The sequence below is a fragment of the Watersipora subatra genome, chromosome 2 (genome assembly GCF_963576615.1).
Source record: "Watersipora subatra chromosome 2, tzWatSuba1.1, whole genome shotgun sequence".
Taxonomy (NCBI): domain Eukaryota; kingdom Metazoa; phylum Bryozoa; class Gymnolaemata; order Cheilostomatida; family Watersiporidae; genus Watersipora; species Watersipora subatra.
This window is the reverse complement of record NC_088709.1, coordinates 22345297-22396765: the sequence shown is the minus strand read 5'-3', so window position 1 is coordinate 22396765 and position 51469 is coordinate 22345297. Positions and strand designations below refer to the sequence as shown.

Genomic DNA, 51469 nt, shown 5'->3' with positions numbered 1-51469 from the left:
TGCCCAAATGTAAACAAAGGTGTTTGTCCTCCAATCAAGTCATTGACTTGTCAAAGTTTACTTGACATAAGCAGACTTCTACTGCCCCTTTAATGTTGTTTAAATACTTTGAATGTTCAGTTTATTGACAGAAACTTTATTAGCTGTGTTCATCTTGACAGTTGTGAACAAAGAGAAGGCATTATGAAAAGGCTATTGTAACAAAAAAGCAGAAAGCTTTCAGAAAGCACAACGAGATAGCTTTTAAAACCATAAAACTGCTATTATTACAATACTCTCACTCAGTTACATGGTTGCACTAACAGCCAGTTCGTGACACACAAAAAAAAACACAATGATCGCAATCAACGAAAAAGCAAAAATATAACAGTCTTGTGTTCAGCGGTCAGGTGAGTCTGGGTGGGGCAAGCATTGAACTTGGCTAAAGCTCCCACTGCTTCAGCAATATCTGGACGAGTAGATACGGCAGCATATAGTAGACTTCCTACCATCGATTGATAGAGATTGGGATCTGCTAATTTGCTTCGCACGCTTCACGGGGGCGTATGTTTCATCGTAATCCACCCCAGCCTTTTGTGCATATCCCTTTGCCACAAGTCGAGCTTTGAATCTACTTATAGACCCATCAGACGAGTGTTTAGCCTTGAAAATCCACTTAGAGCCAATCGCTTTGCGTTCGGGCGGAAGATCAACTAGTTCCCATGTACCATTGTTGATCAGTGATTGATACTCATCATTGCTGGTTTTGATCCAGGCATCACAAATTGTGCTAGCCTGTGCTTGCGATAAACTAAGGGGCTCCACAATGTTGATTGCTGAGTGAGCAGAGTGACCAAGGTTTGTGAAATCATCAATACCAAACCGAACAATGGGTTGAGTGGAACGTGGTGATCGCCTATGTGTAACCGTCGGTGTTGGAGGAGCCTTTTCATTTTCTGATAGGTCAATATTCACCGCTTCAGAGTTGTCTACACTTGGCTTTGACGACTGATTTGGTAAACCGAGCTTGGTCTCATCAAAAGTGACATCACGTCTTACCTCTATTTTTCTAGTGATCGGATCGTAGAGTCTGTAGGCTTTAGACTTAAGGCTGTACCCCACAAACACCATTGATTCTGCTTTCTCATTGAGTTTACGTCTCAGCTGACCGGGTATGTGAGCGTAGGCTGAACATCCAAAAATTTTCACGTGTCCAAGATCAGGTTTTCTGTTGTTCCATTTTTCATAAGGAGTTGTATTCCATTCAAGTGCTCGTGTGGGGAGGCGATTACGAATGTATACCGCGGTCGATATTGCCTCTGCCCAGAATGACTTTGGAAGGTGAGATTCAGAAATTAATGAGCGAGCGGCCTCACAAACAGTACGATTAAATCTCTCAGCACAGCCGTTTTGTTGCGGAGAATAGCGAGTGGTGACTTGGTGATGTGTACCTTGGGCTGAAAGGTAACTCTCAAACTCATTAGATGTATATTCTCCACCACCATCGCTTCTAAGTGTACCTATAGTCTGACCAGTTTGATTTGTCACTGATGATTCGTAAGTTCTAAACGCCTGGAACACGCTAGATTTGTCACGTAAAAAATATATCTGCACATGCCTACTAAAATCATCAATAAATGAAATAAAATACTTGCTACCACCTAAAGATTCATTCTGCATAGGGCCACACACATCCGTATGTACCAATTCAAGAACCCTACTTGATTTAATGCCACGGTCAGTTGGAAAAGGACGTCGAGACATTTTACCTTTCACGCAAGCTTCACAGACACATATTTCGCCGGTAACGTTACAACCATTTTTACACCAATGATTCATGTTTTTGAGGCTGTTTACGTTTACATGAGCGAGACGTTGATGCCACAGTAGGGAGGAGGACGCGGCAGCATTAGCAGTATGAATAGCAAACTCGACATCAAGATAATATAGCCTGTTTACTACAGATCCTGATGCTATCAACATCTTTCTTTGATTCTTAATACAGCATCTCGAATGTCCAAACTGTACTATATATCCTTTTTGTGTAGCCGCTTTTACAGGAAACAGATTTCCGTGTAGGTCAGGTATGTGTAGTACATTGTAAAGTGTAGCACGTCTAGTTTTATTTCCATGAATTTTTATTTGCAGTTGAACAATACCTTTTCCGACTACTTGAACTTGAGACCCATCGGCAACAACAACGTACTCAGGTGAATCTAGCTTAAAATAATCACAAAATACAGCTTTGTTTTTCGCCATGTGACTGGTAGCACCGCTGTCGATCAGCCATTTTTGAGAGTCAACATCTGTCTCCAATTTTGTAAATGCCGATTCATCATCTTTGCTATTATCATCGTACGTAGATATTTTGGCCTGGTGTGGATTTGAATTACTGTTGTAATATCCATGACCTCGTTCTCGGCCGCGACGCGATTCACGGCTCTGATTATAGTTGTTTTTAGGACAACCGTTTTGATAATGTTGTAAAGACCCACAGATATAGCAGCCTTTGGATTGTTGCTGACTATGTTTAAAGCGGTTACTTGCTGACAGTAGAGCAGTGTCAGAGTTCGCTTTAGACTTGACACCACCAGGATCGCTGGCTGGAGTCAGTGCTCTTTGTTCCCTTTTTTGTTCTTCATTAAGCAGTGTTTGTGTGGCGAACTGTAAAGTTATATCGTCACCGCGAGCCTCGAGTGCAGTCACTACTATTGAATAGCTTTCCGGGAGGCTTCCAAGTAGAGTCACCACCTGGTCTTCCTCGCTAATATTAGCCTTAATAGCTGCAAGTTTATCAGTGATAGCTTTCATGTGACGTAGGTGGTCTTCAATTGATGAACCTTCGCTCATAAGTCCTAAAGTACCGTTTCTTGAGAAATAATTTATTCGCCAGTGTATCACGTTCAAAGTGAGCTCTGAGCTTGTTCCACGCAACTCCTGGGTCCTCACATTCACTGATGAGATAAATAAGACTATCACTCACAGAAAGCACCATGTGGGAAAAAGCTTTGCTTGACTTCTTTTTGTACTCGGCTTTAGCGGCAGCGTTAGCATCATCCTCCAGAGTAATGGTTCCATCTACATATTCAAATAAGTCCTTAGCTATGAGTAGGTGTTTGAGTTTGAACTTCCATGTGACATAGTTATCAGTGTTCAGCTTATCTATAGTCCAGCCTTTCTCATCCATAGTTCTTTGATAATATTTAATGGGTTGACTGGGCCCATAACCTGTTGTTTAAATACTTTGAATGTTCAGTTTATTGACAGAAACTTTATTAGCTGTGTTCATCTTGACAGTTGTGAACAAAGAGAAGGCATTATGAAAAGGCTATTGTAACAAAAAAGCAGAAAGCTTTCAGAAAGCACAATGAGATAGCTTTTAAAACCATGAAACTGCTATTATTACAATATTTAACTTATCACAGTAATGCACCGGCAGAGTTGGCTCAGTTTAAACCAATGGTTTAAACCAGATGGTTTAAACCATTGGTTAAAGTTACTTTAAACCCAGTGTAAACTCGGTCCAAAAGCTTAAGATATTATGCTTTTTAAGGCACTTTATCTTTTTCTCAATCCTATTGGGAATGGTAAGCAATATTTATAGGCCATTCACTGTTCCTTTAATACAAATATAGGCTTCAAATTAAAGTATTTAGTACCTGCTTAATTCAACATCCTGACGTCGAATGAATTGTGAAGTTGAATGATGTCAAACTATCTCTTTTCCCTTTCATGATAATTTGAAGTTTGAAGGTTTGATGCTAGACTAGCTTACCAAACCTGCTAGACCAAACCCTTTACTCAGCTTGCGCTAACAAGCGTCAAACAAAATCAAAAGTATTAACATTGGGAGATCTGTGATATGTTCCTCATTCATTAAGTAACTAGCAACCTATATACAACTACAAGCATTGCAAGAGTTTTTTTTATCTCACTATGCCTTGAAAATAGGATCCAGTATGGCAATACTTTATACAAACAGTCTAAAAAAGGGTTTTAAAGGTTAATGCAAAGTGTGGCATAGTCATGCAAGGTCATGAGGATCGCCTCAGAATGTATATTGAAACCTATACAGCAAGTTTTGTGGCTGAAACCGCGGATACCACTGGTCAACTTCAGCTGGACAGATCAACGTGTGGAACCAGAACAGCTAGCGCTGCTATAAAACCAACGAAGAAAAGACCGTGTCACAGTCTTAGGGCACAGCTTACACTCAAGGGATGTTATTGTTTTACAGGTACACAAGAGAAGCAAAAAGCTTGATAAAGCAGTAAGTTTCACCTGTTGGTTTGTTAATTTGTTAAAAATCTTCCTTTTTGAACTTTTTCATATTTTATTATAAATTCATATATTTAATCAAAACACATTTCATCATTATAATGACATGACAGGGTGTTACATCCTGGCCAAATATATGCCGCTTTGTACAAATAGTTAGTATATGGTTGAAATACATCGGTCTGCGGTGTATATTTTCAGAAACAAACTTATCAAATACAATAGGTAAGAGAACTTTTAATTTGGTTTACAGCTGGCCAAACACATCTCTGCTAGCCTGGGCATGGCTCTCGTGGGGATTGGGAGAGAGAGCCTGGGACACATAGCGAAAAAAAGGTAAGATAACTTCGGCAAAACGAGCGACATATGTTACATGACGCTCAGACTGATACTAATGAAAGCGTGTCGATAGATTCCGATCTCACGATGTATTAGATGTGGCGCGTTTAAAAGCCTATCGTCACGGTAACATGACTTGATCTAGTGAAAGGCCCTATGTTTTTGATAGACTGGGTAGTTATGCAATACACCGTTTGATAACAAAACGATAAGAATCGTAGGTTACTATTCTCTTGAGTTTTCACGTTTGCGGTTTCATTTCATTTACTGATCAAAAATGGAGCGATTCAAAAATCATCTATCAAAGTTAGGCATAGTCACGCTGAGACCAAAACAGTCTCAAGCTTTACAACATATTATTGTAGGTTTTGACTAATTTATAGTTCTTCCTACTAACTTCGGAAAGAGTATTTGCTTTCAGATGGCACCGTTTTGCAGTGGTAGGTCAGAGTTGTTCATAATAACTGCCGCGAGTAATCACAATACTCGTGAGTAAAATAAAACTGAGATTACTTTTTACTAGATAAACTTTTCTTTACTAGCAGCGTGCGATTCATTTTTGTTGTTTTATTGCTATTCGTTTGTATTGTTATTGTGAAAATATTTTATTCAATTGATGTAATTTTTGATTACAATTAAATCAAAACCTAATTAATTAAACATGAAATAATATAACTCCCGTGATTGATTTATTATGCAACCAACATTTCATACTTACCAACCAGCGTTTGTTTGCTGCCAATTCAGATTAAAAATAATACATAATACTCGCGAAGATCATAAAAAAGACCGTCACATGATACTCCTTCGGAAATAACGATTGTGATATTAGCGACTGTAGAAGTTGACTTTTAGAGTTGTCTTCCCCGCGTGTTGCTTTGTGTCCCAGGCTCTCTCTCCACATCCCCCACGAGAGCCATGCCAAGGCTACATCTATGCCACAAACAGTGCATTTAGGATTGTGGAGCCCGCATTTTAAGAATTTATAATCTTCTGCAACCCAATTATGTTTTGCTGTAAAGATACTGGTGGCCGACTGCTGGATGAAGTTCACCAAGAAATGGAAGCGTAGTGTAAAAAGAAACCAGTGGCAAACATAGTGAGCCATATGTTACAGACTCCATTGACTCATCAAGCCACGCCCATACCACAACTTATGTTTATTCGGTAGCTTGTGAAACAATAGCAAAGACTGAGGAGTGATTTTGGTGCCAGGTAATTTCATTCAATGCTGACACTGCTGCGAATATGACTGCTATAAAAAAGAAATTGCGTCAGCAGAAGAAATGCCCCCCCCCTATCATGTATGGTTGTGATGTACATATTCTGAATTTACTGGCTAATGATAAACATATATCATCAAATTGTGAAATACTTCAGAAATGTTCTTTCATCATCGGTATAGTACAAATCTGCTGCTGGAATGAAATGACCAGAAGGTTTCCACCGAAAGGTGGGAACAGCACAGCTGATGACTTGACAGCATATTCGGACAACTGGTCAATTCGCCTCTCAGTTTGTGAAACACATTGGGACACTATTGATAAAAGCCTGATGAGTAAAATTTGTGACACAAGCCTAAAAAAACTGTGAAGACTATCTTGGCATGTTACTCTCAATCTCAAAAAGCCCAGAATGAATATGGAAGGCAAAATGCGCAATCGCTTATGCAGTAGAGATGCGGAGGGATCTAGAAGAGGAACTCTATAATAATTTCATAGGGAGCAAAGAGAGGACTGTTCAAGAAAAGCGGGGAGCAAAATCTCACAGCGTATCACTTGCTGACCAATTTGCTAACTTTGAAGTACTGCGGTTCCCATTCAACATCAGCAGAAAGGGAATCAGCTATTGAACAGTGTGAACAGTTTCCATCAACTATCGCCCATGTCATCAGGCAATAGATGGCAATTCATCCAGTTCATTTCTCATCAGAAGTGCTGAATGAGATAGCTTCATTGGCATAGTGGAAGTCACTAGCCATTCCAAGTCCGGTGATGCATATGCTCGAGACATTACTAGCAGCAATCAACTCTAGTGTGAGCATGGAAAGGGAATTTTCAGTTTTCGGCTTGTCTATTCTAAGCTATGAACCAGCCTTGGAACCAAGAAGGCAGCAAAAGTGGTGTTTATTTATGAACTTACAAATGTCGCATAGATTTTCATACTAATGTTTACCAGCCTATAAATGCATATCTGTCCCATAATAGTACTTTGTCTCAAAGATAGTTAATATGATATCATTCTGTATCTGTGTTTCGTTCATCTTTTCTCCTTCAATGTTCATGCCTGTGTCTATGAGTAAATAAATGAACCGTATAATTATATATAATCATTCCGTATAATATAAAACATAATAGCTACCCAGTAAACATGTGTAGACAAACTAATGCAGTTTTTTGCAACCAAAGTGCAACAAACCATAAAAAACATGTTTAAATCATAAACTTTTGACATCAAAAAACCTGGATTATTCAGTTTTGCAAAAAAGGATGATGGTTTTTCCAACTCTGTGAAGCACCGAGTTTCTTTATAACATCTGACATTACATATTGCCAGGTTATGATTACATCACAAAATGTGAGCAGTTAAATTAGCGATGCAGAAACGCAACTTTCTGCTAGTTGTAAGTACATGTGCCTACAGAGTTCAGTGTTTACTAATTCTTACTATTTAATTTGTTACGAAAGCTTGTTGATGTGTAGTTAATCCTTAATAGTACTTGCCAGGGTCAAGTAGCACTAAGACTAAATCAATTGAGCTTATCATAATTTAAAATCTGCGAACATGAAAACACATTTAATGACTATGTATGAGTATGTTTGTTTGTATATAATACTTGTTAAGGTTAGCATGAGAATACAAAATTCGGTCGACCTCGCTAATATTAGAAAAGAAAAAGAAATAAATGGAATTTGAGTATATAATAAAAGTAGTAGATATGAGATATATGAGTAGATAGATATAGATAATTTGAGTATATTATATGAGTAATGGATAGGGTATGCTGTGTATTAAAGCAACTTAGTAAGATACGGAGTAGAATAGATTAAACTGTATATACACGGAATAGGATAAACTAAACGAATTGACTGAGGCCAATTGACTAGCATTCGAATTAATGGATATATGTAAAAAAATGTATTTATCTATCGAGGGAAGATCCCAACTCTTCTATTCAAGAGCCAGCTTTTTCAGAGATGAGCACTTGAGCAAACTTGCTCGCTCGAGCAAACTTGCTCGCTCGAGCAAGCCTTAAGGCTCACTTTACAAAGGAATAGAGTTGAATCGATTGTCATCTTTTACTTACTATAGAATTGAAATGATTTGGCACATCCGACCAGTAAGGATTGAAATGACTCGGCACATCCTACCAGTAAGAATTGAAATGATTCGGCACATCCTACCAGTAATAATTGAATTGACTCGGCACATCCTACCAGTAAGAATTGAATTGATTCGGCACATCCTACCAGTAAGAATTGAATTGACTCGGCACATCCTACCAGTAAGAATTGAATTGATTTGGCACATCCTACCAGTAAGAATTGAAATGATTCGGCACATCCTACCAGTAAGAATTGAATTGCTTCGGCACATCCTACCAGTAAGAACTGAATTGACTCGGCACATCCTACCAGTAAGAATTGAATTGATTCGGCACATCCTACCAGTAAGAATTGAATTGATTTGGCACATCCTACCAGTAAGAATTGAATTGATTTGGCACATCCTACCAGTAAAAATTGAATTGATTCGGCACATCCTACCAGTAAGAACTGAATTGACTCGGCACATCCTACCAGTAAGAATTGAATTGATTCGGCACATCCTACCAGTAAGAATTGAATTGATTTGGCACATCCTACCAGTAAAAATTGAATTGATTCAGCACATCCTACCAGTAAGAACTGAATTGACTCGGCACATCCTACCAGTAAGAATTGAATTGATTCGGCACATCCTACCAGTAAGAATTGAATTTATTTGGCACATCCTACCAGTAAGCACTAAATTGATTTGGCACATCCTACCAGTAAGAATTGAATTGACTCGGCACATACTACCAGTAAAAATTGAATTGATTTGGCACATCTTACCAGTAAGAACTGAATTGACTCGGCACATCCTACCAGTAAGAATTGAATTGATTCGGCACATCCTACCAGTAAGAATTGAATTTATTCGGCACATCCTACCAGTAAGAACTAAATTGATTCGGCACATCCTACCAGTAAGAATTGAAATGACTCAACACATCCTACCAGTAAGAATTGAATTGCTTCGGCACACCCTACCAGTAAGAATTGAATTTATTCGGCACATCCTACCAGTAAGAACTAAATTGACTCAGCACATCCTACCAGTAAGAATTGAATTGCTTCGGCACACCCTACCAGTAAGAATTGAATTGATTTGGCACATCCTACCAGTAAGAATTGAAATGATTTGGCACATCCTACCAGTAAGAATTGAATTGATTATTTACTGTCATCACAGAACAACTGAATCGATTTTTCATATAGGCAAAAAGACTCGAGTCAATGCTTATCTTTATTATTACTATCTCAGTATGTTTATGATTAGTAATTTATTACTGCATTGACGAAAACTCCATCATGGTCAGTGATATTTTATTAAACCAATCAGTTGATCGTAAGTGCATTCTATTAACGCCAGCCACACACGTTTAATGTTTTTATAAACCTCGATATCACCGCATACTTTATTTGTCGATAATATGTAATACTAGCGGAATTCCCGGCGTTGCACGGGAATTAAGAATCAGCTTATAAACCATGAGAGGTAATGTATGTAGTTGCCTGCCACTTGCCAATGGCTAATTTGAGTAAGCTCACTAATAAGCGCTAATTACTTGCTCTCACGGTTGAGCACGCATAAAAATATGCTACCACTCTTCGTGAAATTGTGCCGTAACGAAGAGTGGTAGCGTATTTACACCCACATAGCAACATATACTGCCTAATGAATCCATCAAGCTCATGTGGCCTAATTGCTAAGGGGTAGAGCTGGCCATCGGGAAGTTCTGAGATCAAATCTTTTGCGATATGGATTCTTTTTTCCAAGATTTTAATAGCTATAGCTGGATATACACAAGCACAAACTTTGAGAAATATGTATATATAGATTATAATTTATGTACCATGCAATAAATACCATGAATAAAACTCCATCTTATTCAAATATCAGGTCTCATCCTACACAGTTGTCTAAATTTATCACTCAAGACTCACCGACTCAGTGGTAAGTTGATCTAGTTCACGGGTCTAATTGTTGTCACTTTTGTGGTTTGTTGACAAGATTTTTTCTCGCGAGACAAGTAATTTCACTAGTCTGTTGATTTCACTAACTTATGCGACATTTAATAAATATATTGTATCAACTTACAAGAACATCCATTCTTTTTTCAGTATTATTATAATCATATTATAAATATGATATACACCTCTGCTAGGACTAGCGCTAGCAGTGCCTGCAGTAGTAACTAGTTTACTATTTATTTAGATAATTATTGTGCTATATTAAATATGAGATGAAGGAGTCTAAATGTAGCAAATGAATGAGAGAAAGCATTATTTTTAATTATTATTGCTCTATCCTAAGCTTTTTATTCCTTGGTGTACCTCAAGCTACCTATCATCTAAACCATTTTTGTTGTAATTATTATCTATTCATTTGTCATTTGACATTCGCTACTAGGGGTGGTTAATAAATAAACCATACTTGTCATAATATAATTTTCTGTTACAAATAATTGAATACCCTGATTAATAAATAGTTTTATTTATAAACAACAATACAATAAAAAAAATTACTTAAGTTGGGTATACATATACATCTATATTTCTCAAAGCATGAGTGTATGTGGATCTGTGTGTCATTCCAGCTATAGCTATTAAAATCTTAGAATATTAGAATAAAGAATCTGTACCGAAGATTTGATCTCAAACCAAACCATTCACCAGTCCGAGTCCCTACCCAATAGGACACAAATAATGAGTTGATATCATGCCGATCTAAGTCACTATATGGGAGCACATACCCAACGGCTTTGCATACCACGCAGGGTGATTGCATAAGTGATTGTCAATAGTTAGCATACTAAAACTTTCCATTGACAATCTGCCAGGCTAATAGCAAGTGGCAGGCAACTTTCATCACTTCTCATTGTTTATAAGCAGATTTTTAATACTCTGGCAACGCCGAGTAGCACAGCTAGTGTATATATATATATATATATATTTATGTACTGGATGAATGCCCGGCGTTGTCCGGGTAATAAAAGTTTTTGCAGAAAAAATTTATTTTTATTTAACATAAAACAACAGTTACCGCTCTAACTTTTAAACTTCATACCATGAGAAAAGTGTTTTGTGCCGTTGAAGTAAATTAAAAGAAAAAATAAAACAACTGTAAAGGTTTTAAACGAACATGTGAAATAATTAGCAAGCAATGGCTAAATACAGTCTGATTTGCTACAATTACAGTAAAAAGCTATTTGGGACAACTATTCATATTAATATATGATTGATTATCTATTGCAAACAACCTTTTGGTAAAAATCATCAAAATTTTATATACGTAATGTAAATATTAAAAATTAGTAACAAAAAACCAAAAGGTTAATCTTAGTAACTATAGTTACCTACAGTAATTTTAGTGTATCGCACTACATGCAGTACATACATGGGTAGTTCTTACCTTTGCGTCAGACATATAACATAAAGGTTGAATTTAACTTGAATGAGTTCAGTTTACCAAACACATAGTACTTCTTGAAGCTAGGTTTTAGTATGTATATTACTAAACTAAACCTTAACTTTATCATAGGTTAAACTTTTGATCTTTATCTGTTTTCGGTTTCTTAAGTGAGATAGAAAGCAAACATCGCCTCTCTTTCAGGCGTTGTGGAAGGATTTTGGTGAATAGCATATCGGCCTTTGTATTATTCCATCGTAATCATTACACCGACTGCCAAATTTAATTTTGAGGCAATTTTTGTTGATAACAAATGGCAAAAAAAAGCTGAAAAAAATGTCGTCCTCATATGGCGAAGATGAAAAAACATTGTGTTCCATATTGTAAAGCGAAGAAAAATCTCATAGTAGGGGCATCATAACTCAAGAGCGCACTGTCTTAATTAATAATTTAGCGTTTGCAATTGCGAAAAGGATTTATTATATATGGTAAGAGTATAGATATATAAACCTAGATTGGCCAATAATAGCTATTCCCATGGGTTGCCTTGTCAGACTTAAATAGCATGATGTAACGCCATTGTATTGTGCCTCATGCTTGACTGCACTGTTGTTAACAATGGAGCTAATGAGGAGAAGGTGACAAAATCACATTTATTTTCACATAAAAACCTTCTTGGATACATAATCCAGTAAACTAAAGAAATTCTGTGATAATATCTGATAACCACCATAGATTAAAACTATAAAAGTTATGAATTGTTGCACACAAATCATGAGCCATCAGGGCTTTATTGGCCACCCTCTCCTATCCCCATTCTCTCTTTTCCCCTTCTCCAAAGAAGTGAGATAGGGAAAAGAGAGAAGGGGAAAAGGAGAGGAGGGGCAAATAGCCCAACCACTCGAAGAGCCAGACCCTCGCTAGGTAAATTGACTAATATCATGCTGAACTACACACGACTAAATATGATGAGTATGCAAGTATGTCTTAAGTCAAAAATGAGACAGAATGATTATTTTACAGCTGGCTATGTAGCTGGCTTGGTCACCAACACTGAAGTGTAATGATTGTATCACTATGATCGTGGATGTTACCAACTATGATGTAAACCAAGCAACGAATTCCCTAATCACAGTTAAGAATCGTGGTAGCTTGACTTTGTCTTCGCCTGTGGTGATTGAGGTTTGCAACTACAGTGAGAAAGCGAGAGTGTTGCTTAGTAGTGTTGGATTGGTGAAACACTTTCCCAGGCTAGCACTAATTGCCACTATAGAGAAGTTGCTGAGGTTCAACATCATGCTATTGTTTAAGTGTAATCATCAAGCTAGTAGCCTAGCTTGTGAGATAGCAAAGAGAAATATTTCGATTAGGGCGCATTATGAAGCTAAGAATAAAGCTGGCACGGGTAGCTCGTCTGGTCTTGACCCACTGGGTCAGAGGTGCCCGGGTCGGGCCACCCGACCCTCGGGTCTTCCTATACAAAGACACGGGTAAGTTTATGGCTAAACAACAGCGGTTGTATATCGCTTTTTAAGTGCGATTGAAATGGAGTCGCATATAGTCCTAGCGCGGAGGGACCAGGCGAAATAAAACAAGGTGAGTCAAGACTATATTTTTACGTCTGCGACAATAGTTTTGACTATAGGTTTCACAAGGTTTTTCGGCAAGAAATAATCAACTTGTCGGTGGCCTGGGAGCTCATGAAGAAGCCAGTCACGAATGGAAAATACCAAGTTATTTGTTCAATATGCAAAAGCAAGTTAAAGGTTGACTTGCAACAAAATTCACATTACAGTTATTTGGTATCATAAGATTCACCATGTCTTACTCCGTTGTGTTGTAGGTGTGAAATATATGGGAATGTGATTACAAGCCCTTAAAAGCTAAAAAAAACTAACAATTAATCGCAGCCACACGAGACCGCCGTATTTTGGATTCGCTTTCCAAAACAGCTCAAATGGGACGTAGTTGTTACAGGATGGTTTCTGTTTACACTTTCATGCAACCTCATTCGTCGAAATATTTTCACAAATATACTTCACGCATTCAATAAAACCATGTCTATTGTTCTTACGCTTCTGTTTTATCGTCATTGTAATGCTGTCACTTTTAGCACTGATATCTTATAACTTACCGTAAAAAACCGTTAAACTTTTTAACCTTAGCTCGAAGGAGTACATATCATTGTCTGATAATCATGACGAGCCTGTTGGTCACCTGTGATAATCAAAAAGCGCTGCAAAAATTGTTTTCGAAGTATTGGGCCTCGTGATCAGATTATGAATTGACGATTGAATAATGCCGAAACAAAACTGTAAAGTAGCGAGCATCTATATTTAATACGGGGTATTCGGTAAAACCCGAAGTGTTTGTCATAAACTAGTGCTACGATAAGTTTTATATTGAGCTTTTTATTGGCTTTTCAATTCACGTGAGAACATCACGTGACAAGACGATAGCCAAACTGTAATGACTACGTCAGAGAAATAAACAGATTCCAATCTACGGCGGCTTTTCGTTTTTGAGCTTTTAAGAGCTTGCAATCACATTTCCACGTATTTGGCACCTACAACACAACATAGTAAAACATGGTGAATCTTTTGATACCAAATAACTGTAAAGTGAATTTTGTTGCAAGTCAACCTTTAAGCTACAAAGAAGGGTCCACCTCAATACTATTTAGGCATTTATAACGAAGGCATCCTGAGGAAACTTAAAAGCGCATCTAAGACCCTTCAATCCAGCAAATATATTTTATTTTTAGTTTCTTTCACTAATACCAGAAGTTTTAGGGAAGTGATGGATTTTTGCTTTCCACTATGCTGGGTTATCTACTTCTATATTTGTAAAGTATTTCTTAACTAATCTCTTGTTGATTATAATAGCAGTTGAAAATAAAATCTGTAATAAAAACACTAGCCAAATCATGCCATTAATCTATCACCAATTGAATAGCATTGATCCACCAATGTCTAGCCATAAATTGTAAATTGCATTTACAAACCAAGCCACAAAATATAATGATTGGTGTGATAATGGTTTCTTTTATCTTAGTTTATTGATGTCACAACATTAGGCTGTAATAGAACTATGCCTTAACCTTAAATGAATAAAAAGATCGTGCGTGCTGACCCGATCTTGGCCCTCATTGCTGACCCTGAATCTAGTCTGATCCTGCACTCCTTGGTCGCGTTCCAGTTCTAGCTAAGAAAGCCATTGATTCCATTTCCCTGATCAGATCAAAACTTCACAGGCTCATCATATTTAGTCATGTTTAGTTCAACATGATATTAGTCTTTTACCTGGCCAGGGTCTGGCTCTTCGAGTGGTTGGGCTATTTGCCCCCCCCCCCCCTTCCTCCTCTTATTTCCCCCTTCTCTCTTTTTCCCTTCTCACTTCTTCTTTGGAGAAGGAGAAAGGAGAGAATGGGGATAGGAGAGGGTGGCAAATAAAGCTCTGATGGCTCATGATTTGTGTGCAACATTTCATAGCTTCTATACTTTTACTCTATGGTGGTTATCAGATATTATCACAGAATTGTTTTAGTTTACTGGAATATGTATACAAGAAGGTTTTTATGTGAAAAAAAATGTGATTTTGTCACCTTGTCCTCATTAGCTCCATTGTTAACATCAGTGCAGTCAAGCATGAGGTACAATACAATGACATTACGCATGCTATTTAAGTCTGACAGGCTTTTTCCCTATTGGCCAATCTAAGTTTATATATTTATGGGTAAGAGGGACTAGTGTAATGAGAACAACTTAGCCTTGTGGTCATGTGCTTGTTAGTAGACTTGCGATTTGAATGTCACAAGTTTGAATCCACTAAATTGGTTTGTTGTTGCCAAAACTTTATTGCTGTAACTAGACGGACGAATGACAGACAAACATTGAGATTAATATATTGTATGGGTATACAGCGCACCCTCAGGATACAATTTTCATCTATTCCGGGATTAGCCTCGTATGGTAAAGAAGATTGTATGTAGAGGTATAGAAACCATAACTATATAATGCAAACATCCTCGGGTAAAATAGTCAAAATTTTATATAAGTGCTGTCCATATTAAAACTAGTAACAAAATAGCATGTTAAACCATAACTGCCGTGAACAGCTTTCCTTATTCGTTCATAGATAAATCAGACACGCCGATTCCGATTTTGAACTCAAAATAAAGATTGGTCCACTAACTTTCAAAGTCCTTTTTGTTTTTGAAGGCTTTCTTACAGTAATTCAATATCGGTGTCGGAATCAACACAACAAGCCCCGCCCATAAATATGTGACGTAGCCTAGCTTATCAAGGATGGAAATTGGGGATGTTTAGTCTGATCTAGAATTATAGAGATAGGTGACTTAAAACCCATGATTCTCTAAATTCAGCCTTCAAAATAATCTCCGTCTTTTCTGAAAGTTAGATAAGCTACATGTATATACCATTGCTTGTAGCTCGTTCAGGATGTTTAATAGGATGAACGCCAAGAAAAATGAGCTCAAAAGAGCGCGATTTTGTTACAAGCTAGCATTATTATCTTGATGGTGGTTACGGTGGCATGTAATGATAATTGCAGTCCTAATGTGGCAATGTATGGATTGGCGATAATTTGAAACGATATCTCAAGATGCACGTAGTTTACCTACGATGCTTTCACTTTTTTCTCCAGTTTATGGCTTTCACTAAGTCGTATTTGCTTCTAAAACTCAAGAAATATGTGCTATATTCTGCTCAGCCAGTGGCACTTGTTGTTGTCAAGGAGCCAGAGGAACACAGCAGGCCTCGTCAACAAACTGAAGAAGAAAGCTATTGCTCCTTCAGTGTGTGATAGTGGCTTGAAAAGGGTGACCTACTTAAATGTCACTAGTTAGCTGCAACATAAAGGTAATTTCATCTGTATTATTCTGCTTGGGTTGTTTGTATGTCAGCTGGCAGAAATTATTGCTTTAGAGGTTGCCGCTTTTGCTGCCATAACTGCAAGCTATGTGTAGTAGTGTGTTGACTAATCCAATGTAATATCACTCAAGTGTTGGTTGTGATGCAAATTGGTGGCTAGTTTCTGTGAATGAGAAATGTCACGCTCTGGTACTGCTCAATGCACCTTGGGGACAAACTGTAAAAAGCAATTTGATTGTCACCACTTATAAATTTACAAAGGTCCCTGTAGAGTGTTTGAGCAAACACAACAGACAGGTGCCAAGTTGCCTGGAATTAAGGAGATTTTATGTACTCTGCCTACAACCAGTGCCCAGTAGAGCGCACATTTAGTCATGGGGCATCATCATGCATCCTCATAGATCAAGGATGACCCCAGCAACTTTAACAAAATGTTATACTTTTTAAATGTAACCATCAAGCACATTGAGAGACTGTCCTATGATATATGATAAAATAAAACTGCAACAATCAATGTTTATTTTATTTCTAAGCTTGTTTCCCATAGGAGTTACCCAACAACATGTGTGAGCAAGCAACTTCTAATCAGAGAGAAGGCTGACCAGGTTAGGTAGTGGATAAGTAGAAAATTGATAAAGTATTGATTTTGTCTAAAGAACTGAATAGAATCAATTCATTGGAAGTTAGGATAGTTAGAGTTGAGAATTGAATTGTGTTGTTTTGCTTATTGAATCGAATTGAATCGATTTTTACCAGATATATAATGCAGAAAAATGGGAATTGTATTTGCTTATTTTTTGATGCGAATTGGAATTAATCGGGTCATTTTTAAAGCCTTACAAACAACTGCACTATTGTGGTGGACGCCGGGCCATGACATTGTATTCCGTGTAGATATTTTAAAATGTTATATTTTGCATGCTGTTCTTTTTATTATATCGTTGTTTTACTCGTTATACTATCCTTATCGTCACTCATATTGTTGTCATATTTTAAGGTATGTGTTGTCCTTTTTATTATATTGTTGTTTTCCTCGTTATGCTATCACTTATCGTCACTTAAATTGTTGTCATACCAACGCGCTAGCTGTCCTATTTATTTACCTTTTTAGCCGGTATTCTTACTGTTAGTCATTAGCCGGACCGGGTGATATTATTATATATAAAGGAGCACGCTCACTTAGTTGGGCAGAGCAGATAGCCGTACACTCTTCGGCTAATGTGACTTCCTTTTATAATAAAAACTGGAACGAAATCACACGCATTTTATTTCTTTATGAAATAGTCTAGATCGTGCCAAGGCTGGCAAATTCTTTTACACTGGTGGCAACAGAGGAATTGTGCCGAACCCGGCAGGCACCATCTAGAAATTTGAAAATCAAACTCTGGCAGACCTCATGACCTGCTTGCAAAAGCAGCCTCAGCAGAGGAAAACCGGAGTAGTACGACAAACACCGGGAGCTCCGAATTTGGCCAAGATAGCTGTACGGCTATCCCCCACATTCATAGAGAAACCTGGTGTTTTAGAATAAGCAAGTTATCCAGCACTCTAGAGAAGGGTTGATGACTGGCACTATGCCAACCACCACCCACTCTGTAAGGCGCTCGATACTGCCAAAAAAGACTTGAGCACTCCAAGTCAGGCCACAATCGCCAATAACGGTCCCCCTCACTCGGAGAGAAGCTCAAGTCATGTCTCAAAGGAGGGCAAGGAGTGTAGACTGGGACACAGACCGACTAGTTGACGCCATTGGGCAACATGTCAGATTAAGTCGGAACCTAGAAATGGCCTCCCAGTTCAAAACGCCCGAGTATAATGGCGTCGGAGACCCAGAATACTTCATTACCAGATTTATAAAAATCGCAGCTGCAAATAGGTGGGTCGAGGAGGCAAGCACACTGCACCTCAGAGAGGCTTTGAAGGGAGAGGCAGAGTCCTGCAGAAGGGCAATCGGGGTCACAGCCATCTTTGAAGCCATCCGAGCCCGATTTGGACCATCTCCCCCGACAAGCCAGATCAGAGTTGACCAGTTAGAAAAAAGAAACCCAAACCTCCCTGCAGGAACACGCAACTGAAATTGAACGACTAGTCCAAATAGCCTACGCTTAACTGCCCGAACCATTCAGAAGTAACATGGCAAAGGAGTACTTCTCAAACTCCCTAAATTATCCCGCCCTACAGCAGCACCTACTAGCGGCACCCACGGAGACTCTCGCGGATGCAGTACGGGCTGGAGGAAAATTTTCCAGATCAAATCTAGAGAATCGACTCTGGGCAGAGCCTTCCGGGCTGTAGAAGACTCGGAGGCCAATACAGGACATGGTGCGATATGCAGTGTCGAACAACACACCTTGAATGTACTGCTATCCACAATAAAGCAGCTGGCGGAACAGGTCAAACAGCTGTAAAACAAGCCAACAGAGCCTCCAGAAAGTAAGCTTGCCATTTGTTGAGGATGTGGAGGCACGGGACATCTTCGAAAGAAGTGCCCCAGTCCGAGGAAAAAGGAGTCAGGAAACGGAAGAAGGCCGCAGCAGTAGCACCCACTACTAGCTGCAACAAGGCCCCTGCAAAAACCAGGAAAAAATGAAGCACCGATTCTGCCAAGGCCTCACTCGGATGGACCCATATGAAAAATTCAGGCCAACCCAGAACTCTACCTCAACCCACCCCTACAGCTACAAAGAACTCGTTCCAAACACTACACCTAGAAGAGTTAGGCATGAGTCCTCCCGAAGTAAGCACTATGCCTCCCTCTCAGGTACCCTGGCGCCCTGTCTCGCAGAGGACAGCCCCCGCCATCCAACGAGACATCCCCAGGCACATTCTTTACCTGCACGAATGGAGCAGCCTCAGGCAGCCCCCTTCGAGCACAGGGAACCTGCGCAAGCGTGCCTGCTGGGGCACCCACAATCTACCAGTTACTTCTTCCCGGGTAAAATCAAGTCAAGCAGTGCACTTCCTGTTGGATACCGGATGCACCACTAAACTGCTGGGAAAACAGGTGTTCGACCGACTCTGTCATGGTATAAGAGAACGATTGGAGGAGAGTGACACCCATGGCCTGCTCGCTGATGGGACCAGGTTACTCTTTTACGGTGTAACCCGGCTCCCAGTAAGGCTCCGCAAAGTGAAGACCGAAGAAGTCTTCTTAGTCAAATGAGTGAAGATGCAATTCTTGGCATGCTTTTCTTTATGGCACACCAATGCTCGATGGAGTTCGCACGACCCGTGGTGAAGGTGGATGGGAAGCTATTGGCTTTGTACTGACCGAACAGGGAAGCTCCTCCAGAACAAAGTCCAGGTAATTAGGGACTTGGTTGTGCCAGCTAGAACAGAGGTTACAGTCAGGTGTGGGTTGACCACAGAAAATTTCTGGCCACTCGGGATATTAGAAGGGTACCCTGAAGGCCCGCCTCTAGCTACAAGCCTGAACGAGCCCGGAGCAGATAGATAGGTGTTGGTTAAGTGTCTCAACCCGAACCCCCAACCCCTGACCATCCGTTCAGGAACCACCATAGGCACTTACACTAGTGTGGAAGCGCCTCCTCCCATCACCGGCACCCCTCTCCTCAAGGGAGGCCTCGCTGTATCGATCACCCGAGTCGAGGCCGAGCCACGGATCCCCCAGCATCTCCAGGAACTGTACCAGGCTGCCAGGCTCGTGCAAGAATGCAGAGCAGGCTAGAAAGCTCGCTACCTTACTGACCAAGTATGGGTCAGTGTTTAGTACTAGAGATGACGATATGGGTAAAGCGCCGCTCATGGAGCACTCTATATCTGTGAAAGACAGGGCCCGACCTATTCGTCAACCCCCTCACCGCTTAGGGCCCGAAAAGGAAGCAGAGGCCGAGAGACAGGTACAAGACCTGTTGGCCAGAGGGTTGATTGAGCCGGCTAGAGGAGCGTGGAGCTCGTCTATTGTGTTAGTAAAGAAGGATGGAAAATGGGGGTTCTGTGTGGATTACTAAAGGCTCAATGCGGTAACAGAACAAGACGCCTATCCCCTTGCCCGAATAGACAAAAGTCTGGATGCCTTGGCTGGAAGCCGATATTTTAGTACTCCCGATCTCGTCAGCGGATACTGGCAGGTTCCGCTGGACGAAGATGCTAGGGAAAAATCAGCCTTCATCACTCGCTCGGGATTGTGGAAATGGAGTGTCCTTCCTTTCGGACTGACTTCCGCCCCAGCCACCTTCCAGCGACTGATGGAGAGGGTGTTGCACGGGCTCCACTGACAAACGTTAATATTGTATCTGGATGATGTGATTGTTATCGCACCTGATTTTGAGACCCACCTCCAGCAGCCGGAGGAAGTGTTCTAACGGCTGCGTCAAGCTGGACTCAAGCTCAAACCAACAAAGTGCGAACTGCTACAGTCTCAAGTGCGGTACTTGGGTCACATAGTAAGTAGCAAAGGGGTTGCCACAGACCCAGCCAAAGTGGAGGTGGTGGAGCAGTGGCCAGTTCCCCGTGGAGTCCAGGAACTGCAAGGGTTCTTGGGTACTGTCGGGTACTACCGGGAGTACATTCCTAGGTTTTCCACCATTGTGATACTCCTACACCGGCTGGTGGAGACGGAAGAGCCCTGGCGATAAACAGGCGAGTAGCAGGCAGCGTTTGAGACCCTGCCCTACAACCTCACTGCAGCACCGGTGCTGGGGTATCCGGATCCAAGGAATACTTATATTCTGGACACGGATGCCAGCGGGTGCGGCGTAGGAGCTGTGCTGTCACAACAGTATCGCGACCAGGAACGAGTGATTGCTTACTACAGCAAAACGCTCATCCCCTCGAAGCAAAATTACTGCGGGACATGCAGAGAGCTGTTGGCAATGGTCAAAGCGGTAAAACACTTCCGCCCGTACTTATAAAGACAGGAGTTTTGGCTTCGCACAGACCATGCCTCCCTGTGATGGTTCTGCCGCAGGAAGGAGCCCTCCCACCAGGTGGCGCATTGGCTAGAGGTGCTGGCCGAGGTCAACTACAAGCTGGAACACCATACAGGATTAAAGCATTGCAACGCCAATGGCTTAAGCAGACAGACCTGCAAAGACTGTCAACATTGTGCCCAGATAGAATACCGTGATGGGGGTCCAACTCGGCTGGAGTTGGATCAAGAAGACTAGGATGAGGCTAGGGTGATCGGGAGAAACCATGTTCTGTCAGGGATCACCAGGCCGGCGCGCGAGGCGGCCGGTTCATGGGTGCGACCCCCTGTTTCCACTGAAACAGCCAAGGTCAACTCGGGACTGGTCGAGGCCATCCTGGGATCCCCTGACATTGAGCCGGTGATGACCCGAGACACTACTAGTCGCCACCAGGAACCACGTAAAAGCTGGGCAGAGGTCGCCAGGACCGCGCGCAAAACGACCGGCATTACAGGCCGGCACGCTGCCCCCACGGGGGCACGGACTGACTCGAGGTTGGTCAAGGCCATCCTGGGATCCAAGGCATCGGTTTAGCTAACTAACCAGTTAGCTTGGCTGCAGAGCGAGGGCAAGACTGCCGTAGCCATAATGTACCGAGCACTTCGGAGTCACACCGAAGTGTCTTCGAAACAGTTAGAGTTGGGGAGCCACGAGCTCAGGGTCTTGCATCGCAGGAGGTAATCCCTGAGAATCAGGCAGGATGGCGTGCTGGAAACCAGAGTGACCCCTCATGGTCAAACCCGGTGGTGTACCGTGTGCCCCCCGGATATGAGGGAGCCAGTTATCTGGCAGACACATGCCATGACCCACTCTGGGGTGGAGAGGACGGTAAGCTGCCTCCAGCTTAGTTGGTACTGGCCCGGACTGACAGCCGCTGTCCGCAGGTTAGTACAAAGCTGTGAGGTGTGCCAGACCGCCAAGCACAAAGGGACAATTCTGCAGGAAGCCGCCAGCGGTTATACGCTGGTCGACCCTGGCAGAAGGTCGACACTGACCTGGTAGGCCTCCTCCCCACCACTCCGAAGGGGAAATAAGTAGATCTTAGTGCTCTTGGACCACTTTACACGTCCTTTGGCAGGATGTCATTGCCATTCCGGAGGCCACGGATCCAGTGGTGGCCAGTGCCCTCGATGAAAGAGTGTTTTGCTACCTGGGGCTTCCAGAGCAAATACATACAGACCAAGGCGCTCAATTTGAGAGCCAACTGATGGAGGAGCTCTGGAAGGTGAGCAAGACATGGACTACTCCCTACCATCCCCAGGCAAATGGGATCGTGGAAAGGAACAATCGATGCCTGGGCGACTCTCTGAGAGCCATGTTGTTGGAACGAGGCCAGGAAGAATGAGATGAGTTCCTGCCCCAGCTCATGCAAACGTACCGGGGCACCCCCCACACAGTGACAGGCGAGACGGCCAACTTCATGATGTTCAGCAGAGCGTTGCCTCTGCCTGACCAGTTACAATTTCACCCCCCCCCCCCCTCCCACGGAGATCTGCCAGCAACTACGTGCTGCGGAGGCAGCAGAGGCTGGAAGAAGCGCATGAGCCCCTCAGAGAGGCGCAGATGGAGACTAGGAAGGCAGACTAAGAAGAGCCACCGCTCTTCGCACCTGGGGATTGGATGTGGTTGGTAAACAGACGGCGGCAAAGGGGGGCAAACGCTAAGCTACAAGCTAAGTTCGTGGGCCCCTACCAAGTCATAACCGCCTGGCCCAACCACACCTATGTGGTGGAAAGACCTAACCTCAACTCAACACGAGTCCAGGTTGAAACCTTATCATGCCTGCCCAGGGAGCTTTGGCCGTGCTCCGGCAACGCTTGAGCCTCGAAGAGGGCTAAATATGAAAGGAGCCAGAAGGGCTCGGCCCTCACGAAGAAACTACCCGCAACCTGATGAAGAATTAATGAAGTTCCCTTCCCAAATGAGTCAAGCTGATGAGCTCGACGAAATGGGAAAGGCAACTCTACAGACTAATGCCGAAAAAGAAAAACTGCATGAGGGTTCGAACTACGGACCTCCTGCAGCACCTTTTCCAAAGCGAAGTTAGAGGGAAAATAAACCCTTCCCCTCTAAAAAGCTCCGGTGAGTTAGCTATGGACCTGGACTCCAGATACCTAGCGATGTCCCCCAGGCCATGGAAAACCTCGTCACTGCTACAGAAGATCTAAATCATCGTTCGTCCCGTACTAAAAAAAGCCGGAACGATACGGTGATTGGGTCTATCAGACAACAAGAGGCTACGACGACCTAGCAACAGACCAGATGACCCAGGAGCCTAGTCCAGACCGCCGGACCACTCTATTAGGACAGCCTCCAACTGCTCACCCGTATGCAGGCCATGCCGCGATAACTTCAGGAAGAAAAAAAACAGTTCCAAAAGGCAGCCCGCAGTGCCAGAAAGAGAATACGCCAGCTACTGACGACAAACATTTGATTGATCAAGAAATTAGCCACCTTGAACACCATGTTAAGCAGCTTGAGACGTGCTGGTTGGTCCCTCTGGTTGCTCCACCCTTTTTGTATTAGTTAGACACGGTGTCTAATGGAGGGGAGTATGTGGTGGACCCCGGGTCATGACATTGTAATTTGTGTAGATATTTTTATATGTTATATCTTGCATGCTGTGTCGTTCTTTTTATTATATCGTTGTTTTACTCGTTATGCTATCACTTATAGTCACTTAAATTGTTGTCATACCAACGCACTAGTGATCCTATTTATTCACCTTGTTAGCTGGTATTCTCACCATTAGCCGAAACGGGTGATATTATTGTATATAAAAGGGCGCGCTCACTTAGTTGGGCAGAGCAGATAGTCGTACGCTCCTCCGCTAATATGACTTCCTTCTATAATAAAAACAGGAACGAAATCACACGCATTTTATTTCTTTATGAAATAGTCTAGATGGTGCCAAGTAAAGGCCGGCAAATTCCTCTACACCACAGGTGTCAAACACATGGCCCGCGGGCCACATGTGGCCCGCCACGTCATTTTATGTGGCCCGTGAGAGCTTAATTACTCATTCACACGCGACTGAGTTAACTCTCGTATTTATAATGTTGCTAGGCATCCAAAGTGAGTTATCTTGCCTCTGAAATTTATCTATTCCTTGTATCGTTATTTTTAAATTACATAAGAATAATTTTGATTAGTCAGAAATAAAATGTTCTAACTATTCGAACAAACGTACAAATATGCTTCAATGATTTCTCTGGCAAAAGTTATAATGAAAATACTACACCCATTTTGACATCTAGCTAAACCGAAAATCTTCGCAGTAATTTTAAAATTTGATTGTTTGCGATCAATTTTTTTCAACCCCAGAAGTAAATATGCAGATTCAGAAGGGGTAAGACAGTGAAAGACTGCATAAATCAAATTGAAACAGAATTTTTAATGTTTCAAAGTTTTTACTAACTTTTAATTTTGTCAATTTGAATCGTTATGCTCGAATAAAAATGCCCTTTTTAGGCTGTCATACGTAGTCAGACTAAAGTTATCCTTCAATATCGATAGGATCATATTGATTCTTAGAGCTGCTTCTGAAGTCTGAAAAGTCAAGAACAGAGTTACTGAACATATTATTATTAATTGAAACATGTTTGTGACAGTTTATTCGTGTTATATTGGGACGTAGATTTGCTATGCTTTGAAGGATAATACTTGCAAGGAAAAATTCGAAATTAGAGTTTCGTGATTTTCATGTTCATCACTAACTGTAAATGTATAAATAATATTTATAACTTTGTATTGTGTGTAATAAATAAGTAATTTTAGTCAAACACTGTATATTTTGCAATTTTTTTGGTGCAAGTTTAAATTTGTTTCAGCAAATAAATCTTTGTTTTTTTGCTGCTTACATATTGATTTTGTGTTGCTGTTGTTGCAATTATTTAGTATTTGCAGGTTTGATGTGTGTTAACATACCTGCCAACTCTCACGCATTGGGCGTGAGACTCACGCAATCGCCCCAAAGAAAAAGTGGAAATGCGTGAGATTTTTGCCCCAATTTCCACAGCTTTATATATACTATCATTGATACATCAATTGCCCCAAAACCAAATCTCACGCATTGCCCTAGTCTTGGGTTGGCAGGTCTGTGTGTGTACAAACAAATTCATGTTCTTAGCAGCTCATAATTTTTGATTTTACTGAAAGTATGCCCATGTTAATGGGCATTGTGCAAATTTTCTGATTTTTTTTCGAAAACAAGTGTTCTGCATGTTTTGCTGTGCAACTGTTAGGTTTGCCACTTTAAGTAATAAAGTCAGAGTTATTTAATATCAAAGACTAATTAAAGGTATTTTACATTATTCGGTTACATTTCGTTACAATTATAAATTACATCTGGCCCTTTGAGGACAGCCATTACGCTGATGTGGCCCTCGGTGAAAATGAGTTTGACACCCGTGCTCTACATTATGGCCCAAAAACGTAAACGGTCCGATTTTATTAATAAAGAACAAAATTTTAAAAAAACATCTCATTTTTCTGTAAATCATGAGACATATGCTTTAAATCAAAACTCAATACCACTTTATATCATAAGCTGTAATATAAACATTATAATACATATAAAGAAAACTTCAGTGTCCTCATACTTCCCTAGATATTTTTTTCGACAGCGCTTACCTTTCGAGAGAATCAACAAATGGAAACGCGCACCTTAACCTAAAGTCATAGCTGTTGTATGAGCGGAGAACACACAAAAAGCTCAGGTTTAACACTCGTGGGCTATGTTAGGTATCGATTGAGAGAGACCGAACACAGGTAGCTGTAAGGCGCCATAAGTAGCATCTAGCGCGCACTAACCTAACATTACATTCAACTAAGCTAGCTGGCTGCGTGCTAAATCAAAACAGTGCTGCTTACGCTGCAAAGAGCAGTTTCTGTGCAAAAGGTGAGTGGATACAATCTCGTTTCATGCAGGTATAATAAACGAAACATCACCAGTAACCCCCAGTAACTAACTATAACGGATGTTATTCACATAGCCTATCAGTGAATGACGTGGAAGTCAGTTCTGCAAATGGGTTCTGCGTACAAGTTGTCTGATACTGAAGGAGTAGTATATTTCATGCACAACTGTAATTTTTGCAAGCAAGGTGACTGGTGAATAAGTATGACTCTTTATTACTCACGCTCTATAAGCATGAAAAGGCAGAACAGTTAAATTCAATGCAACCAAGCGTAATGCTGAAACGAGTTAACAAATAATAAATACTGAATAGATGAGGTTAGATCGAGGATAGATATTAGATCCTAGGTAGAAGTTCTTGACTTTTTAGCTCGTATTTTGTGGTCCCTTGCTCTGTGATCTTTGTTCTCTCCTTTAACACTGGAGCACCTTTGCTCATATAGCAAGTGCTGGGTGTTAATCCATGAGCTTTTCATACAAGCTGACTTTTGAATTACAGGGCTAATCCGAGAATAGCTGAACATACCATCACAATGATGATATGAGGTGATGAGTTGTTCATAACAAAAAGAGCCAATGCTGATAGATGCAAAGTTGATAGGGATTTATAAAACCTAGGCATTGCTTTTTATTGAATCTATCCCAACTAAATGACTTTTTTAATCTGTTTAAATGAGTCAATCTTGTTCAATAACATCTTGATTATTCACCCGCAACTAATTTCATTTCATGTTTCTACCTGAGAATAGAGTTATTGCGAATCCAAAGTGATCAGACATAAGACGATCGGCAGTTCAAATAGTTAGCTCAACGAAGATGTGAGAAATCAATCCCACGATTTGTCTATTGTCTTTATATTAAGCTAGCAAATCAATATTCATTGCTGCTAGAAAAGTTTGAAGCATTCAGCTAAAATGAAAAGATAATTAGATGTAAAATAGGCTTTAACTCGGTAAATTTTATGTATTGTACTTTTTATAGGAACAATACCCTGTAGAGACATGGAGTATCCAATCGATGAACAAAAGAAAGGACTATTTGTAATAATCGAGCAGACATCTTTCAACTTCAGGTTTGACATAGCAAATGAAAAGCCAGTAGACTGGCAATATGCCGACGAACTTAAATATGGAAGCGATACAGAGGCGCTTATTGAAACTCTTGGGTTACATGGGGATGAACTTGTGCCACCTGGTAGAAATCTCACAGGTACTAGTGTACACCCCGAAGACTCAGAGAAAAAAAAGTGTTTTGAAACCTTTATGGAAGATGTCTGCAGCAGTGAAAGAAGTGACCCTAAATTTATCATGCTCTTTCTCATGTCTCATGGTTTTGAAAATGGGATTTTCATGTTGGCTAGTGAAGGCAAACAAGTAAATGGGCAGCTAGTGTCTGATGAGAGGTGTTGTTCCCCATCTTCAGGGGAACAAAAACCGCATACTTTTACTGGGGAGTGTTATGCACGATACATTGTCAAGGACATTATGGAAAAAGTGGCTGACAGATACAAAGGTATTCCTAAGATTTATATCTTACAATGCTGTCGAGGGTCCAAAAATAAAAATTTGAAAGTTGGTGAGGCACCTCCAGAAGACTACTCAGGAATTGAGTTGTTTATAAACAACCAGCCGGACGCTCTAGTTTTTTGGGCTTCTACGGAAACATATGTTTCAAAAGTTCCTACAACTGGATCCTTTCTAATTCAGTCATTTTGTGAGGCTGTCAAAAAACTTCAAGAAAACAAGATGTTGTATGGAAAACTACTCAATGGTGAAATGGGAAAACTTGAACGCGATAACGTAAGTTTGGTAAAAAAGTATCTTGAAGACCACAGAGAAGATGTGACTGGTGGATGGCTGATGAATGTTTGTCAGCACACTACAGCCTTGGTTACCAACCATCTGCTAATTGATATAATTCTCCCTAAGACTGAGATCGGGAAGGTCCTTGCGCAGTCATATGGGGATACAATAGCACATTATCAAAATCCTCAAAGAATATCTGAAGTATGTAAAAGCTTGTTACAGGCTTTGGAAAAGCGCTCTGACGGATTGAGTCAATACGTGTTAGATCCGTGTACAAGCGATATTGGCTTGTGTTGGACTGTATTCATGTACATGTGGTTCAACATTCGGGTATTGAAAGCTGAATCAAAGTACTACTTTGAGCTAGAAACTGAACTGCGGCACAAACTGAATGAAATTATAGAGAATATTCGAGACAAGGATCCGATTTACAAGCAGCAGCCTCACATTAGCAGCAGCCTTGCGAGGAAGGTCTCTTTCATCAAAATACTTCACGCACAAGGGAAGTAACTCCTCGTACTTAAGGAGTTTCATAAAACATGCTTTTTGAAAGAGGTTGAAGTAATGCATTATCCCTGCAGTTTTACTTGTAAACATGGAGCTATTTGATATAGACTTCTGCCTCTACTGCGTTGACTGTTTGATGTTTCCTGTGACTTTTTACTTATCCAATCATGTTGCTTAGTGGGTGCGGTAATATCAGAATTGCTTGTATATGATTACTAATTAGTAGCTGCTCATCTTCATCACTTTGTTTCTTTGTGCTAAATAATCATGTAAACATTTTTATCTATCCATCATCTGAGCTTATTGTATCGTCATACCATTTATTTTATAATTTATAACATCCAAAGCATATCATTGAATTTTGTTTTACAGAAATAATGTAATAATAATAAATAATAATGTAATAAGGATTTTGCTGTAGTATTTACATCACTTAGCTTGATAAGCATGATCGAAAAAAAAATTTCCGTATTTCTTGAATAGGAAATAAATTGTCTTCTATATTAGGAGTTATACTTCCACCATGTGTTTTACCATGTGCAATAATAACTATGCATAAATTTATTGAATCTCACATTTACAGGAAAATAACTTCATTAAAGTTATAAAATAGCTAATGGTACAACTATTGCCGTTATAGTAGGACAGTAGGCTAGTAAGATTGGAATATAACATTGCCAAGTGGCTTGCTGTCTGTCGGGAACCGACAATGACTTGCATTTTAGCGATGCGTGCTTGGGTCGAGCAGTATGGTAGAGTAGAGGTGACCCAGTTCTCAGTGTGTACCATTTCTGGAACTGTCAGATTAATCTGAAGGGATGCCGGTGCAACACCTGTAGTCTGACAGAGCCAGGTCGCCATTTCACCTGCCCAATGTTCGAAGGACAGAGGTGGATCTTTAACATGCCCACGTAACATCCACTAACATTACTAAGACTTGGCACAATGTCACTTGTAGCATCATCTGAACGAAGAGTGCAGGTTGTTTGTTTACGCCATTGCCATACAACATTGGTTCCGTTGAAATTTGTTTTGAAGCTTTATTGTAAATTTATTCATACTCTCGGTGTAAAGGTTGATGGTAATCAGATAAAATGAGTGTCATTACATATCGCGGTACTAGAGTCATCTTTACACTGACCACTTTGCTAAGTGCTCTTGAGGCCTCTAACAAAGGAGTTTTTTGTTCATGACACACTCATATCTATAAATCTCAAAAGTTTGTGCGTGATTCGGTTTGACCAGATTTAGCTATTAAAATCTTGGAATGAAAAGTCCGTATCGCAGAAGATTTGATTCCGGAACCTCCCGTTCCCCAAATAATAAGCTGGACCATTGAGCTACACGAAACTGATGGATCCATTGGATGATTTATGTCGCTATGTGTGTGAAAATGCGCATATCGCTCTGCGTTATGACGCAACATCATTTTATGCTTGCTCTCATGGCTCTTATTAGTAAGTTTAGCAATACATGTACCAGCTTACACATTGGCAATGTGCCAGGCTACTGGCACGTGGCAGGCAACTGCATTACATGTCACTGTTTATAAGCCGATTTTTAATATCCGTGCAATGCTGGGCATTTCACGAGTATATATATATTTATACCTGGTAGCTTTTATATACAGTCAAACATGGATAACTTGTCCACGGATAGCTCGAACACATGGTTAATTCGAACATTTCCTTTGGTCCGTTCCCACGTAATGATAAATTGCTATAGATAACTCGAACTCAACACTGTTAATTTGAACTGTTTTTTGCCCAACAGCTACCGAAACGGTTGTTTTTGCTTTAGAAAATCACTTTATTCAAAGCCATAGAGGTAAACTTCATCTTTTCGTAATTCATCAGCGTCGTTATTATCACCATCGGCAAAATATTTTTGTCAACGACTTTTCTAAAAGTTTGGTGAAATTTGATTTATACTGTGATACGATGAATAGCACGGGCTAGCCGGGTCACGCGCGCAATAATTTTCGCCACGCACATACAAAACAAAAATCGCATGTTGTTTTGTATGTGCGTGGCGAAAATCCTTGAGTGCGTGACTCGGCTAGCCCGTGATGAATAGTTTTCCGACGTTGATTCCGTGTTGAATCAACGTCGGAATGTTGAATGTTTAAAACATCTTACAAAATGTTGTAATTAAACGTATACGTTGTCTGAGCTACAAAAAACTATTCATCGTTTGACCTAAACACAGAATACGTGTGTACATTCAATAAGTATCTATTAAAAAAGCGTGAGTAATATAGAATGTACCGTAAAACCTCGTAAAACTTTTAATTGAACTGCCTCGGAGTGTTGCTCTTAACGAATCCCAGGTAAAGTAAGGTAATCTGCATAAACTTCAAGAAAAAACGGCAAAATTGATCGTGGGTAAAACCCCAAAAGAAAAATATGTCTTTTCTTTTGAGCATTTCAACAACGATCAAGTTTTGCCAATGTCAATCTGAAAAACGTCCTGGCAATAACATCACCTCAAACAACAAACCAATCTCAAGTGATAGAAAAATCTCTATACTTTTTCATGAAAACATTTTAAACTTTACATTAGAAGCATTTAGTTTGAAACAAGCCATTTGTGCTTTTGATTTATATTATAGTTTGTATATGTACATGTATCTACTAATAAATAAGCAAATATATGGACTTGTGACAGTGCTCTGATAACTTGAATGCTCTGATAATTCGAACACTTTTGCTCGGTCCCTTGAAGTTCGAGTTATCCATGTTTGACTGTATTTATATTTATTTATGTTATATCTATAAGATTTGCATATGTATACATAAATCTCAGTGTTTGTCTTTTGTTGGTCTGTCTATTGTTCGTGTGTCCAGTCATAGCCATTGAATTTTAGCAATGAAAAACCTGCGTGGCACTGAATTAATTTTTGAATTTGGTTGTGCAGACAGCCGTGCTCTTCACTGCACCACATGACCTACTTGCGATGCCATGGAATAAATTGTGCACATACTTCCAATCTTTGATGACACAAAATAAAACTATTTCAACTTCGAAAAATCTATTGTTTATTACAATATTGTATTAGCACTGTTTTCCCGCACTGCATCGGCTTTGCATATCATAGTTGTATTACCACTTACTTCTAGTCGCGATTTCAGGTTACAAGCTGCTGCAAGTAGATATTGTTATTGTTAATTAATATTACATTTTGTGTTTGCTTTTCTTTTGAAAGTTTTTAAAAAGCCTTATTTGCATTACCTTTTTTAACTTTTTTCAATTTGATCTCGGAACATTCTCCACGCGATAAGCTGCTACTACTAGCAACTAATAAACTGCAAAAACAAAAAAAAACTTTTCACATGGACAGTTGTATGTTGCATCATCTTGAGTAGAATTTGTTTCTACTTTCTCCCTCCATTCAGTCAGACAATGTACCCTCTTACTATTTACTCCTTCAGTGTATTTATTCACGTGTATTTCTGACATGTCATCTTTATGTTTGTACCAGTATTGTTGTATTCAAAGTTTTGATGAACAGCTTCTGCTGCAAAAGTCATCTTTTTTATACACCCACTTCTATGAGCTCTTTGACATTATTAATTCAACACATTTATGATTTTTATTTTGTTTTTTCAGTGTGTATTAATTGTATCAGTATGAAATCATTTTGCTTTGTAGTAGAACAGACTTTCTCTAGCCCTTACTTGCTTATTGTTTCACTTTTAAACACATTTACAGTTGTCATATTTTTCCTCTAAATCTAGTTGAAGTGCACAAAACACTTCTCGTGATATGAAATTTAAAAATGAGAATGGCAAATTTTGTTTATGTTAAATAAAAATAAATTTTCTGTGCAAAACCTTTCGATTGCTCGAACAATGTTGGGCATTCAGTAGTCCATGGATATGGACGTAAGGGTTTGTAGTCTCTTATTCGTATGTCCAGCTATAGCGTTAAAGTTTTAGGAATTGAAAACCGCTTGGCACTAGATCTGAGCTCAGAACCACCTGTTCTGTAGACCGGCGTGCTATTCATATGCTGCGCTGTATTTGCTATAATACGGGATAATTGTGCACATACTTAAGCGGCGCTTGCAAAAATGCTATCGGTTATGGCGAGCACGCTTCAAGTTAACCTTGACATGTAATGCAATGATTATAAGTACAAGCTGGCTTCAGACAGCTTTGGACACGGCTTTTATTATAGTAAAGACTAGCTAAATGCCCGGCATTGCACGGATACTATAAAGGTTTTTCCACAGAAAATTTACTTTTAATCAAAATATACAACATTAATCATTCTAATTTTTAATTTTCTTAATTAATTTTCTAATTTAGGTGTTTTTTTGTTTATTTCTGTGTACCGTGTTTATTTCTGTGTAATTCATACTGTACCGGATGCAGTACCTACTGCAGCTCTGTGCCGATTACAATAGTCTTGTTGGCCATGTGAGTTTAAGAACTTTTTCTCACGTATGGCATGCATATTTCTTCTGTTATGGCTTCACGTTTAATGCTAGCGGGAGCACACCGGTCTCTGAACTGCAGGTTTAGAGTTCAAATCTAGATTTTTCGTTCCTAAAACTTCAGCGCTATAATTGGACACAAGAACGACAGGCAGACGAACAATGAGATTTTTATAGATTTAGACTAGCATATGTTACTAAAATTTGTTGGGTAAAATACATAGCCATGCAATGACAACTACATTAACTGCCACTGTTTATAAACTGTTTTCAATTCTGAACGAATGTGTAGCATAAGAAGTGAGAAATGTTTTTTAACAATCTGCTTTAGCTACCTATGCTTCGAGTTTTCAAATATTTGAATCATGCATTGGCCGGACACACATGGAAATAAACACACACCTTTATTTAAAATGGTAAATTTATGTTGTACATCATAGTTGAAAATAAATTTTCTAAGCAAAACCTTTTTATTACTTGTGTAACGTCAGGCATTCACCTAATGAGAATTAAAATTTACACGTATTCTCATCCATGGCATCGGCTTCAGCATCTGGCTCATCAGTTTCAACAGCTTCCACATCTGTATTCAAGAGATTCTTCAAATGTTGTGCGTGTTTAAGAATTTAACAAAGTTCAGATGTCATATTGGCCTTCACCTTATTTAGAGGAATTGGTTTAATAAGGAAATTTTCATCTCCAGACAAAAATAGGGCTTGTCCAAAGGAAGAGAACAGCAGGCATCTGTTACTCCATTATGCATTCTTACATAGCTTACCTACCAGTTTTCTGAAACAGTTGAATTTCAAACCTCTAGTTTAGTATCAACTTTTTCTTCAAAGAAAGTAGACTATGAAGAACGTACTAAAGTTTGAAGGCCTGTGTAATGTGTAAGACATGTTTCAGTATAAAAGCAAATAGGTAGGAATTGTCTGTTCACGACTCGCAACATTCTTCCAGCTTTACTGGGGGCTCATGGCTTACACATTGACAAAGGTCCTACAGATGTGATCAAGGACCTGACAAGACTCAAGTATTTTATTGACACTTGACTTATCTAAATAATCCGTGTGGGTTTGTAATGCTGGTGTCAAACTAATGGTGTCTAACTATTGGCCAATCTAAGTTTATATATTTATGATTAAACGCAACAATTTCAGGAGGTCGTATAAGCTTTAGCAAAGTTTTTTACCGATTTTTGTAGTGCTGATGGTTGTGAAAAGTTTTTCCAGAGGATGATAAAAGCTTCTGGGCTTTAATTTATGAACGATTAAGGGGTATACAGTTATAACAAATACACACTGTCGATCTCGTGCTATGTTCTTTATAAAATAATAATATAGTGTAAAAGATCACCTCACTACAGCTGTCATAACTAGCTGTCCTTAACACGCCTTAATACTTTGAGGCTAACCTTATATACACGCAAGCAAGCCTCTTGCGTACACAAGCAAGCCTCCTGATCTTAGACCGTTAACAACTTTCAATCTACTGGCAAAATACTTAAAATAGCGCAACGCTTTTGACCTGACTTTCATATTGAAGCTCAAAGCTTGCAGAACTCAATAAAAAAAGCAGAAATAAAATGGAGTAAATAGTTTTTTTTCATACCTTTTTAAAAATGTTATGTTTAAGAGGTAACTGAAAAAACATGATGGTTGGTGTACACCGAGCCTGATATAGTGTGTATATTTTTATAAATAGAAAAATAAATTCATTTAGTTTTATGGTAAAGCTCTTGCTGCTGAGGAAAAGCATTTTAGTTAGCTTGTTTAGTTATTATCTTCATTACTGAGAATTTAAACAGCGTGTCACTAGAAATTAATGTTCTGATGACACTATTTCTTTGTCAATTAGAAGCGTCTTTCATATTTTCCAGAACTAATTGCTAACTCAACTTGAAACCTTTGAATTATGCTGACAATTTATGCTCTATAAATCGATCAAAGTTTGGTGATGCTACATGAACCGGAAGTACACACTGAACTACTGTTCTGTCGACAGCCATTTTTTATTCATGTATAAGTGTTGTCGGTATTTTTCCTATATCAGAAAAACTAATAGTCCAATCAACTTGAAACATCAGAATTGTACTAAAGTCCATCACCACACCAGGGGTCCAAAAAATTTTAAATTTTCGTAAACCATAAGTACGTAAACACAAAGCGAAACTACGAATCCAAGTTTACTCAGTCATAGGATTAGGTGAAAACATATTTCTAATTCCTTTAGGCCCAGGCTTGAAAATGTTCATGTTATATTAGTTCTTACCGCAGCTGTACGTATTTCCAACGCTAAACTTAGACTGCTTCTGGGAGTAATTATTTAAAAGGTGTCACAGTTTGGTTTTCTTTTTATAAAGCAAGTGTTGTGCCTAAACAAAACTTAATTTGTCATATTCTATTATTACCAGTTAGGACATTCTCTTTTACCTCACACCTTTACAATATCTCAGGTGTTGTGGTTTGCAGCGGGTTTTTTTAAACTAGCTGTGTGACTGGCATTACACAGGTGATCAAAAAGTTTTTGCACAGAACATTTATTTTAAATGAACATAGGCAGCATTTACCACTCTAACTTTTAAATGAAGTTGTGTGTTTATCTCTGTGTGGGCTATGAGTTTGATTATGCTTATACAATATATATTTATAACATTTTAGAGAAGTCTGGGCATGTATTTTTTAGTACACTGGCAGTCTTATATGCCATTGAAGATTGGCAAGTGTAATAAGTATGTCCACAGTTATTTCGTAGTATGGCAAGGTGGCCATAAGATGGAGTCTAAATTGAGATATAAGGCTGCCAATTAGCCCATCATGTTAGAGAAGACATAAGTTTATAAACCATAAATGGATTTTAAAATTACAGTTTAAACACTCTTTTAACGTCTTTTAAGTCTAAAACTTGAAGTTGAAGCAGACAGCCTTATTGGGCTTGCCCTCTACTAGTACCACAGCCTTTGCTCGCTACTAACTTATATGCAATACTGTAGACCAAATTGATGCCTGCTCAGCTGCATTTTTTGAACAGCTTTTTTCAGTTCTAACATCAGTTGTGGCTAGATATAGGTGTATGATGTTACTATAGCACTAATCCAAACCAGTAGCATAAAAATGGTTTTCTACTGCTTGCACAAAAACACAGATTTATGTTTTACAGAAAATTGTTTAAAAAGTGCATTAAATACTCATGTAAAGAAGTATATAAACTTGTAGGTTATGATTTTTATTGCTAAAGTACAATGAATAATAACTGTTGCATACAATGTATTTACATGATTCCTGTACAGATATTCATACGCATAACTTGTAATCAATAATGTGTCATAAAATCGCTTGGTCTTGAGTTTGGCATCGGAAGTACACAGAAGGCAAGAGTAAACAATTCCGACTAAAAACCTGTTAAATTGGATGCGTTCTGATTAACACTCAATAGCCAATCACACCTAAAACATGGTACTGTTAGTTAACATTCATTTTGTTGGTTTTATTTCTTCTCTCTTGCCATTCAACTATACTAAAGCCCATAATTCCTAAACCAAGGAAAACGAGAAGAATGTAGGCTTTGATGGGCAAGCACAGCCTACTCTGGTAGCCAAAGGCTATGATGAACCCGATAGACTCCCATAGTCTGTAGTTGGAGAAGGCTGCTTCGTGGCTGTCTTTAAATAATACTCCGTATAAAGCTACAATGTTGGCAAACGCATACAACAGTTGCTGAGAGTACAAAAATGAATAAGGAAACACTGCCAGGTTAGTTAGAAATTGTCTTTCTACAGGGCATCGACAACAGGGATATGGTAGCAGAACTTAGAATTATTGTTTCTATATCAGGTACAACTTCAGGGAGTGCCCAAAGCTCGCTTTGACTATCTACTCGTCTCAGCTACTCAAGTATTGCTATGTTTCTATGCAACGATAGCATAGCGACCCCTATAGTTGTCCAAGCGCTATGCTTGGCTGATAAACGAACTGCGTTTCCATAAGATGCTAAGGCAGAGTGATAGTTGCAAGACGTCTGTTGTCAAGGTTATCCTTGTGTTTTATATCATATTTATAAATTCATTTAAAATATAAACTAGTTTAATCATATCATACTTACCGTAGCAATTAAATAGAAAAATATTTGATATTTTTCATTGAATTGAATTCATGAATATTTGCAATATACTTGTACTAATTGTTATTCTAATTTTTACCCCATGTTTGAGCCTTGATTTTCTTGAAAGAATACGTCGTCGTCTGCTTTGATTAGGCCAAACTCTATAATCATTATTTAGTTAAAAGCTAGTACTAGTCAAAACTCTGATCCCATTAGTCACTAAGGCTGCTTTCATGGCAGAAAGATGGCGCATTGAACAGTCAAACACCGACACCATGACAAGTATACATGGTAGATTTAGACGACAGATTTCTATGACAGTAGAAGCACTGACTTACCATTTATCTGTGTTTGCCAGATAGCATCAGCCATTCCCCAGAAGCCAGCAAGTATAAAGTATATGTAGAGATTATCTTGAGTAATTTGGAAAGTGAGGAAAGTGGTGACTAGAGCGATATTTATCAGAGCACCTACAACAAACCATTCAACCAGTCGATTCATTCCAAAAACTATTTTTTCTGATCCGTACAATGAACACAAGTCATGTAAGTACATTAACAAACAAAAGTTGAGCTGCACTCGATTGCATTTGAAAGCATTGAAATCAGTAGCAGGTGGCAATCAACTACTGATAGAAACTGATAACTAGTAGAAACTGATGACTGGCAGTAATTGATGACTAGTAGTAACTGATAACTAGTAGTAACCGATGACTAGCAGTAACTGATGATTAGTAGTAACTGATGACTAGTAGTAACTGATGACTGGCAGTAACTGATGACTGGCAGTAACTGATGACTAGTAGTAACTGATGACTAGTAGTAACTGATGACTAGTAGTAACTGATGACTGGCAGTAACTGATGACTAGTAGTAACTGATGACTAGTAGTAACCGATGACTAGTAGTAACTGATGACTAGTAGTAACTGATGACTGGCAGTAACTGATGACTAGTAGTAACTGATGACTAGTAGTAACTGATGACTAGTAGTAACCGATGACTAGTAGTAACTGATGACTAGTAGTAACCGATGACTAGTAGTAACCGATGATTAGTAGTAACCGATGACTAGTATTAACTGATGACTAGTAGTAACCGATGACTAGTAGTAACCAATGACTAGTAGTAACCGATGATTAGTAGTAACCGATGATTAGTAGTAACCGATGACTAGTAGTAACTGATGACTAGTAGTAACCGATGACAAGTAGTAACCGATGATTAGTAATAACCGATGGCTAGTAGTAACTGACGACTAGTAGTAACTGATGACTAGTAGTAAAAAATAAAATATATTCAGGGATCATTTTTGGCATATAGTACCTCTGTTTGATTTGAATATTTCTTTGTAAAAATCCTTATTAATTTTAAAACTCCTATCACACGCTACATAAGCAAGGATTGTAAAGTAATATCTTGCTAGCCAATACGACAACAATTCGTAGACTAGCCTGTTAAATTGATTTTCCAGAAAGGAGCTTAACGATGAACTTACAAAATTTTAGTAAATTTTATCGGAAATTATCGATATTTTTCTATCATTTGCGATAATTTTTTATATTTGAGGTAATCTGATTGTTAAGATGTCGCAAGATTAAAATAGACAACTTGATCGCGGCTAAACGCTCCGAGGGAAAATACTTGCATAATGACATCACTGGTTGTTATGGTTATTACCATCAAAAACAGTCGCAAGTGATAGAAAAATATCGATATTTTCTAATAAAATCTACTAAAATTTGGTGTAAGTACATCTTTAAAGTACATGCAATAACCTTCTCGTTACGATTAGTGACTGTTTTGCGGATTTATCCCAACCCCACTGTTCGAATGTCAGGCTTTCCAGACCGCTAAGATACTGCTGATGACTAAGTTGAGTAGCAGAAGATCCTTTATGGCCTGTCATTCCGCTGTACTCGGGGTATGAGTGTACTTGAGTGTACTTGCACATACACTTCGAAATACATAACTTAAACACTTTCTACTTAAGAAAGAAGAGCCAGTCTTTTGTTTCACTACTCACCAAGAACAAAGAATGGAATACGTCCAACATACTGCACAAGCTTGCCAAAGAGGAGAGAGCAGCAAGCATCCATCGCTCCATAACATATTACCACATAACCTACCCACCAGTTTCCTAGTGGGCAGGTAATGAATGCCTACAACAGGTCATATTCAGGTTTTCTGTTTAACATTTACTATCTTATACTGATAAATTTATCTGTTTGATTAAACAAGTGCTTCAGTGTATGCATTACTGAAGTAGAAATTATCTGTTCGCAAATCATAGCTTAGTCACAGCCACCTCTAGTGCTCAAAGTACACGCCCTTACTAAGGTCCTACAAAGGTTGTTCAAAATTGATACTGTTAGCCCGAGCCCAACAGCTATGTTTAAATTTTGTATGTTGTAAGTTCAGTTGTTCAAGCAATATATATGTGTTCTTTATTATATATTATGCCCTAATATATAGATTATATATTATATATATTGCGCGTTAATGTATTAGACATTCATCCTTAGCATAGTTCTGCTGTGTAGCAGTTATATATCCAAGTTTTACAATAAAAATGTAGAAATATGATACCCTAGTTAAAACTATGAATAACATGCAGATCAATACACATACTTTTGAAAAATGGTAGCCAATCAAATAACAGCATCAAGTATGTACAATTTGGAAAAAATTTGACAATCCCAGAGCTTTACAGTAGAGGCAACAATTCTCTAAGCTGACAATAAATATTTATATACCTGGTGGCGTTGTCAAAGTTTTGAGAAAAAAATCGAACGTTAATATGACATAATATTGGCTGCTATTACTTCGTATGGTATTCCTGAAGAAATGTTTCGAAGTTTTTAGGTCAGATTAAAAACCACATTATAGACAGATCTGAAGATGATGGGTTGGATTTATACTTTAGTAACTTCCAATCAGAGTTGATTGTAAAGATCGATCTTCTCAGGTACACTGTCATTAAACAATGTCACTAAACTGCCACTGACACTGCGGCGATAACAAAAGAGTATTATTATTGATGCAATCTCTTCATTATTATCGTCTCACCCTCTATTTGAAAACTCCCTTTAATAGAATGTCACTTTTATAAAAGGGTTGAAACAAACAGCGCATGGCACTCAAATAGACGTTTTGCAGTATCATAAATTGGCAAGAATGGTTTAATAGGAAAATCCAAGCGAGGAGGGAATTCAAGAGGTATTATTGTTAAACAAAAATACCATAATAAAATTTATTGTATTTTGGCTTAGGCAGTGTGAAGGATCAATTCTGATTAATGTACCTTTTCACAACATCATCAACATACACTATGTTTCTATGACACAGATGATGCACAAGTTTGTCATCATCTGCAAGACAGATACAGCACTTACAAATGATAGATACGGCACTTACGAATGATGCGGAGGAAAATACAGCAAAAGCTATTTCATCTTAAACATTTTCAGACTTCAATTGTTTTCATTTCGAGTTGAGGCGCTGGGAATGCTTTAATGTTCCGAATGCTGCCAAACATGACAAAACTGAGTCGCTAATTATTGCCGTATGGTGTAGAATTCCTTAATTTTTTTAACAACGGTGTTAATTTGCATCATGCAAATATTCATTGAAACATTTATCGAACGATAATATAATATACATGTATATGATATAATATATAATATAATATCGCATGGTAATTCAACACGAGCACATTTCCAAATCCACATCATTTTAGCCATGGAAACATAGTGATGGCAACAAACCAATCACCCTTCGCCGCGTTTTTCAATGATACAAACATTCCTACCTGTGTGTAGTCTGAGGCAAAAAAGGCTTGTTCTAGCCCGCTGTACATAGTCAAAGGAATGAGAAGGGCCTGTCTGTAGTCCTTCATATGCAAGAATGTAGCGGCTATGATTCGAGGTTTGCAGATCTCCTTAGAGCACCTACCAATCTTTAGATTTCTTTCAATCGGCAGCTGTTGGAGGAAAACGCCGACTATGATGACGGCTAAACAGGCACATCCTGTGTAGATGCCAGCCAGCATGTAAAGCTGCAAAGAGTGACAACAGTAAACACACCCTGCGTAAATGACATCCAGCGGTGGCTGCATTCTACAGTTTGTCTGAACAGTTGCTAGTCACAGTTTGTTTGTAGATACAAAAATACTAACAGTTTACAGCGAGTAGAAGAATGTGTATAAGCATTCATGTGGGTTTAAAAGCTATGAAATTGTCTTTGTAACTATTAAAACAGATTATGGAGGAGTTGTTGCCTCTTTATGATCTGTGCACAAAATGCTGAAAGAAGGTAGACTTACCTTTTCGTCTGAAGGCCGGTCTAGGTTTGTATTATTACTGTCTTTGATCTGAGGGCAAAATCCTTTTCCACATTTAGCGAGTTCCTAAGACATATACATGTATATCTACACAAGAGACACTGAGTGAGCACTTGCTATTGCCTCAAGTATAAAGGTAGGTTAGCAAATACAGTATATGTATGAAGAGGTGTTGAAGCGATTTCTTTGAAAAGGTCTTCCTAATGCTTAGAAGCTGCTAAGTGAGCTGAAGCTTATTTGACAATACAATATAAGCATAAACATCAATATGGATATTAAACATCAATATCTATATATTATGAATATAAACTTCAATATTAAATATCAATAAGACAACTCAAGCTCCTATGATCAGTAAAAATAGTTGTGAGTACATTTTCAAAACACTAATGGAACTTTTATGAAATGTTTTTAAAAGAACATAGATACTAAGTCCTAACAATTTCATCTTTACCAGTATGGAACATCTGCTATAGCCTCTGTAGCTTTACATGCATAGCAAGAATTTATAATCATTTCCTTTTGTGCATCAGTTATAAATCATCTTTCCTTAGCAGATTACTGAATGTTTTGAAGATTTGTGAATATAGGACATGGAGAGACAATGGCTAGTGATTGTAGTCATGGCAACAGTGTGCTTATTTGTTATTTTTCTTGGCAGCCACACTGCCAGCTTCTTAAATCTTTGGATGATTTCACCAATTTTACATGAAATGCTTATGACTTGCGCATGGATTCTTTAAGTACTACTCTCTGACACCCCAATCCACCACAACCTGCCACAACCTGTCACAAGTGTGCCATCAATTCCCTATTATTAGTTATCACAGCTTCAGTATACCCAGTAATCCATTGTGAAATCACAATGTTCGAATGACACATTGTTTTTAAGGACATATTTTCTGGTGATACACACTGCAGGTAGTTAGGCTTTGCTCTAAAGAGCAAGCGCTTTTCATAAGAGTTCACCTCAACTCTCTATACCATTGCAAATTTTAAAAAATTCAGTAAAAATTTCTTGATTTGTCTAAAGATGTTACAAATGTTCTCAAATATTTTTGGCTGAGTCGTTGACAGCAAACTTAGTCTGAGATCCTTTGCTGCATGTATGAGTAGCAAACCTACCACGTCAGAAAGAAATTCAATGGATGAATTGGAGCCTGCTGGTGCTAAGACTTGACTCGCTATCACATTACCTCAGACTGATGCTGAAATGAAAAGAGATCATCATAAGCATTGTGAGCTAGATATTCAAAGCATAATTGAAAGCATCTTGTACATCTGCTTTCTTTATGATATTCTAGGGGAAGTGTTAACAGTTGACTGCAACAAAATTCACATTACAGTTATTTGGTATCAACAGATTCACCATGTTTTACTCTGCTGTATTGTAGGTGCAAAATATGTGAAAATGCGATTACAAGCTCTTCAAAGCTCAAAACGAACAGTTGAAAAAATGGCTGAAGGTTGGAATCCATTTATTTCGATGGCGTACTCAACTCGACGTGGTTATTGTTTTTGACATGTGGTGTTGTCACTTGAAATGAAAGCCTCAATATAAAACATCTAGTAGCACTAGTTTATGACAAACAGTTTGGGTTCTACCAAAAAGCGCTTATAAAATATAGATGCTCGAAACTTTTTGGTTTCATTTCAGCTTGGTCTAATCATATAGTCATAATCTGATCATGTGACTCATACTTCTTGTCAAATAGCGCGAACAATTTTTGCAGCATTTATCGACTATCGCAGGTGACCTACAGGCTTCTCATGTTTATCAAAAGATGAGATGCCCCCCTCGAGCTAAGGTTAAAAAGTTAAACTAATAATTAGGCTAGGTTTTGAGGTATCAGTGCTCAAAGCGACAGCATTACAATAATAATGAAATAGATGCGTAAGGACAATAGACATGGTTTTATGGAATGCGTGAAGCGTATTTGAGAAAATATTTCAACAAATGAGGTTGCAGGAAAGTGTAAACAGAAGCATATCATGTTCAACTACGTCAAATTTGAGCCATTTTGAGAGAGATTCCAACCTACAGCCGTTTTTGTGACAGCTGCGACTAATTGTTCGTTTTTAGCTTTTAGAAGCTTGGAAACACATTTCCACATATTCTGCACCTACAACACAGCAGAGTAAGACATGGTAAATCTTCTGATACCAAATAATTATAATTTGAACTTTTTTGCAAGTCAACCTTTAAGCATGAAGCCGTGAAAGATTGGCAGGTGTAATAATTATGTGCACAATTTATGTTATAATACAGCCAGTTGGACAGCGTTGTGTATTGGATGTCTGTGTGTAAAACTGGAAGTTCCGAGTTTAAATACAGGGTGGAGGAGAGTTTTCATTCCTGAAACTTTATCAACACAACTGGACATGTGGACAGACAGAATACAGACAAACACTGAGATTTATATATATAGATGCAGGCAGTTCATATGTATTGCCATGATCGTCTTTCATTATCAGGTAAAGCAGGTTTCACGGTTAGAAATGCGATCTGGTGTTCACAGAGGTGCAATAATCAACGATAAAGTTGAAAAAGGGAGTAAATTTGTCATTGCCAAAAAATTTGAGTTTATGTGGTGAAAGCCAGCAGGGCACTCCACTGAGTGTTTGGGCTAAAATGTCAACAATTAGTTGCGCGCATGATCAGCCGAGCAACTGGACAATAGCCAACTTGACTAACAGGACCAAGTCGGCACGGCTGAGGACATCTCGGCTATTAAGTGCAAAGTCAGCTCGGCTATCAAGGTTATGCTCAACTCGGCAACGTCGGCCACGTTATGACTTATATACTGAGGCTGAGTCACGTATGCAAGACCAGTCGAGATAAGGAGGCAGATGATGTGAGGAGCCCAAATGAGCCAACGAAGGCGGAGGTCCCTGGCAGTCTTTTGCATGCTGATCATTCTGCGCACACAAATTGAATTGTTTGTATGCTTGCACATGTTATCAAATATATATCTCTTAGTGCTTTGTACTCAGTGGTTTTGATTCGTGTGGAGCAGTTAAAAGAACACGGCAGTTTCCTATACATTACGCCTTTATATAACCAGCCGCAACCTGTCAACAAGTCTTTCATCTGTTTTAGTTGGGAAATTGTTAAACTGTTGTTAGAATGACTTTCCAATACCGTTGTTTCCTTATATTCTAAATATGTCTGTTTTTCAGAATGTTTGGAAGCTTTGTTGTTTTGTTCAAAACCAAGTGCTGTGAGTCATCGAGAGTCTGGCACTGAAAACGAATATGAGCCTGTACTTTATGCATAACAGGAATTGCGCAATTCGCTAACTAACACTTTATTCTAATGCTCACTTTATCTACTGCGTGTTATCAGCCAATGTGAAAAGGATCTTTGATAAGTGTATGATGAAAGAGTTGCTTAACTGTGTTCACCTCGTTTGACAGTTATTCGATTTCATCAATTAACAAATATGGAGTTCTAAAAACAGTACACTTATGCACAAAGTATTATGCTTGAAAAATAAATTATTTATTTACAAACATTTGAACTTGTAGAAAAGTCAGTAAAGCTTATATTAATGTCATTTATATTTCTATTTGTTGCAGTAATTTTACCTACAGATTTACTTGATCAGCTCAAGAAATTAGCCTGAAATCATTAAGATAAAAGGGCTGGTTTGGCAGCACACGCTCTGCAAAGTTTATCTTTTATCAGGAGCACATGTAGCTCTTCACAGCTGCTATGCTCTCACCAGCACATTGCTGCCTTTTAGCTGTAGAGGTAATGGTAGGATAGTGTTACATGTCTACAGCATTACGATGCACGATGTAACTCACTAAAGGAAAAGTGTCTGTATATAAAAATATATCGTTACCGGATTGTGTGAGTTTCAAAGGACAAAGTTGCTTTTAAATGCTCGAGTGTGGACAAAAAAGATCTATAACGTGTAAGAAGGACAACTCCAAAGACTACTACCAACGAAGACGAATAGTTACGGCTCACCTGTCTGTTTACCTTCAACTTTGGATTTATATACTTTTTAGAAGCAGTTGATAAGTTTATAACACTAGTAGTAGACACGGCGTTGTCAGTGATGCTTTTTATTTTAAACCAAATCGTCCACATGTGGTTGTTTAGGAGGCGGGTTCTAACGAACCTGATGGAGTATCGAAATCAAATATTTTGGTGAACTGGCAGAAGGCACGAAGCATATGTGTGTGAAGCTTGAATGGAATTGGCCAGAAAATGAGGAAACGCATGGGCTTTAAGCTGACACACACATTGAAAGCGACACCATTGATACAATTAATGCCAGCTGTAGCACGCTAATATTTTACGGTGAAAATATTGTAGTTCCTTCTTTAGCTTGGTCTGATACTTCGATGTATATGAAAAACGGTTTTGCAAAAATGCGGAAGGCAGACAGCATTAAAGGCGAGTAACCCAAAGGAGAGTGTAACATATAGGCCAAGAAGGTTCTGTCGACAGCAAATAAGCGAATGCATTTTTAATAAAAAGCATGATTCGAGACCTCTATAAAGATTTTTGTCTGTAGGAAATGAAAACAGAAGGATTTGGTCAAAGCCACAAAACTGTTTTTGTTAGAATGGTTCACAAATGATTAATAGAGTTATAAGCGGTGTATAGATGATAACTACGAGTTTCCAGATGTGCATAATACTTGAAGGTTGACTTGCAACAAAATTCAAATTACAGTTATTTGATATCAAATGGTTCACAATGTCTTACTCTGCTGTGTTGTAGGTGCAAAATATGTGGAAATGTGATTACAACCTCTTAACAGCTCAAAAACGAACAGTTCATTGCAGCCATCAAGAAGCCGCTGTGGATCGGGATTTCAAAACTTTCTTCACCGATAGAACATTTTATATTTTATTATGTTTATGTTCTATATTTTATAACATTTAGATATTTTATCACTAAAATCTCAACGCATTCTAAACTGCCGTTCACGAAAAAATTTGATCAAATCCCAATTTTGGAAAGATCTTTTTGTCACCAGTTACGTTAAACAACCTGCAATCAACTCACTACAACCTACTGTTAATACTGACTACACAAATGGTCAAAATGCATTGTTGACACATAGAGCAGCTATTGGCTGGCCTACAGACCATATTTTTTGTCTAAATGTATATTTAAGTAGTCGTTTGTGTGAATAAAATATTCAAACAAAGTGGAATTGAAATCGTTACAACCAACTATTATGTCAGTCAACCACAGATGCGTCGATTTCGTAAACCAACATGTTTGTTTCAACACCATACGTCGGCAATAAATTTTCGATGCATGAAAAACTCCTTGACTACACAAAAGAGCCATTCCATCATTGTTTGTAACCATGTATTTATTCATCATCTCTTCAACATGTGCCTAACCAACACATTATGCTGATATTAAAGAATCGCTTTTTATCCATGCATCTATGTACATCGGGATGGTTTGAAGTCAGTTTTACCTACCGGACTGGAAGAAGAGAAAGAATGTTCCAAAGAATAAATTTGCTCCTGCATCATTTGTTATCTTCCTCATTTGTGCGTACTCATGCGCCAGCTAAAACCATTCACAGTCGTTCCAGTGCTAGAAACAGAGGATGTATTTGACGGAGTCGGGAGAAAACGGTAAAACATAGCTAATTGGTAGTTTTTACTCAACAAAAATGATATGTTAAGTGAACAAACAAAGGTGTTAACTCTACAGAAGGATATGTTAACACAACAAATAAAAGTGTAAACTCTACAGAAGGATAAGTTAATGGAACAAATGAAGATGTTAACTCAACAGTAGGACATGTTAACACAACAAATAAAGGTGTTAACTCTACAGAAGGATAAGTTGATGGAGCAAATGAAAATGTTAACTCAACAGTAGGACATGTTAACTCAACAAATAAAGGTGTTAACTCTATAGAATGATATGTTAGCTGTACAATTAAAGATGTTAACTCAACAGTAGGATGTTTTAACTGAACAAAAGAATATGTTAACTCAACAGAAGAATATGTTAACTCAACAGAAGGATATGTTAACTCAACAGAAGGATGTGTTAACTCAACAGAAGGATGTGTTAACTGAACAAAAAAATATTTCAACTCAACATAAGGATATGTTAACTGAACAGTTAAAAATGTTAACTCAACAGAAGGATGTGTTAACTGAACAAAAGAATATGTTAGCTCAACATAAGGGTATCTTAACTCAACAGCAGAGTGCTGTTTACCCTAGCTACTGTCTGTCAAAACTGAACTCCTAGCCTGTGGTTCGTTGTAATAATTCATTAATAGTGAGTGAGTGAGTGAGTGAGAAAGTTGCTTGCTTGTTCAATGCAAGCACTGAATGATCTCACTTTTTCAGACTGCCAAAAAAGTAGGCTACCAGAAATCCACTAGAATGTGTCAAGGACTTTGTCTGATCTTTTTAGCTTTGTTGATCAAAACAGATGGTAAAATACACCTTCATACTTAGAGAAGGAAAGTACCGCTACTCTCGTTACAAGGAATGCTGAGGAACAAGTATAAGCCAACCAGCATATCTCTGTAAATCAAACCACCCAGTTTGTTATTGCTTGGTTTGTTCTTTATCAGTTATCGCAAGGAACTAACTTATCTACTCCTACGTATCTAGAATACAAACACACTTACAGTGTTGACCATATGGCTTTTTGATCCCCATAGTGGTGCCGCGCCCAGGCCAAGTATGATCGCTGCCGGAATAAACAAGGCCCAGCTGGCGTAGAAGTGCACTGCCATGAATGAAATATAGCAAGCCATCGATATGGTGAGGGTCCATTTGCATTCTTCAAATAACCATAGTTTCTAGCAATTATTAGATTGAGTTCTTTACCGCTATTTGCGAGTGGTGATTAATACAGAGCTCAAATTTTCATCACAGTGAAGAAAATGCTCACAATAGCAGGTAGAGTGTGTAACTAACATAGATATATATAAATAGATTGGCCAATAGGGAAAAAGCCTGTCAGACTTAAATAGCATGACGTAACGTCATTGTATTGTACCTCACGCTTGACTGCGCTGCTGGTAACAATGAAGCTTATGAGGAGAATTTGACAAAATTACATTTGTTTTCACATAAAAACCTTCTTGGATACATAATCCAGTAAACTAAAGCAATTCTGTGATAATATATGATAACCACCTTAGATTAAAACTATAAAAGTTATGAATTGTTGCGAACAAGTCATGAGCCATCAGGTCTTTATTTGCCACCTGTTTTGGCATGGCTAGCCTCACGGCTAGTACAAATTGCGGTCAAAACAGCATCCTCTGCCCCTCTCTGATTTGAGGTGTGGAGGGCTAAAAAAGCCTCCCCGCCGACAGACAGCTGGTTGTCTGTAAGTGATTTTATCTTAGCCTGGATAGCAGGTAGCCAAACATCTTCCAGAACTTTATGTTCTCCATCTCTGGGACCTTTACCTTTTTTTATCAGATTGATTTGTCAAGTTTCGCAACTTGCCATCATCTGAAAGATGCCAACATAGACCAGGAGTAATAGGTCTAGGAGGCAACGATGTAACTGGCTTAAAACCTTTTGTACACAATGCATTTAAAACAGCCAACAATTTCAGCTGTCTCAACTCATTTATGCCCAAAAAGTTTTTGCTCAATCCTTTTATAACATGAACCTCAGTGACCATAGACCTGTCTCTACTTCTCAACTGAACCCCTGCTTTACCCATTGCCTTTAACTCGGAACCGTCCATTGCAGTCAAAACAGTTGATGGTGCTCTTAACTGTAAATCTAACCTGTTGGCCGTTTTTCCAGTAATTACTGAAACTTCAGCCCCTGTGTCGAGCACAAAATCAACCTCAATATCATTTACCTTCAAAGTTCTTACTATCTTATCATCTAGTCGTTTAGGACCAGATGAAGAAAGCCTTACACTCTTACTAAGATGACGGGAACATGTGTAGTCCCTGTCTCTTCTACCTGAACCTCTGTTCATATTCCTGTCACTTTAGCTACTGCTACTTTTATCATAGCGAAACCTGTTAAGGTCTTGTTTCCAAAGAGTCCTCATAACCATTCTTAGCACAGCCAATACTAGTATGGCCTTTCATATTGCAAGTAAAGCACTTAGCATCAGGACAACCACGAAGCCGGTGCTGCCGACTACCACCAATTGGTGGTAGTCGGCAGCACCAAGATTGGTTTGCCTTCTCCTGCTGTCAAGACAGCAGGAGAAGGCAAACCAATTTTGCCATGGCTTGGATTGACTACAAAAAGGCCTAGGACTCAATTCCCCATAGTTGGATACTTGAGTGCCTCAGTATGTACAATGTTCACCCTGCTCTTGTAGCATTCATCAAGATGTCAATGACCAAATGGAAGACAGAACTGGAGGCTAATGGCAAAAAGCTGGCGAGTGTACAAACTAAGCGAGGCATCTATCAAGGTGACTCCTTATCACCGCTGCTCTTCTGCATATGCCTAAACCCTCTAAGCAATATGCTGGAGGAGACTCAATATGGGTACCAGTTTAAGAGTGGCACAAAGATAAACCACCTCTTCTACATGGATGACATCAAGCTGTACACTAACAAAGAAAGGGACATTGATTCGCTAATACACCTCACTCAGGTATACAGCAAGGACATCGGAATGACCTTCGGTATTGAGAAATGTGGAAGGCTAATTCTTAAGAAAGGCCATTCTATGCTCACAGATGGCCTAAGAATGCCAAATGGTACCATCAAAGATATAGAAGAAGGGTACAAGTACTTGGAGATTATGCAAAGCAACATCAACCACGACGCCGAGGTACGTCACAAAGCCATTACCGAATACGAGAAACGCCTTCGGCAGGTCTTACGGAGCCAGCTCAATGCCAAGAACCAAATCACGGCAATGAATACCTACGCACTGCCAGTAATAAGATATCCAGCAGGCATAATAAAGTGGACTGAGGAAGCCATCAAAGAAACAGATATAGCAACTCGTAAACTGCTGACTATGCATGGAGCACTCCACCCAAAATCTGATACTACTAGATTGTATCTTGATAGGAAAGATGGCGGTAGGGGACTCAAAATTGTACCGCAGACAGTGAAAGAAGAGGAGCAAAGCATCAAAGCATATGCAGCCTCCATGGCCATCTCAGATAAGTTGCTAGCTGAATTTCAATCGGCTGCTCTTACAACGGACCTACGCCCTGATGATGAGAAAATTGACTGGCACACAAAACCTCTTCATGGTGCTTACCACCAACAAATATCTAAGGTTGGTGATCTTCACCAGACATATATGTGGCTGAACAAAGGAAACCTATCGGCCAATACAGAGTCACTAATCATGGCAGCCCAGGAGCAAGTGCTCCCAACAAGGCAACTCCAAACAAAAATCTATCACACTAGAGACGATCCTAGATGCAGACTATGCAAAGATGCACCTGAGACCATCCAACACATCATCAGTGGATGCAAGCAGCTAGCAGGGAACGCATATACTGAGCGGCATAATCATGTCGCTGGTGTTGTGTATAGAAGTCTATGTGACGAGTATGGCCTTAATAAACTACAACACTGGTGGGAAGCTCCTGGTAAGGTCAATGAAAATGACCGCGCTAAGATCCTCTGGGACTTCTACATCCAAACTGACAAGCATGTCCTAGCAAACCAACCAGATATAGTGTTGGTAGACAAGGAGAACAAGAGGGTTACTATAATAGATATAGCAGTACCCAATGACTACAATATAGCCAGCAAAGAAAAAGAAAAGGTAGAAAAATATCTCCCTCTTGGAGAAGAAATTGAAAAATGCTGGAATGTAAGAACAACTGTAATCCCAGTAGTCATTGGGGCACTGGGCGCAATAACACCGGCGCATAAAATGTGGCTTGCTCAAATACCAACAGTAATCAACTCAGGTGAGTTGCAGAAAAGTGCGCTATTGGGAACAGCTAAGATCTTGAGGCGATTGCTCAAACTCCCAGGTCTCTGGTAGGAGACCCGAGTTAGAGCAGAATTTACCACCCATACGGGTATCCGGGGTGAGAAAACAACTTTTTTTTATATATTTAATATATATATATCGAGGAGTCTCCTTTTACACCACGTGACGTCCTAATCTTGGTTAAGGTTCTAGCGAGTCACTCGTAACCCTGGAACCTAAAACGTGCAAAGACGCATATATAGCGTAAAGACCGGCAAATTCCTCTACACTATGGCCCAAAAACGTAGACGGTCCAATTTTATTAATAAAGAACAAAATGT

The 51469-nt window shown here is 39.1% G+C and overlaps 2 protein-coding genes and 1 pseudogene across 3 annotated transcripts; 2 read left to right on the top strand and 1 right to left on the bottom strand.

Moving 5' to 3' along the window:
* The first annotated feature begins 19951 nt into the window (after nt 1-19951).
* LOC137388063 (uncharacterized) lies at nt 19952-22481 on the top strand. Its single transcript, XM_068074578.1, has 7 exons — nt 19952-20065; nt 20585-20718; nt 20856-21290; nt 21385-21630; nt 21720-21964; nt 22079-22134; nt 22215-22481. The coding sequence occupies exons 1-7, from the start codon at nt 19952-19954 to the stop codon at nt 22479-22481; spliced, it is 1497 nt and encodes a 498-aa protein (XP_067930679.1).
* A 3409-nt stretch (nt 22482-25890) lies between these two features.
* LOC137387603 (uncharacterized) lies at nt 25891-28767 on the top strand. 2 transcript variants are annotated; one of them, XM_068074068.1, is made up of 2 exons: nt 25891-26036; nt 27036-28767. In XM_068074068.1, exon 2 carries the CDS (start codon nt 27056-27058, stop codon nt 28367-28369), a length of 1314 nt encoding a protein of 437 aa, XP_067930169.1. In that variant the 5' UTR covers nt 25891-26036; nt 27036-27055; the 3' UTR covers nt 28370-28767. The 2 variants fall into 2 exon arrangements, with proteins under 2 accessions (XP_067930169.1, XP_067930170.1); XM_068074069.1 differs by having other exon boundaries at nt 25916-26036; nt 27052-28767.
* Nucleotides 28768-35951: 7184 nt separating this feature from the next.
* Nucleotides 35952-49203, bottom strand: LOC137388062 (protein unc-93 homolog A-like; annotated as a pseudogene).
* Nucleotides 49204-51469: the final 2266 nt, after the last annotated feature.

Bases quoted from the DNA above. Each gene is read 5' to 3' on its own strand.
- LOC137388063 (XM_068074578.1), top strand. From the start codon at position 19,952: ATGGGTAAAGCGCCGCTCATGGAGCACTCTATATCTGTGAAAGACAGG. The intron at 21,291-21,384 runs GTGATGGGGGTC...AGGGATCACCAG, and splicing joins TTGTGCCCAGATAGAATACC to GCCGGCGCGCGAGGCGGCCG. The intron at 21,631-21,719 runs GTTGGTCAAGGC...AGACTGCCGTAG, and splicing joins GGGGCACGGACTGACTCGAG to CCATAATGTACCGAGCACTT.
- LOC137387603 (XM_068074068.1), top strand. From the start codon at position 27,056: ATGGAGTATCCAATCGATGAACAAAAGAAAGGACTATTTGTAATAATC.